This window comes from Pelophylax lessonae, assembly GCF_965119305.1.
Source record: "Pelophylax lessonae genome assembly, chromosome: 6".
Taxonomy (NCBI): Eukaryota; Metazoa; Chordata; class Amphibia; order Anura; family Ranidae; genus Pelophylax; species Pelophylax lessonae.
In genome coordinates this window covers 33,744,854-33,816,942 of record NC_138773.1, presented here as the reverse complement: position 1 = coordinate 33,816,942, position 72,089 = coordinate 33,744,854, and the positions used below count along the sequence as shown (strand labels likewise).

The 72,089-nt window shown below is 45.9% G+C and overlaps 1 protein-coding gene across 1 annotated transcript; it reads right to left on the bottom strand.

Moving 5' to 3' along the window:
- Positions 1 to 14,540: 14,540 nt before the first annotated feature.
- Positions 14,541 to 61,401, bottom strand: MVP (major vault protein). Its single transcript, XM_082261139.1, has 16 exons — positions 61,262 to 61,401; positions 57,976 to 58,171; positions 57,346 to 57,466; positions 56,117 to 56,248; positions 55,802 to 55,896; positions 41,671 to 41,907; positions 40,357 to 40,482; positions 40,122 to 40,280; positions 32,208 to 32,446; positions 31,344 to 31,541; positions 31,102 to 31,246; positions 30,121 to 30,332; positions 26,169 to 26,285; positions 17,852 to 17,978; positions 17,574 to 17,762; positions 14,541 to 15,068 (listed from the first exon to the last, which is right to left on the bottom strand). Exons 1-16 carry the CDS (start codon positions 61,381 to 61,383, stop codon positions 14,931 to 14,933), a joined length of 2,553 nt encoding a protein of 850 aa, XP_082117265.1. The 5' UTR covers positions 61,384 to 61,401; the 3' UTR covers positions 14,541 to 14,930.
- Positions 61,402 to 72,089: the final 10,688 nt, after the last annotated feature.

Genomic DNA, 72,089 nt, shown 5'->3' with positions numbered 1-72,089 from the left:
GAGTTAACCGGTAGGAATGTTAAGTATTCATGCGCCATTGTCTACGCATAGTGGAAGGAGCCAAATTGGTCAAAACGGCAGCCGATCAATCCCCCTTGAAACTGGTGACGTCATCGGGACAGCTATTTCGAGAGGTGGTGATCAAAAACTTGGTGACACCATCGGTTTCCTGTGAAGTGTACTGATCAGTTTAAAAAGATTCTCCTGGAAAGTGTTAGACTTGCAGAAGGGTGCCATTTACAGCCTTCAGGTAATATCCATTGGAGGGGCGAGGGCTGTGTGAGATCCAAAGCCTTCTCACTAATCCAAAGTCCTGAGGCCTCATAACCCTCAGCTACCCTGGAAATAATGAGCAGAGGGCTTTGTAAAGTCCAAAGTCTTATCTGGAATCCACTGTGCTTATACAGACTGGAAATAAGGAGGTCACTAGCAAAGATGGCTGTTCAATGTCATGAGCACCTATAGCATATCAACTAACAAGACAAACTGATTTCAGATAAGGGCTGAGGTACTTCATAGTCCTCAGCTGCCCTGGGCGTTAATGAGCTGAGGGCTTTATTAAGGCCAAAGCCATATTTGGAATCCACTGTACTTAAGATAGCCATAGATAGATTGACATTCAGCCAGTTCAGCAGGGATATTAAGGGAGGTGCTATGATTGAGTTGAGGGCTTTGTAAAGTCCAAAGCCTGATCTGTAATCAACTGTTCGGAGACAGACTGGAAATTAAGGGAGTCACTAGCAAAGATGGCTGTTCAATGTCATGAGCATTCTACAGAGATAGATTGACATTCAGCCAGTTCAGCAGGGATATTAAGGGAGGTGCTATGATTGAGCTGAGGGCTTTGTTAAGTCCAAAGCCTTATCTGGAATCCACTGTTCTGAGACAGACTGGAAATTAAGGGAGTCACTAGCAAAGATGGCTGTTCAATGTCATGAGCATTCTACAGCATCTCAACTAACAAGACAAGCTGATTTCAGATAAGGGCTGAGGTCCTTTATAGCCCTCAGCTGTCCTGGAAGTTAATGAGCTGAGGGCTTTATTAAGGCCAAAGCCATATTTGGAATCCACTGTACTTAAGATAGCCATAGATAGATTGACATTCAGCCAGTTCAGCAGGGATATTAAGGGAGGTGCTATGATTGAGTTGAGGGCTTTGTAAAGTCCAAAGCCTGATCTGTAATCAACTGTTCGGAGACAGACTGGAAATTAAGGGAGTCACTAGCAAAGATGGCTGTTCAATGTCATGAGCATTCTACAGAGATAGATTGACATTCAGCCAGTTCAGCAGGGATATTAAGGGAGGTGCTATGATTGAGCTGAGGGCTTTGTTAAGTCCAAAGCCTTATCTGGAATCCACTGTTCTGAGACAGACTGGAAATTAAGGGAGTCACTAGCAAAGATGGCTGTTCAATGTCATGAGCATTCTACAGCATCTCAACTAACAAGACAAGCTGATTTCAGATAAGGGCTGAGGTCCTTTATAGCCCTCAGCTGTCCTGGAAGTTAATGAGCTGAGGGCTTTATAAAGGCCAAAGCCTTATTTGGAATCCTCTGTACTTAAGCTAGCCATAAATAGATTGACATTCAGCTGGGATATTAAGGGAGGTGCTAGCAAGGATTTCTATTTAGTTTCACGAGTGTCTACAGAATCCTAAGACCATCTGATTTCAGAGAGGGCTGAGGTCCCTCATAACCCTTAGCTATACTGGAAATGATTGAGCCCGAGGGCTTTGTAAAGTCCAAAGCCTTATCTGGAATCCACTGTGTTGAGACAGACTGGGGATTAAGGGAGGCGCTGGCAAGAATGTCTGTTTCACGAGTCTCTACAGCATCCCAACTAATAAGGCCATCTGATTTAAGTTAAGGGCTGAGGTCCCTCATAACCCTCAGCTTTTCTGTAAGTTAATGAGCTGAGGGCTTTGTAAAGTCCAAAGCCTTATCTGGAATCCACTGTTCTGAGACAGACTGGAAATTAAGGGAGTCACTAGAAAAGATGGCTGTTCAATGTCATGAGCATTCTACAGCATCTCAACTAACAAGACAAGCTGATTTCAGATAAGGGCTGAGGTCCTTTATAGCCCTCAGATGTCCTGGAATTTAATGAGCTGAGGGCTTTATAAAGTCCAAAGCCTTATCTGGAATCCACTGTTCTGAGACAGACTGGAAATTAAGGGAGTCACTAGAAAAGATGGCTGTTCAATGTCATGAGTGTCTACAGTATCTCAACTAAAGAGACAAACTGATTTAAGATCAGGGTTGAGGTCCCCCATTACCCTTAGCTGTTCTGGAAGTTAATGAGCTGAGGGCTTTGTAAAGTTCAAAGCCTTATCTGAAATCCACGGTAATGAGAAAGACAGAGGGTTAAAGGAAGCACTAGCAAAGATAGCTGTTCAGTGTCATAGGTGTGTAAAGAAACAACTAATAAGACCATCTAATTTTAGTTAAGGGCTAAGGTCCCTCATAACCCTCAGCTATCCAGGAACTTAATGAGCCAAGGGCTTTATCAGGATAAGAACCGGTCACACATCACTGGAGTTCCAAATGCCTTTATTAGGATACCCAAGGTGGCAAAACCAAACACCAGGCAGTCCAGGTAGACGCGGTTCACACAAGACAACTGTGCTTGATCATTAATGATAAAGCATAGTTGCACTGTGTGAAACGCATCTACCTGGACTGGTTGGTGTTTTGTTGTGCCACCTTGGGTATCCTAATAAAGGCATTTGGGACTCCAGTAATGTGCAGCCATTTCTTCTTATCCTGATATTGCTTACGGAAACGAGCCGGGGCCGGCACTCATGTGGAGGTTCCATCAGACTCATTCATCTCACCTAGAGCAGCAGACCTCTCTTACCTTTAGCCAAGGGCTTTGTAAAGTCCAAAGCCTTATCTGGAATCCACTGTACTTAAGCTAGCCATAGATGGATTGACATTCAGCCAGTTAAATAGGGGATTAAGGGAGGAGCTAGCAAGGATGTCTATTTAGTTTCATGAGTGTCTACAGCATCCTAACCAACAAGACCCAATCCAAAGTTCTGAGAGCTCATAACCCTCAGCAATCCTGAATAATGAGCAGAGGGCTTTGTAAAGTCAAAAGCCTTATCTGGAATCCACTGTGCTGAGACAGACTAGAAATAAGGGAGTCACTAGCAAAGACGGCTGTTCAATGTCATGAGCATATACAGCATCTCAACTAACAAGACAAACTGATTTCAGGTAAGTGCTGAGGTCCCTCATAGCCCTCAGCTGTCCCTGAAGGTTAATGAGGGCTTTGTTGCCTTCAAAGCCTCATCTGGAAGCAAATGTGCTGAGACAGATTGGGAATTAAGAGAGTCACAAGAAAGGATGTCTTTTTGGTTTTTGAGCGTCAACAGCAACTTAACTAAAAAAGATCATCTGATTCCCGATAAGGGCTGAGGCCTCACAGCGCCCTGGTCTTTCCTGGAAGTTAATGAGCTAAGGACTGTGACTCAAAAATATCTTCCATACACAGTGCTGTATTTTGGCCTAGGCCAACAAGGCCCAGGCCTAGGGCGGCACTTTGTAGGGGGGCAGCAAAGAAACTGCCCCCCCCCCATCCACCTGAGTCTCTATTGGCCACTGGTTGCTAGAGCCACCTCTCTCATTCCCCCCTCTCTCTCAACCCCCTCTCTCTCACTCTCATCCCCCCTCTCTCTCTCTCTCTCACCCCTCTTCTTTCTCACCCCTCTTCTCTCTCTCTCACCCCTCTCTCTCTCTCATCCCCCTCTCTCTCTCACCCCTCTTCTCTCTGTCTCACCCCTCTCTCTCTCTCTCTCTCATCCCCCTTTCTTGCTCTCTCACCCCCCTCTCTCTCAACCCCCCCTCACCCACCCCCTCTCTCTCTCCCTCACCCACCCCCTCTCTCGTGAGATCTCAGGGGTTCATGCTGGGACTTGTAGTCCTTCAATTTTGGAGGGAGCCACATCCATTAAAAAAGAAGGAGTGGGGCAAAGCTACATAGGTGGGGGGGGGGGGGCGCCCAATTTTAGTCTTGCCTAGGGCAGCACAAAACCAAAATACACCACTGTCCATACATATGCAGACAGCTGGCATTGCTCTTCTGTGCCAGGAGCACGCTCAATTGCGCTCCCCCACCACTGTCACCGCGCTTTTCCCAACAGCTTTTGGTCACTGTTGAGGCTCAGCAGCCGGTAGGACGAGCTCCCGATCACCTTACCACTGTAACAGCCAATCATCGGATCACGATAGGCAAGTCGGTGTTAAAAACCATTTAAAGGGCCAGATGGAAAGTTCAGCCACAGGTGATGTAGTCAGTGCAAAGCTCATCAACCAGTACAGAAAACCAGCTAGATGTCTGTTTCCCTCGGTGATAGCTCACCTGTCTAGCACAGGCAGGGGGAGGGGAAAGTGCTATTTGGACTCTGGGGAGTCAAATCCCAGTGCACATTTCTTTAACACTTTTACTCAAACGGAAGGAAATATAACCAATAGCTAAAAAAAAAATAAGATGGCTATATTGGGTTGTCCAATCGTACGCCAATTGCCATCTCAAGTATGCTGTTTTTTTTTACCAAAAAGGCAAAGTTATACATTTTACGTGAAACGAACCTTGCAAGAAGCCAGCCTCCTGTGTTAGAAGCCACCGCTGCAAGCTGCCCTTTTGTTATTTCTGGGGCTGCCTGCCAGTTTTGATCTCTGCACCAGATTTAGAAGTTCGAGAACGGCAGCTTCCATCTGCGGCATCTCACCGCCATGAGCCTGGCTGGCCTCAAAAAAATGGCTGCCTCAGGACCCACCAGTTCCTAGACGATTGATAGGCTGCCTGTAAGCCCCACCCACCTGTCAAAGACTAAAGCGCCAGGGGCGGGGTTTGAGGCGAGTTGTATCCGGGTAAAATTAGTCATTGATACAATATCTTATTATCATTATTTTTCTGCATACGTTTGCTGCTAAGATCCCAGACATTGTGACCGGTTCTGATAATTCAACCTATATAGGCTCCTACTATAACCTATCCCTTCAATTTCCCCACCACCCTCTCTACAAACCCCGCCCCCCACCCAATTCCTAGCCACTCCCATCTTATTTATTTTTAATTTATTTATTTATTTCATTTTTTTTTTTTTTTTTTAAACTGAATGTAAATATGTTTCAGCAGAGCAAAATGTTAGTAATGTACTGCAATTTATAATACTTGTAAAGAAGTATTAAAAAAAGAAAAATGAAAAAAAAAAGATTAAATGCAATCCAAAGAGTATCTGTGGAATGATGTCTATTGGCCGCCGTGAGCATATGCGCAGCTTGAAATTGGTATAAAAAAAAAAAAAAAAAGTATGGAGGTGTGGATCTATGAGCAAACCACAGACTGACCTTCTAGTGCCTTACATCCAATTTCTTATAATGGGCCTAGCATCGGTTTCATGGTAAATGCAACATGCTGAGTAATGTATCCACGTCACACCTTCTAGGTGTTTATTACTGATCACAGTACTCCCCCTGACAATGCTTCCATCTGCTTTGCATCTTTTCTTGGTTGTATTAACAAATCTCAGACACAGATCAGCCCCTGACTGTAGCCTCTCACCCATGGGCGTCCGCAAGGTGGGGCAAGTGCCCCCCCCTGGAAATTTCCTGGCTTGCTCTAAAAGGGGAATCTATGGGGGACCCTGGCCTGCTCTAAAGGATGGGGACCCTGCTCTAAAGGGAATCTATGGCGTATGGGGACCCTGCTCCAAAGGGGATCTATGGCGTATGGGGATCCTGCTCTAAAGGGGATCTATGGCGTATGGGGACCCTGGTCTGCTCTAAAGGGGATCTATGGCATATGGGGACCCTGCTCTAAAGAGGATCTATGGCATATGAGGACCCTGCTCTAAAGAGGATCTATGGTGACCCTGGTCTGCTCTAAAGGAGATCTATGGCGTATGGGGATCCTGCTCTAAAGGGGATCTATGGCGTATGGGGACCCTGCTCTAAAGGCGATCTATGGCATATGGGGACCCTGCTCTAAAGGGGATCTATGGCGACCCTGGTCTGCTCTAAAGGAGATCTATGGCGTATGGGGATCCTGCTCTAAAGGGGATCTATGGCGTATGGGGACCCTGCTCTAAAGGCGATCTATGGCATATGGGGACCCTGCTCTAAAGGGGATCTATGGCAACCCTGGTCTGCTCTAAAGGGGATCTATGGGGATCCTGGTCTGCTATAAAGGGGGTCATATTTGCTATATATATATATATATATATATATATATATACATATATATATATACAGGGCTTTTTTTCTCAGAGAATAGGTACAGGTACTCCCCTCTTCAGAGTCCCCCCTTGTCTCCACCCCCTACCCACCTCCGAGCGCTGTCCTTTGGTTCCACCCTCTACCCACCTCCCAATAACCCCCCACCCTGTCAGAGAATACAGAACCAAGTATCGTGTTCTGGTTCTAGGCAATTTGTATAGAATTTGTTAATAACTAGAAAATCAGTAAAAAAAAGATCCCCTGGAATCAGCAACAATAGACCCCCCGACAATAGATCCCCCCAGCAACAATAAATCATCTCCTGCAACTATAGAAAAAAAACAGTCAAATAGATCCCCTGCAATCAGCAACAATAGACCCCCAACAACAATAGCCCCCCAGCAACACTAAATCCTCCCCTGCAACAATTGCCCCCCCTCCAATAATTTCCCCCCCCTGCAACAATTCCCCCCCCCCCCCCAATAAATCCTCCCCTGCAACAAAAGACCCCCCCCAACAACAATAGCCCACAGCAACAATAGTTCCCCCAAGCAACAATAAATCCTCCACTGTAACAATAGACCCCCCCCCACAACAAAATGCCCTCCAGCAACAATAGATTCACCCCAGCAACAATAGATCCCCCAGCAGCCAGCATCCATAGGCCATTCAGCTCACCCCACTGACCCCAGCACCCCCTTTGCCATTGCATACATTCAGACTGGAGGTGCCGGAACTGCGTTCCCCCACGTTCCCGCTGAAAAAAAGCCCTGTATATATATATATATATATATATATATATATATATATATATATATATTCTTTGCAGGGAGAGCCTGGAGTAACTGGGGATGCAGGAAAACCTGGTAGCACGGGGAATACAGGTGAAAAGGTAAGACTAAAGAGGGATCTATGGGGACTATGGCCTGCTCTAAAGGGGGATCTATGGGGAAGCCTGGCCTGACCTGCTCTAAAGGGGGATCCTTGGGGTCCCTGCTCTAAAGGGAATCTATGGGGGGCCCTGACTTGGCCTGCTCTAAAGGGGGATCTATGGGGGAGAAAAGGGACAGAGCATGGGTGACCTTAACATTATGCCCCCCTGAAAAAAGTTCTGCGGATGCCCATGCTCTCACCTAGTGACTTGCTACAAATGTGCAGTCTGAGTGATCACTGGAGGAAGAGGAGACTGAGGAAATGCTTCCTGCAGCAGACTGATGAAGTCACATCACCTCATCCTAGGCCAGGGGCGTCAAACTCAATTTAATGGCAGGCCGCATCAGCATTATGGTCGCCCTCACAGGACCGATGCTATCTGTAGCCCACCACTATCAGAAGTCAAGAGCCCCCACCCTTCCGTACATCACAGTGCATCCCCTTTACCAGAAGCTGGAGGCAGAGCTGGGAAGCAGCAACTGCGAGGTCTGGAGGAGTGCTGCAGCTGCACAGAGAGGTGCAGGATAACTGCTGAGTTGGGGTGGGGGTCCTCTCTGCAGCTGCAGGGGGAAGCACATTATCTGGCAGAGAGGAGTTCTGTCTGTCTGCTGAGACAAGGTGGGGGCAGAGATGAGGGAGATGCAGCCGCTGCAGGAGAGGTGCAAGGGCCACATGAAATGGCCTGGAGGGCCGGATTTGGCCCGCGGGCCTAGTGTTTTTTTACCTGTGGCCTAGGCAAAGTCACCAGAGCTCAAGGACGGGATTTTAATGATATAAAGTGGAGATTTTCTTAACAAGGATATGGTGACGTGTCAGGAATTTATCCATGCAGACTTGTAAAGTTACTGAGCTTATAAAGTCATACCTGTCCCTATACAAGGATTTACATGTTCATATTTACTGTTAGATATCCAGTGACTTGGAAAGTGGAGAAGCTAGCCAGGACAGCCAGGAAACTAACATTTTCTTAAAGTGGTTGTAAACCCTTCCATATACCCAATGAAAGGACACATAGATGAAACAAATCCTCCTACCTAAGTTGTACCTGTTTATCTGCAGTCCTCTCTTCTCTACATCTGTTCAAAGTCCAGGATTTATAATGCTTGTCTGAGCTGTCAGAAAACAGGGCAGAGAGCTGAAGTTACAGACTGCAGAGCTCAGTGGGGAGAGCTCTGAGAGCTGATTGGAGGGAAGAGACACACCTCCCTTCACACAGGAACAGAGCTGAGCCTGTCAATCATCAGGCTGTGTGCTGGAGCTCCCTCCCTATTTATCTTGGTGTCAGGAAAACTTGTCCACCCATTTTATATACACTGAACAAAATTATAAATGCATCACTTTTGTTTTTGTCTCCATTTTTCATGAGCTGAACTCAAAGATCTAAGACCTTTTTATGTACACAAAAGGCCGATTTCTCTCAAATATTATTCACAAATCTGTCTAAAGCTGGCCATACATGTTCAATTTTCTTGTAGAATTTTCTGTTAGATTTACCAAAAACCATATAATATGAGGTCAAAGCTAAACAACACATTCACTTGTATCCAAATAAGCAGGCCTCTGTACTAAATAGTTGAAGGTAAATCTAACTAAAATTATATAATGTATGGCCAGCCTGAATCTGTGTTAGGCCCCTTTCACACGGCTCCGTCCAGTCGACGGAGCCGTTCTGCTCAGCAGGGTATCAATCTGCCAATCCCCTGCTGAGCAGATGGATGACCGCTCCGTCTCTGCTCTATGTGCGGAGACGGAGCTGTCAGATCCCCGCTCTTCTCTATAAGGGAATCGGATGAGAACGGACCGCCTGTCCTTTCTCATCCGATCGACGAATGGAAAATAGGGTTTCCATCCGTCCAGATTTGACGGACCGGATTGGATGGGATGTCATGCCCCATAGAGATGCATGGGGCATCCGTTCAGATCCGCCTGAAAAACGGACAGGCGGATCTGAACGGTCTCCAAGTGTGAAAGAGGACTTAGGCTGGCCATACACTATACAATTTTCTTATTCAATTTCCTTTAGATTTACCTTAAACTATGTAGTGCAAGGGCCTGCCTGACTGCATACAAATTAAAAGTGTTTAGGTTTGACCCTATATTACATGGTTTTGGTAAATCTAAAGGAAAGTTGAACAAGAAAATTGTATAGTGTATGGCCAGCCTTAGTGAGCACTTCTACTTTACCGATATAATCCATCCACCTCACAGGAGTGGCATATCAAGATGCTGATTAGACAGCATGATTATTGCACAGGTGTGCCTAACGCTGGCCACAATAAGAGGCCACTTTAACCACTTAAGCCCCGGAAGATTTTACCCCCTTCCTGACCAGGGGGTATTTTGTGATTCGGCACTGCGTGACTTTAACGGACAATTGCGCGGTCGTGCAACGCTGTACCTAAACTAATTTGACGTCCTTTTTTTCCCACAAACAGAGCTTTCTTTTGGTGGTATTTGATTGCCTGTGCGATTTTTTGATCATGCGCTATTAACAAAAAAAAGAGCAACAATTTTGCAAAAATAACAATATTTTTCACATTTTTTTATAAGAAATTCCCCCCCAAAAAAATGTAAAAATCAAAATTTTTTTACATTTTTGGCCAATTTGTTTTCTGCTACCTTGGTTTGGTAAAAAAAAAAAATCACAATAAGCGTATTTTGATTGGTTTGCGCAAAAGTTATTGCGTTTATTAACTAAGGGAAAGATTTTTGTCATTTTTGTTGTTTTTTTTTTTTAACGTGTAATGGCGGCGATCTGCGATTTTTTTTGCGGGACTGCGACATTGCGGCGGACAGATCGGACCCTTGACTGACATTTTTGACACTTTTGGGGGTACCAGTGACATTACTACAGTAATCATTGCTATACATATGCACTGTTACTGTAAAAATGACACTGGGAGGGAAGGGGTTAACTTTATTGGAGAGGGAGGGGTTAAGTGTGTCCCTAGGGGCGTGTTTCTAACTGTCATTGGATGTGGCTTGTGATGTAAAAGCACAGATCAACGGTCCTACATAGCAGGACCGAGTGATCTGTGCTGTTACACAGGGAAGAATGACAGGCAGCTTTGTTTACATTAGCCGCCTGCCTTTCTCCCTCTCTACCCGACGATCGCGAGTGACCGTCGGGTACAAGCGGGGGTGGGAGCGCGCCCCCTATTCGCTCCCAGGCTAGTGACGTTCCGGTAGTCGGGCGGCGGTTGGCAAGTGGCTAAAATGTGCAGTTTTATCACACAGCACAATGCCACAGAGGTCGCAAGTTTTGAGGGAGCGTGCAATTGGCATGCTGACTGCAGGAATTTCCACCAGAGCTGTTGCCCGTGAATTGAATGTTCATTTCTCTACCATAAGCCGTCTCCAAAGGCGTTTCAGAGAATTTGGCAGTACATCCAACCGGCCTCACAACCGCAGACCACGTGTGACCACACCAGCCCAGGACCTTTACATCCAGCATCTTCATCTCCAAGATGGTCTGAGACCAGCCACCCGGACAGCTGCTGCAACAATCGGTTTACATAACCAAAGAATTTCTGCACAAACTGTCAGAAACCGTCTCAGGGAAGCTCATCTGCATGCTCATCGGGTTCTCAACCTGACTGCAGTTCATCGTCGTAACCGACATGAGTGGGCAAATGCTCACATTCAATGGCGTCTGGCCTTTTGGAGAGGTGTTCTCTTCACAGATGAATCCCGGTTTTCTTAGATCTTTGAGTTTAGCTCATGAAAAATGGGGGCAAAAACAAGTGTTGCATTTATAATTTTGCTCAGTATATATTTCTATGTACAGGGCTGTCTTTATTATTGATTGGACCTTTGTTAAACATTTTCTTGGGCCCTCCCGAATCCACCTATCAACTATGTGCAAGAGGCAGCTGCTTTGGGCCCCACAACAATGACTGGGCCCGGGGCAGCTTCCCCTTTTGCCCTGCTTTAAAGATGGCCCTGGCTATGTATGGTATCCCCTTTAAAAATGCTTTTACCAATGTAAATTTAGTTTTTGTAAGGAAATACCTTTTTTTTTTCCTCATTTCAGCCGCACTTCCCACTGCAGCCACCTAGACAAGGGGTCTTCAAACTATGGCCTTCCAGTCGTTCAGGACCTACAATTCCCATCATGCCTAGTCATGTCTGTAAATGTCACAGTTTTTAACAATGCCTCATGGGATGTGTAGTCTTGCAACAGCAGAGGGCCGTAGTTTGAGGATCCCTGATCCTAGAGGATTACGTCGCAAGGGCTCCTGGGATAGCGGCGTCATGTATCCCAGCAGTTCTTGCAAATCGCCTAGTGACGAAATCTTGCGTTATTTCCAGACTGGAAATGACGCGAACAGGAGGAGCAGAATGTCCTGGTTGACAGGTTGCTATAGCAATGGGGCGGGAACCTCCGCTGATGCCGCCATAGCTATGGCAACCTGTCAGGAAGAAGAAGGAGAGCTGCACAGTGGCATTACTGCACAGGCACATGATCGGGAGGTGCATGCGGGGTAGCCAGCTGCACCTTATCCCGGAAACATACATGAGCGGGTGCAGATGCCACATCCTCGATGGGACCTGCCTGCTTCCAAGATCATGTAAGTTATCCCAGATTTAATAACAAGCATGAAGGCAGTTAGTATTAATACATTAATATTTGGATACTGTCCTAACAATCATGGGGGACCTTTAAAAAAAAAAAAAAAAATTGATTATGGGGACTGGAGCTCTGCTTTAAGTCTTTATGGACCTTGCTTTGTGCACTGGTGTGCAGTCATGTTGGAACAGGAAGGGGCCATCCCCAAACTTTTCCCACAAAGCTGGGAGTGTGAAATTGTCCAAAATGTCTTGGTATGCTGACGCCTTAAGAGTTCCCTTCACTGGAACTAAGGGGCCAAACCCAACCCCTGAAAAACAACCCCACACCATAATCCCCCCTCCGCCAAATGATTTGGACCAGTGCACAAAGCAAGGTCCATAAAGACATGGATGAGCGAGTTTGGGGTGGAGGAACTTGACTGGCCTGCACAGAGTCCTGACCTGTGAACACCATAGAACACCTTTGGAATGAATTAAGAGTTTGCTTGGAGCTGGGTTCACACATGTACGGTGCAAATTTAAGTTCGGTATCCACAGCTAATTGGCAAAGTAGTTGTTCAGCATTTCAGGTTAGTTTTTGATCAGGTCAGAGTTTTAACCTGTTCACACTGAAGCGTTCCCCTAGAAGTCAATGGGTCTTAGGCTGGGTTCACACTGGTGCGAAGCGGGAAACCCTGCGAATCCTGTGCAGGTTCTTGCATATAAAATTAAAAAAATCTGCACTTGCCGACCATATGCCGCTGGACTTTCGGTGGTTATACTAAGCATCACTCCGGTACTGGCCAGAGGTCGGCTCTCCTGTAAAAGAAATCCTAGCGGCTGTTTTTACAAGCAGCGGGAGGGGACACTATCCCTCCCCCCCATGTGACAGACGTGAAAGGGTCTGGAGAAGCAGTGGAGAACATTATGCTGCCTGTAACATAGTTCAGAATGACTGGTTTGGTGGTGGGTCAGGGATGGTCTGGGAGGCGTATCCATGGAGGAACGCACAGACCTCTACAGGCTAGACAATGGCACCCTGACTGCTATTGGGTATCGGGATGAAATCCTTTGACCCATTGTCAAACCCTATGCTGGTGCAGCGAATCCTGGGTTCCTCCTGGTGCACCACAATGTCCAGCCTCATGGGGTGACAGTATACAGCCAGTACCTGGAGGATGAAGGGAATTGATACCATTGAATGGCCCCCACGCTCGCCTGACCTAAATCCAATAGAACACCTCTGGGACATTATGTTTCAGTCCATCTGACGCCACCAGGTTGCACCTCAGTCTGTTCAGGAGCTCAGTGATGCCCTGGTCCAGATCTGGGAGGAAATACCCCAGGACACCATCTGTCATCTCATTAGGAGCATGCCCCGACATTGTCAGGCATGCATACAAGCACGTGGGGGCCATACAAACTACTGAGGACCATTCTGAGTTGCTGCAATAAAATTTCAGCAAAATGGACTAGCCTGCTGCATCGTTTTTTCACTTTGATTTTTGGGGGTGTCCCTGAATTCAGCCCTCTGTAGGGTGATCATTTTCATTTCCATGAAACAATGTGGCTTCCTTTCCTTCCTAACACATTACCCAGTCCATACCAGTATAGATCCTAACACATTATCCAGTCCATACCAGTATAGATCCTAACACATCACCCAGTCCATACCAGTATAGATCCTAACACATCACCCAGTCCATACCAGTATAGATCCTAACACATTACACAGTCCATACCAGTATAGATCCTAACACATAACCCAGTCCATACCAGTATAGATCCTAACACATTACCCAGTCCATACCAGTATAGATCCTAACACATTACCCAGTCCATACCAGTATAGATCCTAACACATTACCCAGTCCATACCAGTATAGATCCTAACACATTACCCAGTCCATACCAGTATAGATCCTAACACATTACCCAGTCCATACCAGTATAGATCCTAACACATTACCCAGTCCATACCAGTATAGATCCTAACACATTACCCAGTCCATACCAGTATATATCCTAACACATTACCCAGTCCATATCACTATAGATATCCAGCATGAGATTTTACCCTATTGAGATCTGATGTGTTTTCAAAGTGTTCCATTAATTTTGTTGAGCATTGTGTATATATTCCCTCACACTCCTATATTGAATCTACATACAGACAAATAATATACAATGATATGAAATTTCCATCATCCCCTACACACCAGTTGTTATTTCAAACAAAGCCGATTGTAGGAATGTTTTACTGGTGTCAATGGAGAGAAGACCGAGCAAGAGTGAGGGACCTCTAGATCCATCCACACCTGCCAAGATTAACTAAGCCTCAACGTTCTAACAGTTTCATGTTACAAGCACCTGGGAAGGGTGAGGAAGATATTGAGATTGCATACAGAGTTCAGACAGAGGTCAGGGATCTGAGACTTGATCACAGCAGCAGATATTATTTTGTACACACAGCACACAAGACATGGGAATTGAAAACGGTTTATTGAACCCATATTGTCCCAGACAGGGCTTTGATTGGGACTGGGACAGTGAGACACAGCCCTCGCTACAAGTGAAAAGGCACGTTGTATAAATATCACAGTAAAGACACTGCGTTAGGCACTGTACACCATTTCTTTGGCTCCCCTAGAGGCAGATCAGTCAAGGGCATCAAACACAGAATGAACGAACAGCATGTAGACTGCGAATAGGGAATTCCCCTTATGACATCTAAATGGCTGGCCTCCTAACCTGTTCTCTACATAGACCACACTGAGAATATGCATCCCCTACCTGTGAATTTGTTACATCAGGCCGGTGGTTAACAGCAATCTGAAGATAGAACTATCTGCTCCCTTCTAGCAAACGGTTTCCCCCTTTGAAGTCGCTAGTGCAGTGTGGGAGAATGTGGTCACAAGAGGTAACAAATTAGTTGCTCTGGGCTAAAAGCCAATTACGAGGGTCATAGTAGCCTTGAAGAGCTAAATTATTTTATAGACCCTACTGAATAAAACATAGCAGTCTATGGAGCAGGTGTTCATTGTTTGCCTATACGGACCCTTTAATTACAGGTGGGTCGCTCCTGGAGAGTAGCTCAGGGGTGGGGGAGGAGTCACAGCCTTAAAAGCCATTATGAGGCTACAGCAGTCGGGACCACCGGACAGTAGGGGACAGAAAGGAACAAAAAGGTGGCTGGATACAGAAAAGGGGAAGAGCCATTAGGTTCATGCATCTTCATCTTTCTCTGGAAGTGCCTTAGCGGTAAGACCAAGCAGGCCTGTCGCTGTGCCAAAGAGGTTGAGGGGAGTGGAGCCATCTGTGATGAGGGTGGACTGGATCCCCAGACCCTTCAGAAGCTTAACCTGAGGAGAGAAAGGGTGAGATGATAAATTAACACAAAGAAAATTGGGGGGGGGGGTTTGCGGTAGGCAGGAGAAAGAATGGAAGGTGATGGAAGCCACAAACAAAGATGTGGAGACAGAAAGAAAGATGAAAGGAGTTGGAGGCCGAAAATAAGAATGGAGGGCAGGAGAAAAAAATGGAAGGCAATGGAGGCCAGAAACAAGGATGGGTGGCAGGAGGAAAGAGACAAGGTCATAATCAAGGGGGGGGGGCAGGAGGAAACAGAGGCCAGGAACCATGATGTAGGGCAAAAAGTAAAGATCTGGGGGTGGGTGGAAGGAAATGGAGGTCAGAAACCAAGGTAGAGGGCAAGAGGAATGATGGCGGCCAAAAACCAAGATGGAGGGCAGAAGAAAAGATGGAAGGCAGAAGGAAAGATGTGGGGTCAAGAGGAAAGAAAGAAAAGGAGATAGGAGGTGAGAAACCAAGATGGATGGCAGGGAGAAAGATGAAAGGACGACAGAAACTAAGATGGGTGGCAGGAGGAAAGATAGAAAGAGGCAAGGTCATATTCAAGACCGGGGCATTTGGAGGGATAGGAGGAGACAGAGGCCAGAAACCATGATGGAGGGCAAATAGTAAAGATGGGGGGGGGGGGGGGGTTTGGAAGGAAATGGAGGTCAGAAACCAAGGTGGAGGGCAAGGGGAATGATGGAGGTCAAAAACCAAGATGGAGGGCAGGGGAAAAGATGGGAGGAGATGGAGGGCAGAAGGAAAGATGTGGGGATGGAGGTCAGAAAGACAGTAGATAGGAGGTCAGAAACCAAGATGGATGGCAGGGAGAAAGATGAAAGAAGGAGGACAGAAACTAAGATGGGTGGCAGGAGGAAAGATAGAAAGAGGCAACGGCATAATCAAGATTGGGGCATTTGGAGGGATAGGAGGAGACAGAGGCCAGAAACCATGATGGAGGACAAAAGCAAAGATTTGGGGGGGGGGGGGGGTTGTGGACAGAGATGGAGGTCAAAAACCAAGGTGGGAGAGCAAGAGGAGCGATCGAGGTCAGAAAATTGAAATTTGAAAGGAGGACGGAAACCAAGATTGGGTGGCAGGAGGAAAGATGGAAGGAGACAGAGGCCAAAAACCATGATGGAGGGCAGAAGAAAAGACGGGGAGATAGAGGTAAAAAACCAAGATGGAGGGCAGGAGGAAAGATGTAGGGATGGAAGGAGATGGAGGTCAGAATCCAAAGTGATAGGCAGGAGGAAAGATGTAGATGTCAGAAATCAAGATGGAAGACAGGGGGAAAGACAGAAAGTGAAATAGGCCAAAAACCAAGATGGAGGCAGGAAAAAGATGTAAGGAGAAACCTGGATGGATGGCAAGAGGAAAGATGGAAGGAGATGGACGTCAGAAATCAAGATTGGGTCAGGAGAAAAGAAAAATAGGAGGAGACAGAGGCCAGAAACCAAGATGGAGAGCAGAAAGAAAGATGTAGGCATGCAAGGAGATGGAGGTCAGAAACCAAGATGGAGGGCAGAAGAAAAAAGACGGGGAGATAGAGATCAAAAACCAAGATGGAGGGCAGGAGGAAAGATGTAGGGATGGAAGGAGATGGAGGTCAGAATCCAAAGTGATAGGCAGGAGGAAATATGTAGATGTCAGAAATCAAGATGGAAGACAGGAGGAAATACAGAAAGTGAAATAGGCCGAAAACCAAGATGGAGGCAGGAAAAAGATGTAAGGAGAAACCTGGATGGATAGCAAGAGGAAAGATGGAAGGAGATGGACGTCGGAAATCAAGATTGGGTCAGGAGGAAAGAAAAATAGAAGGAGACAGAGGCCAGAAACCAAGATGGAGAGCAGAAAGAAAGATGTAGGCATGCAAGGAGATGGAGGTCAGAAACCAAGGTGAAGGGAAGGAGAAAGGATGGAAGGAGATGGATGTAAAAAACCAAGAAGGGAGGCAGAACAGATCGAAGGAGATGGGAAGGCAGAAACCAAGATAGATTGGCTGATGGAAAAATAAAACAAAGAAGGCAAAACGATGGGGAACAACAAAGACAGAGAACTGACACGTAGACAGAGGGCTAAAAAGGGGGACCTAGGACAGAAATGGACCACAAATACAAGGATGCAGATCACAGCGGATGACAACAGAACAAAACAACGATGCCTGACAGAGGCAGAGGTTAAGAGAACCAGTTGTAGTCGGCCTTGTGCAGGCTTGTCATGGAAAGGTCTACATAAAGAGAACAAGTATGGGGTTCTGTTATTTCATTAGTTATGTAAACTCAGAGGCCAGGAGACAGTGGGGCAAAATACATGTTTTCATGTCAGCCTGCACAGTTACAAAGATTTAAGGTAAAATATTCTTTCAAAAAGCCTGGACGTGACTGGTTCTCTTTTCTGATGAACACAGAGATGGAGAAATAAGACAAAACTCAGAAGGAGGGAAAAAAAAAAGGAGGGAGTCCAAAAAATTGACAGAGGATTGCAATAAAATATGGCTGCCGTTCATTCACCTGTAGCTCCGGTCCAGCCAGCGCGATGTCCCTGATTGTATCTGCTCCAATGGCTTCCATCATTCCCTTGAATTTCTTCACAGATATTTCGGCAACCTCCATCTCCTTCTGAATCTCCAGCTTATTCTTCTCCTGCAGGTATTTCAGCTCCTCCGCGCGGGCCTGGCGCAAACGCTGAAGCTCCGCCTCCTGTATGCCGCACACATCGGAGACAAAAGCCAAGCTTCAGTTATGTTAAAAACTTTTAGCCTCGTGTCCCAAGAGGGCACTCCACTTACCGTTTCGATGGCCAGAGCCTCGGCCCGCAGTTTGGCTTGCAGCACAGCTCCTTCGCCTTCAATCTTCGCTGCTTCTGCCTTGGACTGGGCTTCAGCCTTGGCTGCTCCTGTGCTCTCCACCCCCGTGCTAGTAACAGAGGACAAAAACATCACCTCAATTTCACATCCATGCCCAAGAAAGCTAAACCCAACCCGGTCTGTAAAAACCATAGGATTTATAGTATGCTTATAACTGCTAGGTTCATGTGTACAAAAATAAATGTTTCCTCCTTTGGTCAGCCATTCCTCCTATCCAGCCAAAAAAGGGCCAAAGCCATAAATAAGGCCATAAATAAGGGTCTTTGACACAAAGTTGGGTGTGTAGGCAGGTGCAGTTAGCTTGTCTGCCACTAGATGGCTCTGTATATTGTATGGTAAAAGGGGAAAGCTGTAATTGGATGTTCGCTCCCTTTTAGAAATCCCTCCTCTACTGCAGTAATGGGTGGGTTGAGGGCCCACATAAATTTTTCACTCTTTGTTATATTGCAGCCATTTGCTAAAATCATTTAGGTTCATTCTTCTTCCTCATGAATGTACACATAGCACCCCATACTGACAGAAAAACACAGAATTGTTGACATTGTTGCAGATTTATTAAAAAAGAAAAACTGAAATATCACATGGTCCTAAGTATTCAGACCCTTTGCTCAGTTGGGGATCCTCTGCCATTCCTCCTTGCAGATCCTCTCCAGTTCTGTCAGGTTGGATGGTAAACGTTGGTGGACAGCCATTTTTAGGTCTCTCCAGAGATGCTCAATTGGGTTTAAGTCAGGGCTCTGGCTGGGCCATTCAAGAACAGTCACGGAGTTGTTGTGAAGCCACTCCATTATTTTAGCTGTGTGCTTAGGGTCATTGTCTTGTTGGAAGGTAAACCTTCGGCCCAGTCTGAGGTCCAGAGCACTCTGGAGAAGGTTTTTGTCCAGGATATCCCTGTACTTGGCTGCATTCATCTTTCCCTCGATTGCAACCAGTCGTCCTGTCCCTGCAGCTGAAAAACACCCCCACAGCATGATGCTGCCACCACCATGCTTCACTGTTGGGACTGTATTGGACAGGTGATGAGCAGTGCCTGGTTTTCTCCACACATACCGCTTAGAATTAAGGCCAAAAAGTTCTATTTTGGTCTCATCAGACCAGAGAATCTTATTTCTCACCATCTTGGAGTCCTTCAGGTGTTTTTTAGCAAACTCCATGCGGGCTTTCATGTGTCTTACACTGAGGAGAGGCTTCCGTCGGGCCACTCTGCCATAAAGCCCCGACTGGTGGAGGGCTGCAGTGATGGTTGACTTTCTACAACTTTCTCCCATCTCCTGACTGCATCTCTGGAGCTCAGCCACAGTGATCTTTGGGTTCTTCTTTACCTCTCTCACCAAGGCTCTTCTCCCCCGATAGCTCAGTTTGGCCGGACGGCCAGCTCTAGGAAGGGTTCTGGTCGTCCCAAACGTCTTCCATTTGAGGATTATGGAGACCACTGTGCTCTTAGGAACCTTAAGTGCAGCAGAAATCTTTTTGTAACCTTGGCCAGATCTGTGCCTTGCCACAATTCTGTCTCTGAGCTCTTCATGCAGTTCCTTTGACCTCATGATTCTCATTTGCTCTGACATGCATTGTGATCTGGAAGGTCTTATATAGACATGTGTGTGGCTTTCCTAATCAAGTCCAATCAGTATAATCAAACACAGCTGGACTCAAATGAAGGCGTAGAACCATCTCAAGGATGATCAGAAGAAATGGAAAGCACCTGAGTTAAATATATGAGTGTCACAGCAAAGGGTCTGAATACTTAGGACCATGTGATATTTCAGTTTTTCTTTTTTAATAAATCTGCAACAATGTCAACAATTCTGTGTTTTTCTGTCAGTATGGGGTGCTATGTGTACATTCATGAGGAAGAAGAATGAACCTAAATGATTTTAGCAAATGGCTGCAATATAACAAAGAGTGAAAAATTTAAGGGGGTCTGAATACTTTCCGTACCCACTGTATATGATCCTTAGCTAGATCCTTAGTTAGAGGAGGTATGGAAACCCCAAAGCTGCTAACATGTAGTCTTACACAGAGCTGATCCAAAAAGGGCACTTTGCAGGGCTGAAGTCCCAGGTGAGGTGGAACAGAGCACAGAAGGAAGGCCGTAGTTACCCTGACTGTTTATGCTCTGCTGTGGGCCATGAATGGGGTGCAAAAGGCCTTTTAGGCCAGGCCAGAGTCCTCTTATGTAAGTAGTGGTAAAGCCTGCAAATAATTGTGTCCCCAACTGGGCAGCACTATGGAAGGGACATTGTGAGCAAATGGTATACTAATGAGGACACCTTGAATACTCAGTGAAGGAAGCTGAATTCTGACTTGGCATACAGGGGAAGGTTGTCCCATCTCTGTGGTGCTCCCAAGGATAGGATGTATAGGAGTAAGATGGCTTACAGATTATGTGCTGGCATTCTGCACCTAAATGGCAGCTATAGAAGCTTCTCCTATGTGTGGTATTCCTCGCCAAACAGTTCTTTCAGAATGTGAAATGTGAAATCAGATGTTCAAGGCCATCTTTGAGAAGTTATAGTAAAGTGCGGAAAATGCTTTAAGTGTGGACATTACTTTCTTACTTCTTGCAAGTGGCCTATAGCCAGAGATTTTGTAAGCCAGCCTACAGCCAGGAGTCTGACGCAATATGGGGGAGGAAACCAACAACAGGTGGATTGTTGTCCTATTGGACAAGAAGTGGGACAGGGACTTGCATAGTTTAGCACCAACATCAAACCAATCACGAGCCCCCTTACAGATGCAAACACCCCAAATCTCTTGTTCCAGACTCGGGTGCATATTTACACACTGCTCTACAGAAGACCTAAAGTGATTGTAAAAGGAAGAATTATTTTTTTTAATATAACAAGCATCTCTATACTTACCTGCTCCGTGCAAAGAAATTGCACAGAGTGGCCCTAAAACAACTCTTCGCAGGTCCCCAGCTGGCGCTCCTGGCCCCTCCTCCCTGTCCAGTGCCCCCATGGGAAGCGGCTTTGAGTTCCCGAGTCCCGATGCTGCTTCCATTGACACAGACAGCAGGACTCTGCTCTGCCCCCCGAGTCACGGGCTTTGATTGACAGCACTGGGAGCCAATGGCTCCGGTGCCCCAGCAAAGCTAGTGAGACCTGGAAGTGATGGGAGAGAAGAGCTGCAGACGCGCACAGCACTGGATCAAATTAGGGCTGGGGGGGGGGGGGGGTGAGAGGCCAAATTTGATGCCTAAACATTTTTTACCTTAATGCAAAGAATGTATTAAGATTAAAAAAAATAAATAAAAATGTTTCGGCTTTAGAATTACTTCACCAATGACTCCCGGTGCCCCAGCAAAGCTAGTGAGGGCCGGAAGTGAGGGGAGAGAAGAGCTGCAGACGTGCACAGCACTGGATCAAATTAGGGCTCGGGGGAGGGGGGGGTGAGAGGCCAAATTCGATGCCTAAACCTTGTTTACCTTAATGTAAATAATGTATTAAAGGAAAAAAAAAAATGTTTCGGCTTTAGAACTACTTCAACAATGACTCCCGGTGCCCCAGCAAAGCGAGTGAGACCCGGAAGTGAGGGCTTGGGGCTCAAGGGGGGGGGGGGGGGGGGGGTGTTAGGCAAAATGCGATTCCTAAAACATATTTTACCTTAATGCAAAGAATGTATTAAGATAACAACAAAGGTTTAGGCTTTAGAACTATTTGGAAAAAGAAAAAAAAAAAAGAAAAGAGAAAGTATTTTACACCCTTATCCTTAGATGGCAGTAGAACATCTAAAAAATACTGTGGAAGGGTTTTGCTCTTTTGTTCTATAAAATGCCCACAAGGTGGCACTGTGGCCCTGTTTTGCTTTCCTCGTGCTGTACAGCAGCCACTAGGTGTCATTGGGCTGAAATTTTGCTAATTGTGCTCTTCTTTTGTTCTTTACACCAACCACTAGGTTGCGCTGTGATTGGGTTTTTCTCTCTGTCATTTCATGCAGCACCCACTAGGTGGCAGTGTGCGTGTTTTTTTTTTTTTTCTTTGTTGTTCTGTGCAGTGTTTTGCGGTTGTGCTTCGCTCTATTGGGTTCTAATGCAGCCCTTGTACATCCCTCCTACCCAGCACACCATAGTTGAGGTAGGAATTATAAGCCATAATATAAAAAAGTCTTTAACACACAAAAGTTGGGTGGGAACAGGTGTGCAGGAGCAGAGCGCGGAAATCTCACTGTTGGAGCATCCAGGACATATAAGAAGTTACAGGCCGGGCTCACCAGGCTCCACCGATGACTAAAATATATTTGGAATGACTGACTCTTTTAGACGATTCATGTTTATATATCATGATACTTATAAAGGACGATCGTTCCCCTTAAAGGAGCAATGTAAAGGTTTATCGGATGTATTGGCAGTCACTGGAATCACTTCCCTGCGATAAAACGTACAATCCGGGATTTACACAACGCTTGCCTAACCATCGATCGGTTATCGAGGTCCAATAACCTCCCCGCCATCAACAACCTCCCCGCCATCAACAACCTGCCCGCCACCAATAACCTCCCCGCCATCAATAACCTCCCCGCCATCAATAACCCCCCCCGCCATCAATAACCCCCCCCGCCATCAATAACCCCCCCCGCCATCAATAACCTCCCACCATACGCTCCTTCCTCAGATGGATTACCATGCAGTGCTATTTGCTCATGCCTTGCCCCTATCATTCCTTAAAGTTACTTTTTTATTTATGAATAATTTATTTTATTTTTTTTTTAATTAATCGTGTTCTGCCTTTTATTTAAACATTTTAATCACTTAAGGACCGGAAGGTTTAACCCCCCTTAATGACCAGGCCATTTCTTGCGATTCGGCATTGCGTTACTTTAAACTGACAATTGCACGGTCATGCGATGCTGTACCCAAATAAATTTGACGTCCTTTTTCCCCACAAATAGAGCTTTCTTTTGGTGCTATTTGATCACCTGTGCGATTTTTATTTTTTGCGCTATAAAAAAAAAAAAAAAAAAGGAGCAACAATTCTGAAAAAAAAAAAAAAAAAAAAAAAAAAAAAAAAAAAATAAATAAATATATATATATATATATATATATATATATATATATATATATTTCACATTCTGCTATATAACATTCCCAATAAAAAATAAAAAAAAATAAAAATGTAATTTTTTCATAATTTTAGGCCAATTTGTATTCTGTTACATATTTTTGGTAAAAAAAAAAAATCCCAATAGGCGTATTTTGATTGGTTTGCGCAAAGGTTATCGCATCTACAAACTACGGGAAAGATTTATGTCATTTTTATTTATTTAAATTTTTTTACTAGTAATGGCGGCGATCTGCGATTTTTAGCGAGATTGCGGTGGACAGATCGGACCCCTGACTGACTTTATTGACACTTTTGGGGGTACCAGTGACATTACTACAGCACGAAACATGTAGAGAACGCCATCGCGACCATATGAACCCACCATTGGAATAGATCTCTTTATGGAGTTCTACCACATAAGCGCTTATTGAGAAATATACGGTCCTGTATTTGGGTTGCGTTTTATACTTTGAACTGTGTGGTAGGGTGGGATTCACTGGTAATGGTTGTCAGACCATTTATTTTTTTTAATAATGTTTTGTATATTTTTGCAATTTAATTTTAAATGTTTTCAAATAAAAGTATAGAACTTTTATGACATGGTGTCCTGTTGTCGTGCCAACAAAGTCCAGCTTGAAATGCTCTTCCCAGTTCCTTCGACATTACTACAGTAATCAGTGCTAAAAGTATGCACTGTTACTGTAATGACACTGGCAGGAAAGGGGTTGACCCAGGGGCGATCAAAGGGTTAAATTTGAGCCTAGGGGGTGTTTTCTACTGTTGGGGGGGGGGCTTATTGGATCAACACAGAGACCCGTGTTCCTAAATGGGAGGATCACAGGAGCCATGTGTTCATTGCTGACAGAATAGCGGTTTACAACAGCAGACCGCCGTTCTGTCTTCCCTGGTAGCGATCGCGGGTGCCCAAGCAGCAATCGCGGCCGCCGGCCCCGCAGATCAGCTTCCCCTCTCGCATATCGGCACGCGCCCCTCCATGTTCGCTCCCGAGGAGCGACGTATGGGTACGGCGATTTGCTCAGCCGAGCCAGCCTGCCGCAGTATATGTGCGGTGGGCGGTCGGCAAGTGGTTAATGATACCGGACGTCCTCCAGGCAGGCAAAGAGGCGGAGCTCTATCAGACTTGCTGCAGCTTCTAATGAACATTGTGAGAAGCTCACAGTGTGCAGTGAAATCAGAGTAAGCCACTTCAGTCCAGGAGAGGAGGCAGTGTTCTGTTGAATAGTGCTGATCATCTGATAATGCCTCCGATGATCTGTGCATGTGCAGTACGCAGGGTGGATTTCATTCAAATCAAGTCGATTTAAATCATGATTTAACCACTTAAGCACCTCCCTACCCAGATATACTGCAGCAGGGCGGCCCTCCTGTGTGAACCCGTACATCGGCTTGTGCGCTGGGTCTGGGGCGCACGCACCGCCGGCGACCTGCTTCCGCTCTGATTGGACACAGCGGGAGCCAATCAGCGGGTCCAGCGGACGCACTGTCCACCGGGACCCGCCGATCGTTCAGTGAAGAAGCAGAAAACAAGGCAGACCGCCGTTCTGTCAGATAGGAAGATGGAGATCTTGAATTTCTGCTAAGCAGGAACACAGATCTGTCTCCCTCCAGTTAAGCAATCCCCCACACAGCTAGTAAGCACTCCCTAGGAGCACACTTAACCCTTTGATCTCCCCTGATGTTAACCCCTTCCCTGCCCTCGATGTTAACCCCCCTTCCCGGCCAGTGTCATTAGTACAGTGACCGTGCATTTGTTTTTAGCACTGGTCACTGTATTGGTGTCACTGGTCCCAAAAAGTGTCACCTAGTGTCAGATTTGATGCAATGTCGCAGTCCCGTTAAAATTCCCTGATCGCCATTACTAGTAAAAAAAAAAAATATATAAAACTAAAAAATTCCATAAATCTTTCCCCTAGGTCGTAGACGCGATAACTTTTGCGCAAATCAATCAATAAACGCTTATTGGGATTTTGTTTACCAAAAATATGTAGCAGAATACAAATTGGCCTAAAAGGATGAAAAAAATGATTTTTAATTTTTTTTTATTGGGAATGTTATATAGCAGAATGTGAAAAATATTGTTTTTTTTTTTTTTTTTCAGAATGGTCGCTCCTATTTTTTGTTTATAGCGCAAAATAAAATAAAAATTGCATAAGTGATCAAATACCGCTAAAAGAAAGCTCTATTTATGGGGAAAAAAAAAAGGACATCAATTTTATTTGGGTACAGCGTCGCACGACCGGGCAATTGTCCGTTTAAAGTAACGCAGTGCGGAATCGCAAGAAATGGCCTGGTCGTTAAGGAGGTGAAACCTTCCGCGGCCCTTAAGTGGTTAAAATGTTTTAATGCGCATACCAATCAATATACAATAATATAATAATTATAATAATATAATAATAATATACACTTATTGGGATTTTGTTTACCAAAAATATGTAGCAGAATACACATTGGCCTAAACTGATGAAGAAATCAGATTTTTTACATTTTTATTGGGAAAATATATTATTATTTTTTTTTTTTTTATAGCGCAAACATTTTACATTTTTTATTGGTTATGTTTTATAGCGGAAAATATTTTTTTTTCCCCAAAATTGTCGGCAATTTTTTTGTTTATAGCGCAAAAAATAAAAAAACCGCAGAGGTGATCAAATACCACCAAAAAAAAAAAAAATCTCTATTTGTGGTGAAAAATTACAAATTTCATTTGTGTACTGCGTTGCATGACCGCACAATTGTCAGTTAAAGCAACGCAGTGCCGTTTTGCAAAAAATTGCCTGGACAGGAAGGAGGGGGGGGGGTGAATCTTCTGGAGGTGAAGTGGTTATAGGCCGCCCACCTGCTTTCCAATAGGGCATCATTATTCACCACTGGGGCATTCCCTTCAGACAGGGGCATAGCAGGTGGGTATAGCTTAACCTCTAACTCAGGGAAGTTAGGCCCCTGGTATCAAAGTGAATCCTTTTCCAGAGGGGCACAAAGAGAAGGATCAAAGATTTAATAGCAATTAGCCATCAAAATGGCCAACAGATTGTCCTAAGCGTCTTGGTGCAAAGAATTTCAGTTATACTAAACACTCATTCCCTCGCCCCAAAAAAACAGATAGCAGATCAGCATAGAACCAATGAGGCTACATCAGTTCACCCGTCAATACATCAGGTCCTCCTACGTCCACCTACCTGAGGGCTTCCAGCTCTAGAAGCTCCTTACGGGCCTTCTCTGCCTCAGCTTGATCTGTGATACGCTGGCGCTCCAGGCGACCTTTTGCCTCTTGTTCCAAACGTTCTGCTTCATGTCTGCACAGAGATATATACAGCTTACTATGCATACCTACACACACACTGCTCTACAGAAGTCTTGGATTAAAAATATATATTGTACTGTGCAATCCATTCTTCTACCATTATATGGCAAAAGCACATCTAACAGGCACCGTGGGAGTATTTTCCTCTTTTTTTAAATCTACAAAATGCCCACATGGTGGCACTGTGGACCTATTTTGCTTTCTTAGTGTCACAAGGCCACACTGAGGATACATTTTTGCTAATTGTGCACTTCATTGTTCTAGATTAGTGGTCTCCAAACTGTGGCCCGGGGCCTTTGCTTGTATTTATTCGGCCCTTTGGACACTTGTCCTCCCTCTGATACAAACAATGGGGCATCATTTCTGCGACTGACATCTGCAAAAGGGGCCCAATGTCTCCTATTGACACCAACAATGGGGCACTATTCCTCCCCCCTATTACCAAAGATGCATTGTTTACTCCCACTGACACCAGGAAAATGTTTTAATCCAAATGGCCACAGTCCAGCACACCTAAAGTCTGAATGACAGTAACCCGGCCCATTGTTAGGAGACCCCTGTTCTAGATAATAGCCACAAGGTGGCACTGTGGTTGGGGTTTCTCTTTTGGTGCTTTTCCACTGCATGGCTCGCTTTTGTGCTTTTCCACTGCATGGTACGGTGTAGGAACGGTTCGGTACGGTACGGTGGCGCTTTACCACTGCATGGAACCGAACGGTACGGCTCGCTTAAACAGTACCACCTCCGTTGTGGTTCCAAGAGGGGCGTATCGGTACCATATCCCACAATATGCATATCCCCCCTTTGCATGCAGCCTTGACTGTTTGTCACTACTAGCCACTGATTGGTCAGAGAATCGTTGTTATCCCACCCACTTACTTTAGTACTTTAGTGGAAAAGCAAACCGTACCAAACTGTTCCAACACCATACCATGCAGCGGAAAACCAAACCGGGCCAAGCAGGGCCAAGTGGAGCCGAGCCGGTACTTGCAGTGGAAAAGTGCAATTTGTTGTTCTATGCAGCATCCACTAGGTAGCACTGCTTTTGTTTTTTTTTTCTCTGTTGTTCTATGCAGTGCCCACTAGGTGGCCTCATGGTTGTGCATTGTTCTGCTTTGTTCTAATGCAGTCCTTGCAAATTCAATTTCCTGTATCTATTTTGGTTCAGGGTCATTCGAGGCATGTTTTCCGCATACACAGAAGGTTTAATGTGCCAAGTTAGTAATCTGTTTTGAGTTACACATAAGACAAGCTTTCTGGCAGCTGTGGGACTATAAGTCCCAGCATGGCCATAGATCAATGGAACGTTGTTGTGCATTGGTAGATCATAAATCTGCTTTTTTAAATTATATCAGATGTATGCACAGAGTTGAACATCAATTTTTTTCCCTAATTATTTTTTAGGTTACATTTCATACAAAAATATTTTGTTCTATTTAAATAGTTAGTGAGGTTGAAAAAAAAACATCAGTCCATCCAGTTCAACCTATGATGTGTTGTGTGTGTTTGCTGTTAACCATACATTGTATACCCCTGAATGTTGTACATTGTATACCCCTGTATTTTGTGGTCTTTAAGGTGCCCATCTAATAGTTTAAACTATCAATGCTCCCTGCTGATACCACTGTTTGTGGAAGAGAGTTCCACATCCTTACTGCTCTGACAGTAAAGAACCTTTTACGCAGTTTAGGGTTAAACCGCTTCTCTTCTCATTTTAGTAAATGCCCGTGTGTCTTTTTAAATTCCCTCCCACTGAGAAGTTTGTTCCTTATGCTAGGGTCGCCAGTACAGTATTTGTACATTGATATCATATCCCCCCTCAATCGTCTTTTCTCCAGAGAGAATAAGTTCAGTGCTTGTAGTCTTTCCTCATAGCCGATGTCCTCCATTCCCCTAATTATTTTTGTTGCCCTTCTCTGGACTTTCTCCAGTTCCAGCACATCCTTCCTGAGGACCGGTGCCCAGAACTGGACAGCATACTCCAGATGTGGCCAGACCAGAGTCTTGTAGAGTGGGAGAATAATCTCTTTATTTCTGGAGTGAATCCCCTTTTTTATACATCCCAGTATTCTGTTGGCTTTGCTTGCAGCGGCTTGGCATTGCATGCCACTGCTGAGCTTGTCGTCTACTAGGACCCCCATGTCCTTTTCCATCTTGGATTCCCCCCCTAGCGAGTAATTTACGTTCGTACTTCTGGCACCCAAGTGCATTACTTTACATTTTTCAACATTAAATCTCATCTGCCATGTAGTTGCCCACCCCGTTATTTTCTTCAGGTCCGCTTGTAAGGCTTCCAGGTCCTGCATAGAAGATATTGGCATGCTTAGTTTAGCATCGTCCGCAAATACGGAGATTGTGCTGGATATCCCCTCCTCTAGATCATTTATGAATAAATTAAACAGGATTGGTCCCAGGACAGAACCCTGGGGGACCCCACTTTCCACACCCGCCCAATCCGAGTACTCCCCATTAATCATCACCCTCTGGACTCTCCCCTGGAGCCAGTTCTCTATCCAGGTACTCACCTTATGGTCCATACCTACCTTCCTTAGTTTGTACAGTAAGCGTTTGTGGGGAACTTTATCAAATGCCTTTGCGAAGTCCAGATACACCACATCCACAGGCTTTCCTTTATCTAGGTGGCAGCTCACTTCATCATAGAAGGTTAGTAGATTGGATTGGCAAGAACGATTTTTCATGAATCCATGCTGATTACTACTAATAATACAGTTTTCATCACTAAAATCTTGTATAAAGTCCCTTATCCCATCCAATAGCTTGCAGACTACTGATGTTAGGCTAACCAGCCTGTAGTTCCAGGGATAGGTCTCGGCCCTTTTTTAACTATTGGTACCACGTTGGCTTTTCTCCAATCAGCTGGTACCATTCCCGTCAGTAGATTGTCCATAAAAATTAGGAACAATGGTCTGGCTATCACCTGACTGAGTTCCTTAAGGACCCTCGGGTGTAAGCCATCTGGTCCTGGTGACTTATTTATGCTACATTTTTCGAGTTTAGTTATGAGTCTGTCTGTTAACCATGAGGGTGCTTCCTGTGACGTGTTATTAACTTCAACATTACACTCTGGGTTACTGTATCCCCCCCCAATTATTTTGTGAAGACTGAGGAGAAGAATAATCAGTCACGCAACAATACTCAGTAGTACTCAGTTGCTCACACCACCCCCTCCTCAGCCAGCGTCCCCACTACACACAGTCAGTCGGTCTTTTCTATATACGTCTCTCTGCTTCTGCTCAGCCGCCCCTGAAAACTGACACTTGTCAGCAGCTTCTTTTGGTCAGCCTGCTACCCACTGCTCCCGCCTCTTCCCTGTCACACTCCCCCTCCAGTCAGTAGTTTTCACCTACCACCTTTCCTGTCAACAGACACCTGTTACCTCCCGTTCCCGCTGTCACTCCCGTTCTGCCCCCTCGGTGGTCTGCGCCTGCCGCCGCACTCCGTCTCCGGGTCACCCGCCACCGTTCTTGGTCCCCCGGGTCACCCACGGTCTCAGTGGGGGGTCTCAGTGAGGGTCTCTTTTGCAGCTCCCAACAAACTCCACACCACACCACGCTGTCTCAGCACTTCCTGCTTTGCAGAAAACCTAACAGCACCACCTGCTGGATGTATGCAGTGTGCAACAGTACACAGGTACTCAACAATACTCCGGTACTTTGGATTAGGTGGAAATAGGTGGCAACCTCTGTCAGGTTTTGCTGCTGTCGGAGTCCCCATTTCGGAGATTTCCCCTCACTTCCTTTCCTGATGACAAAAGTCATCTTGGCTCTCTTGGTGTTGTGGAACTACATGTCCCAGTGTGCTCTCACCTGGCCGTTGCCTCTTGGGAGTTGGTGGTGATCTCTATAGCCAGCTGGACGCTCTTCTGCAGTGCGTCTCGGGTGCGCTGGTCTACTGGCTCCACTGACTGAATGTCCACGCTGGTGATGACCAGATTGTTCTGTGGGAATTTGAAGGAGCTTCGGATCTTCACTGAATCATCAAATCCAAACACAGCTGAGCAGATGATCCTGTTGGAGTTCTGTGTGAGAGAGTTATATAAATAAGCCACTAGATGGTGCTAGGGATTGGGGGACACATGGCAACTGGGGCTCCCAAACCGACATTCAGGGGTCAAAGGACAATGACTTGCAGACACCCAGGGTCACAAAATAATGACGTAATGCTGGGGTCCCAGGACAATGGCACCCTAACTTTCAGATTACCAGAAAATTTGCACTCGGGGTCCCAGTATAAACACACCCCAACTCTTGGGGCTCCCAGAACAATGGCGCCACGACTCTTGGGGCTCCCAGAACAATGGCGCCATGACTCTTGGGGCTCCCAGAACAAAGGCGCCATGACTCTTGGGGCTCCCAGAACAATGACACATTGAAACTCAGTGTCTAGGAATTATGACACAGACATCTAGGGTCCCAAATATTGACACACTGACCCCTGCGGTTTCAGAAAAATGCCACCTTGACACTCAAGGTATAAGTACAAGAACATCCTGACATCTGGGGACTCAGAACAATGACACCTTGACCCTTGGGGCTCGTAGAACAATGAGATCCTGACATCTGGGGTCCCAAAACTATGAACCTAACCCTTGGGTTCTCAGAACAATTACACTCTAACCCTGGTTCTCCCAGAACAATGACTCACAAATATTCCAGGTCTCAGGATAAAATGACACCCCGACTTGTGGGGATCCCAAAACAAAACAATTGCATATTGACTAACCCCAGGCCAGGCAGCTGACACATACACCATGTGAATAACCCCAAGCCAGGCAGCCATTCACTTACCTTGTGGAAGTCATCGAACTGCACAGAGGCCACGGCTCCTCTGATACGGGAGGCGATGGCTTTGCATGCGTCACCCACAAAATCGGGTACACTGAAAATCTTAGAAGCCTCAGCAGGATCCAACTTGTCTTTTATTTCAAAATGCCTGTATGATGGGAAATGTATTCAGAGAACCGCCAATTAGAACATGGTAACATTATGACATAATTGCTCCATACTTTTAGGGACAATCGGGGTCTCACCAGTTGTAGGAAAGCTGGATCTGGAGCCTGGCATGGTCGGCGGTCTCTATATTGATAAGGTCGGTGCAGAAGTCTGGTCCAAGGAGAAGGCAGATGGCCTTGATGACGTTAGAGCGTTTGGGGGTCCCTCCAGAGAGGCTGAGCACTGTGAACTGCTCATCTGGGCCGAGAATCACCAACTCTGGGCCAAACACCACCCTGGAGGAAAAGGAGAGTGCAATTAGATCAAAGCTGAGCCTTACTAATACTGTTTTTTTCAGATAAGGGTTGATGATGATATCAGGAAAATTCATATTGCAGGGACCTTAGCAGTCAGATAACCCTGTTGGGTATTTCTGGCACTTCCTCGCCTTCCTTAGTGTTCATTGCCATGTAAAACACAAGTACATCTATTGGTGAGAGTGTAAGACTTTTTAAGTGGCAGTTGTGGGAGACCTTTTAAGTGGCAGTTGTAAGTCAACAAAGCTGGAAAGTCAGGTAGAGATAATTTGTATTTTATTCATAAAAACAGGTAGATTATGCCAATAACCTGACATACTGGAACACCAACATTCTGCAGTCCAGGGGCTCCTATCCCCGCCCACCAATCTCTTCAATCTAAATATGCTTACTCCCGATGCATCAAAATATTCTCTCACTGGCTTTGCCCCCCACTATGGTCCACTTGAGGCATTACACATGTAGAGATGTAGAGCTCAGGGAGGCAGAGTTCAAGCATTTAACATCTAAAATGATTGGCAAGAGGCTGCATTCCTGTCTAGAGGCCTTATGAAAGTCCTGCTTAGCCAGGCAATAAGTTATTTAAAGGATTAGCCCATCTGAAACCAATATTTTAATAGGAGTAACCCTTGTACACTAGCTTACCTGGCTTTTTTCTCACGGTAGTCGTAGACTTGCACAGCAGCGTTGTGTGGTACGCGGTAGGTGACGGCCCTTGTTTTGTCACGTGGCTCGGTCTCCTGGGTTTGCCGCCCTCTTTCAGACCGGTCAGCCACTGGGTCCTTGCCAGAGGCCAGCAGAGCCTCCACATTGGCAGGCAGCTCCTTCTCCCACAGCTCCTCGTCTTGGGTCAGCATATATGTGTGCCCTACCACGGCACGGACCTGGAAGGCAGATTTATATTACTGAATGTGAAACCATGGGGATGGACTAGATTACAAATTCTGCGAAGTTCCAAAAAGTCATGACTAGGATTGTCCTCTCCACTCAAGGTGCCAGGAGGGTGAACACTAACCCCCTGGCGATGGGTTAGACTAGTTCACAGGTGTTATTTCAGGTATATCTTGATTCGCACAGAATCGCATGACAATAGAAATTGTTTTCAATGCTGTCCGTTCACCTCAACGTGACTTAGCAGGAAGGGATTTCGGAAAAGGTTGATGTACTACTGTAGTGTGATGCCAGCATGATTTCGGCCCCATAGAATATGCAAACCACATCCAAGTAGCACTACATAAATATCACTGAAAGTCAGATAGAAACAGCGTGAACCGAGCCTTACCCCTATACTGGTGAAGGACGCCCAGACCATGAAAGTCTGGATCTGACAGACGGATGGAGGCGACACTGACAATCGTTAATCCCATACAATTTTTTTTTTTTAGCCCTCATTCACACTGAGGATGGGTTTGAAATCGTGCGAGTTCAGCTGAACTTGCACAATTTCATAACCCCATTTCAGTCCGACTTCGGGGGGCGATTTGAAAAACATATGTGTGGGTTCATGCACTGATGTCTGTTGAAATCGCCCCCGAAGTAGCCAAAAGTAGTGCAGAAACTACTTTTGGGAATCGGTGTGGTGCCACAAAGTCTGCGTCACACGGATTCAGACAGTGCAGTTTCCGGCAATAGGCTCTGATTTGGCATGCGACTTGACATGTCAAACCGCATGTCAAATCGGCCAGATGTGAACGGGGACTTCGTTTTAGATATAGTCAAGTTAAAATTTCCATTTTCATAGATTCACACTGTTGTGTTGGATTACCACAAGTCTAAAAAGGCACCCCGACACACCTTGGCAGAAAAAGTGCAGGTTTCTGAGACATTTAATTGCATTGCCAGCCCATTTTCTTGAATGATTAGACAAATGCAAAGCATGTTAATGTGTGGAAAATATTCACTTTAGTGCACGTGGAACAACAATGCAGCACAGCAGAGAAGTGTGAACCTAGAATTCTGGAATACCATCTTTGCTTGATGAGTTTGGATGTGCATTATGATACTCAGACATACATTGCAGTGCTTGCGTATAAGGGCTGACAACGTATGCTAACACATGTTGGCACATTGACATGATTTTTAATGTGCTTCAATTAATTTTAAAGGAAAAACACATCAGGTGAAAAAATAATATTTTTCCTACAGCTTACCTGTAAAATCCTTTTCTTGGAGTACATCAAGGGACACAGAACCCTAAATCATAACATATAGCCACCTTCAGATGAAGGATACTGGTAACCAATCAGAAAGGATGTCCCCCTATATAACCCCTACCACACAGGAAGTGCCTCAATTTTGTAGCAAGCAATAAAGTCCCCACAGAAGAGGGGAGGGACCTCTGTGTCCCACGATATACTCCAAGAAAAGGATTTTACAGGTAAGCTGTAGGGAAAATCCCATTTTCTTTATCGTACGTACATCACGGGACACAGAGCCCTAAAATCATAACATATGGGATGTCCTAAAGCAATGCATCTGAGGGGAGGGGAACACCAAAAAAGACCGCCATCTGATCACCAAAAGGATCACACGGCTGCCTGCAGAACACTAACAATGTGGCTAAATGCAGATTCCTCCTGGGACCTAACATCCACTCGATAGAAACGAGTGAACGTATGCACCAACGACCAGGTCGAGGTCTTGCAAATCTGAGCCATAGAGGCTTGATGGCAATGTACCCAAGAGGCACCTACTCCTCTGGTAGAATGTGCCTTTACAGGAAAAGGTGTAACCTTTCCTACTAACTCATACGCCTGGGTAATAACCTGGTGAATCCAATGAGAAATCGCAGACTTAGATGCTGCCAACCCTTTCTTGGGCCCTTCTGGCAGCACAAACAAGCTCTCGATCTTACGAATCCGAGCCGATTTCTCTAATTAAAAAACTTAAGTGCACACATTAAATCAAGAGAATGCAAAAAAAAAAAAAATAAACTTTCCTCCTCTGAGCGAGGATCTGGAAAAAAGGAAGGTAGTATAATGTCCTGATTCAAATAAAAGGCAGACACCACCTTGGGCAAAAAATATGGGTGTGGACGTAAAATCACCCTATCTTGACGAAAAATCAAGAATGGCTCTTTACAAAAAAGAGCTGCTAGTCCCGATACCCTTCTAGCTGAAGTTATCGCAATCAAAACGACAAATTTTCTGGTCCAACGAACCAGGGGAGTCTGCCCCAGAGGTTCAAAAGGCTGTTTTTGTAAAACTGCCAGCACCAAATTTAAGTCCAAGGACACAATGGTGGCTTCACAGGTGGAAGCAAACATAACATTCCCTGGACGAAGGTCTGAACCAACGAATGGGAAACTATTGGTTCTTGGAAGAAAACCGATAAGGCTGAAATTTGCCCTTTAATAGTGCTCAAGGCTAATTTCATATCTATCCCTGCTTTGAGGAAGCTAAACTGTACAGCAGGGTGGAATATTGGACATTGAGAGAGCAGGTCCGGATCAGTGTTGCCAACCCCCCGGAGTGAAATTTACTGGCAGAAAGCCAAATTTTTACGGACGGCACCATTTTCAGTGCTAAACCGTGCAAATATGAATAATTAAACTATAAACATGTAGATAGTGCTATTAGCAATGTGTTTAAGTTAAGTTGATTTAAGGGGGTCTCTGATGTAAGCGGGTGCACCATTTAGGAGATATTTACAGTGCAAACTGCCGATGACATCATCAGCGCAGGCGCTCTGAAGGAACGGCCACCCATGCCGTTCCTTCAGAGCTCAGTGCCGTGAATGGCGGCTCCCGCGCGCAGGCGCGGGAGTGATGTAATCGCGCCTCCGGCCAATCAGATGGCCGGAGGATGCTAACCCGGAAGCAGGACGGCCGGACATGTCGCCGTCCTGTCGCTGAGGTGGCGGCACGGCGGGGGCTTTGTTTTAAGGTAAGTACTTCATGAGCTAGTAAGCGCATTATGCCTTTCTCTTTAAAGGGCTTTTTTTTTCCTCGTTTTTTTGGGGGACTTTACTTCCTCTTTTAGCTACAATGTAAAACAATTTTTCAGCAAGCATTAGGCTTTTAAATTAAAGTTATTCTCTGGGCATTGTTAAACCACTTTCCCAATTTAAAAGCCTAATGATTGCTTGAAAATGGTTTTACATTGTAGCTTAAAAGCTCCTTTCTAATACAATACATTGTCTTCAGCTCTGACATTGCCAGAGGCAGAGCAAACATTCTTTTTAGTAAAATAAATGACTGAAATATACATTAACCCAGGTCCATCCCATCTACACAAACTAAATCTATCTGCTGCATTATGTGTTAACACAGGCAGTTGAAGTTCAGCTGCCTGTGTTAACACATAATGCGACCTGTGCCTGCCTGAGCTGGTGTCCATGATGACTCCCTCTGTGACTGTGGATGGATGCGATGATGTCCGTCGACTCCGTCCTGCAGCACAGTCAACACTCCGGCACCACGACACAAGGCTCCATATTCTGCTTTCCGCCTGCTCAACTGCAGCTTGGGGCTCCTGCTTTTTTAAATTCTGGCGCCTGGCGGTGGTGTGGCGGCCGGGAAATGCGCCATGACATCATCCGCACTCAACTCGAGCCATGGCGGCGGCGCACCTTATAACAAGTAGGCGTGCCGCAGAGCTTCTGACAGCAGCCAGACCCACCCCCCTGGCCAGGGTACCGCCCGCCCACCCGCCCGCTCGCTCGCTCGCTCCGCTGAATCCAGATTCCAGGAAATGACAGATCGGATCATCTCAGGCATTTCCGGAACTGCGCATGTGCAGTTCCGAACCCAGCCAATCGCAGCCATTTGTCACGGGCACTTTTCTCCTGCTACGGGCATTTACGGGCAGGAGAAAAGTGCCCTGATTTTACGGGCTGTCCGTAAATATACGGACGGTTGGCAACACTGGTCCGGATGCAGTGGAAGAACCCAAGGCCTCGTCACTGCCAACCTTTAGATTTGTGCATAACAAACCCTCCTCGGCCATGCAGGAGCTACCAGAATTACTGGTTGCCAACAGATCTACGTCTGGGACCCCCCCAGCGTAGGCAGATTGATTAAAAAATCTTGGGATGTAAGGACCATTCCCCTGGAAACATCTGTTGATGGCTCCAAGAAATCTGCTTGCCAGTTCTCTATTCTTGGAATAAACACTGCTGTCAGGCATGGCACAAACTCCTCTGCCCGGGACAGGATGATATCCACCTCTTTCTGGGCTGTCTAAATCCTTGTGTCTCCTTGATGGTTGACATAAGCCATGCCTTGGCATTGTCGGATTGCACCCCGCAGTGACCCCGAAGTTTGGACGTCCAGGACGTCCAGTATTTCAAAGCCTGACTGCTCGGATTTCCTGAATGTTGATGGGGAGACGTCTGTCTACCCAAGACCATTTTCCCTTGACAGTGGCTTCCTCCAGAACCGCTGCTCCCCAGCCGGAGAGACTGGCCTCTGTAGTCACCACTTTCCAGGTCACTAGAAGAAAGGATTTCCCTTTCTCCAGATACCTGGTCAACAACCACCAATTCAGACTCTGATGTACTCTTGGTACCAGAGACACAGACCAGTCCGTGTAGACAGAATGTTGTTCTGTAAGGGTCTGGCATGGAATTGAGCATAGCCTCTCAGGAGGCTAGGGGGCTATCGCGTGTCGTCGGCGGCGCACTCCCGCCCCCGTTCGTCAGCAGAAAAGCTGATGCGTATGTCAGGTAACGCAGATTGCCGCCTGACACCCGCGATCGTTCCCCGCTGACAGAGGACGGTCAGCTGTTGTAAACACAGCCGACCGCCCTTCTCCCTGAAATTATCACAGAGCGCCTGTGATCCTTCTATATAGGATCACATATCTCTATGGTCATTTCAGAAACAACGCCCCCCACAGTTAAAATCACTGCCCTAGGCTCACATTTAACCCCTTGATCGCCCATAGTGTTAACTTCCCTGCCAGTGTCATTATTACAGTAACAGTGAATATTTTTAGCACTGATTACTATAGTAATGTCACTGGTCCCCCCAAAAGTGTCAAAAATGGCAGTCAGGGGTCCAATCTGTCTGGCGCAATGTCACAGTCCTGCAAAAAATAGCAGATCGCCGCCATTACTAGTAAAAAAAGAAAAGACAAATCTTTCCAGTAATTAGTAGACGCGATAACTTTTGCGCAAACCAATCAAAATACGCTTATTGCGATTTTTTTTACCAAAAATATGTAGCAGAAAACAAATTGGCCTAAAATGTTACAAAAAATTAGATTTTTACATTTTTTTGAGAAGGTCATATAGCATCATGTGAAAAATATTGTTTTATTCAAAATGGTCGCTCTTTTTTTGTTTATAGCGCAAAAAATAAAACAAACAATCGCACAGGTGATCAAATACCAGCAAAAGAAAGCTCTCTTTGGGGGAAAAAAAGGACGTAAATTTTGTTTGGGTACAGCATCGCACGACCGCGCAATTGTCCGTTAAAGTAACGCAGTGCCGAATCACAAAATAGGGCCTGGTCCTTAAGGGGGCAAATCCTCCCGGTCTTAAAGTGGTTAAGCAGCGCACCATAACACACAGTAGTGTGGTAGTATGCATTGTGGTGCGCCATAGCATGTGCATTGGCAAAGTGCGTATGGTGCCATTAGGAATTCATTTCATTGCAGCAACCCAATGCGCAACATGTGCATTTTCCCTTTTTGTTTCCTCACTGCACAAGTGCCAACCTAGCCTTAGAGTTCTGTATAACTGCCATTTGTTTTTTGTGGTTTAATATTTTTTCCTCACTGTAGCTGCAGCTGTTACTACTGTGAATGACCAGGATTAACTGGCGATTACTGGGATTCCACACAGTCAGTCAATTACAATAAAGCATCAGCTGTGAAGAGGATTTTGTGTCTTTTTATAAAGTAGCAAACTGTGGCCCATAAATTTAATCATGCAAAAAAAAAAAAAAAAAATAGTAATAATATTATATTGTATAAAAAATCTGTTTGAGTGATCAGTTACACCGGTAACTCCAGAGGACTCAGCAGTGGCGGGATTTATCTTGTGGTCTACTTTGAGCTATTCCTGTCCGCTGGAGTGGAGTGACAACAGCTGAACCTCTTATGTGTAGGAGGTAGTCAGTGATCATATGGAGTCATACTGCACGTGTTGAGGGGTAAAAGTGGACCTGAGCAAGATGGGAACATCAACCAAAGCTAGCTAGAAATAGTCATCACATTCATCTGGACTTGTTCTGTAACTTCTTCAAGCCTCTTCGAGTGTCTGGAAGATACCCCAACATTTATTAACACACAGGTAGCACAGACACCTTCATCTAATCATCATAGAATGTGTCAAGGCAGATACTGATTGCCCAAGAACTAAATGGAAGGTGTAAAAAGTTGTGAACCCCCCATTCTAGTTACATCATCCCATCCTTGGGGTGAAGAAGTCTGCATACATGACTAGAAGGATTGACACATGCTCAGACTTCCAGCCACCATGGATTATGCAACTCAACAGGGCAGGTCCGCAACTTTCACACCTTCCATCCAATTCTTGGATAATCAGTATCTGCCTTGACACATTCTATGGTGATTAGATGAAGGTGTGTGTGCTACCTGTGTGGCTATGGATGCTAGGGCATCTTCTGGATACTCCGAAGTTGTTTCGATAAGCTACTAAATGAAAATGCATGACTGCACTGCTGTCATTACAATGTCCAGATGTTGTGTCGGTTACCATTCACACTAACTCCAGCTAGAACTTGCTTTTTCAGTTTGGGACACAGCGGGGAGGGTAAAGCCCCGTACACACGTACCGAATGTCGGCCGAACGATCAGCTGTCTTTTGTCCAGGGATGTCCTGTCAGTTGAAAAGTGCTAAAGACTGCACATAAATTTTGTCGGCCAACAACAGCCGACTGCAGAAGTGATGTCATGTGATGGTTAACTTTCCGTGTGTTTTTTCTTTTCTGAGCATGCCCAGTCTTGCTAATCTGCTGTTTGTCGGCCGAATTCTGTACTGACTGGCGAACAATCGGCCGTTCTGGTGACGGCCAACAAAAATTTTAAAGTCTGCACGCCAGATTCTGTTCGGCCGAAAATTTGCTGTCGGTTGTCGGAAACAACATACTAACAAGCCGACAATCAGCCGATCGTTCGGCGGCCGAATATTTACGGCCGACATTCGCTACGTGTGTACGGGCCTTAAGATTTTTCAACGTTTTTTTGTGGTCTATGGCCAAGTAGACTATCCACAGATCCCAGTATGGTGACAACTTTGTGGCTCATACAGAAAGTAAGGAGTAACATCCAATGGGAAACAGAGAATCCTTATGTAGGTTCTAGCCCTTTACAAATAAGAATTGCTGTTCTGTTCCTACAGTATTGGAGAGATTTCATCCCACTTCCTGTCCAGGTGACAGCGTTGTGAATAGGACAGGAAGAGAGGTTGAATCTCTGTAATGGAGACACATACAGCAATAAAAACTTGACAAAGCTTCATCATGCTGCCCAAAACTAGAAGACAGTTCTATACAAAGTTTAAAAAAAAAAAAAAAACACACACAAGTTTATGAATGACGAATGGGACCTGCAATTAGTGATGACAACAAAGATTGCTACCAGCTATTCTCACCTTTCCAGTCTTGATGTCTCGTACGTAGATGCCTTCATTTTCATCCAAAGGTATAGAGTCCCTCCTAATTATAACCTCCACCTCCACTGGTGGCACATACTCCACCGGGCCTCGAATCATCCAGCGGTCACCAGGCTTCCGCTCAACAACATTCCCATCCTGGCAGGAAATAATGGACAATAGTGAGGCTCTGGACATCTGAATAGAAATAAAATCTATAAAAATACTACGTTACCTCATCTTTCTCCTCCAGGACCTGCAGGGCTCTGAGCACCAATCCTTCCTCCTCGGATAGGATGTAGACATCTTGGATTCCCTCTTCTAGGCTCTCACCCGGCAGCAGGAAAAACGACTTCTCACCCTGCAAATGGAGACCTACATTAGTCTGGTGACCACATAGTTGAACTGTAAATATATGAAGACCATAAATAAGGTCCATAAAAGGTGAAGGTCTCCTACTTTTGGTTCCCTAATGTGCTCTCTGCTAAATTCTGGTTGAATATATGGCCTACAAACTGCTGGCTTACTCAGGGTTGGAGGATGGGACCTGGGACAAGACAGCAATGCAACCTGTCCTCAAGAGCCATTTGTATTGTCTGTGCTACTTCACAAGGGCCCTAGAGGAAAAGGGGAACCATTATGGTTTCCATCATAAAAGTTTCAGGATGATCAGTAGACGGGAGTAGCTTGGCGCCAAGTACCCTTCTCCATTGTTGGTTGCACAACCCATATACGTAGAGGCATTAACCTTGATTAAGTATAGCAACCACTCCACCAGGATGAGTTAAATCAGTATATTATAGTTGGCATAGACCATGACAAAAATTGTGCTAACTAATCGTCATGTTGCCCAATTCCAGGTCTCTCCAAATGACCAGTGGAAACACCGGTCAATGCGAAGTAAAGCTCTACTACTGCTGAGTTTCTATAAGGCTTTGTGCTAGTGTCTGGTGCATATGAGTTTCTGAGTTAGGGGCTTGAGGTTTCCGAACGGTTGAACCTACTGCCTTGGATAGAGCCTGCTGTTGGGACTTACATTAAGACAAGGCAGCAATGCAATCTGTCCACAAGGGCGCATCTCCGGGATGATCAGCAGATGAGGAGGTCTGGCGACAGGTACTCATCTCAATTGTTAGTTGCCCAATCACATACGTACAGCCATTAGGCTTTGATCAGTTACAGCAACTATACAATGGGTCCAATGGAATATCATAGTTAGCACTGAGGATGGCAATTTGCTAACCAATTGTTAGAAAGTGGTGGTAAAAGAGACTAAAAGGAAGCATTGGACCTAAGAAATGTGGGATGCAGGTCCAACCAGAGACTATTGAAGAAAAACTGTACTGTAGCGGAGGCCTAAAATAACTACCCAATAGTACAACTGGGCACTGCTATTGACATGTCTTTCCTTCTGCAAATTTCCATGGGAAAAATTTCCCTTTGGGCCACAGGACAATCAACTCAAATTAATCAATGCACATATAGCCAAACCCTGGCTTTACATCACAGTTTTAAAAGACAATGACAAGCCAGGTGCCATCTCTCCCACCTTTACAACCCTCTTCTGTCCAAGTTGTAGCTTGCCATCGGCTCCCACCGGATCCAGGATAACGCAGTATTGACGGCTATTCAGAGTGGTGATGTCAACCACTCCCACCACCTCCTCGTACACGTTGGGAATGTACGCTTCACTGTCGTCCATGGTCACCAGCCACTCTTCTCCTGTACGACGCAAGTTACCCTTCTCATCGCGGAACGTCTTGGTGGCGCGGATGTGGAGCGCTTTCTGCAACATGTAAAAAAATTAATTTTTAGGGAAAGCAAGACCAATCTATAGTTGTGTGCAAATCCTAAATTTTCACGTAAAAAAAAATAATAATAAAAAATAAAAGGTGTCTTTGGGATCGGTTCAATGAGCACATATACAGCGTTGAAAAGAACCGACTAAGGTAGCGAAGCATTTTAACATATGTCATGGTGGAGACAAGTTGGCCATGCAGGTTTAGGTGATTGGCAAGCATCACCACCTCTCTTAGGGACTCTTATCCTATCAGAGAGAGGTGTTCTGGACATTCCATCTCCAGACCCGCATCCCCAGCGAGCTCAACTTTGAGTAGGATGTTAGCCACTTCTATGAATAAATTGTTGAGACACCTCCCTCCAGCATTTACTGGACGCTTAATCCATCCCTATGGGACAAACGTATCCCGTTCTGGGGGTCTACCAAGATCATACACATTGGTTTTTATTATATTGAACAAGGAAGTGACAATGATTTTCATGTCATTGTTCTTTATAGGGCTACACATTTATATTATTGTTGTGTTCATTTCCTTATTTATTCTCTTCGTTATTTTTATTTAATACAGTATAGAAATGTTTCCCCTTTTTTTATTTTTCTGGATTATTTCCAATTTTATCCTTCTCGCTTTCTTTATTGCCCCTCACTTTGTCTAAATGAATCAAATTTTCCTCAGCATATTTGTTCTTCTATATAAATTTTTATTTATATATATATATATATATATATATATATATATAAAAATTTATATAGAAGAACAAATATGCTGAGGAAAATTTGATCCATTGTGTGCGTATGTATATATATATATATATATATATATATATATATATATATATATATATATATATATATATATATATATATACACACACACACACACACACACACATATATATATATATACATATACACACACACACACACACACACACACACACACACACTAATATCTATCGATATATTTTTTTTTTTGTCAAGGCATCCAGGAGATACCACTGATATCACCCCCCGACACCTGTGACAGGTGTGGGTGGGACTAGTTATGTAGGGTCAGTGGGGCATCTCTTGGTTATGATTAAGCACAGCATTTGTGTGAAACGCGTCAACCATTAGCAGCCTGTCAGTGTCACGTTTGGAGATATTCAATAAAAGGACCCAGGACCAGCCGTGGTGTGCAGCCATTTTTTCTTGTATTACACACTACATAACCAAGACATCTAAACCACAGCCAAGCATGCCGGGTTACGCTGCCATCATTCTGTCGGATCCTCATCAAAAAATGGTCTATGCAAATCACAGAATGACTGTACACTCTATTTGGATTAACAATGATGTAGCCTGAAGAGCTACCCAAACAATGCATTAAATTTATATTCAGTCATGCAGATCCCAACCAGCTTTCCAACCAGAGTTCCCATGGAACCCTTGGGTTCCTCCAGAGGTTACTAGGGGTTCCTTGAGCAATGAGTAATTTCTGCCTTGCAGATATGTTCCCACTGACACCATTGATCCATTTAGTTATCTATGAGGGGGTTCGGTTCTTACCAATGACCACAAGTGTAAGGAGCATTCTTCCCACTGACCATCACAGTAATGTATCATGAGTTGTAGATATAGTCATTTTTAGTAGGGGTTCCCCCGAGACTGGAAAGTTATTTCAAGGGTTCCTCTGTGTTGAAAAGGTTGAGAAAGGCTGACGCAGACCCTCGCACTATGGAGGTGTTGGTTAATCCGAAGGAGATTGTACGGGTAGATTGTCATGTGTGGCCATGTGTGTTATGTCTATGGATAATTGAATGGGGACACCGTAAGGTGAAGAACCATTAACAGAAGTTGTTCAATGTTCTAAATAACTGATGGTTTAATGATTTCCAGACAAGGAAAACCACTTTTGACCTTCACTGGCAATTCTTGGCTATAACTGATGCCAATTCCAAATTCCTACAGATATCTGCTGTACTATATACCATTTAATGCAGTCATGTATTCATTAAAAAAAAAATCTGTATATATATCCAAGTACCTAAACCTGCCGTCCTATCAGCCTCCTGTAATCCATGGCACAGACTGGGGAAGGTGGGGCTGGCAAAAAAAGAGCCAATTAGAGTTGCTGCATGCGCAAGCACAGACAGCCAAATGCAGGGATTCCCAAATTTTCTAAACAAAGGGCCAGCTTACGGTCCATCAGACACTAGCAGGAATGGACTGTGCCCAGTGGGAGAGAAACAATGCCCTTTGGTATTGGGGGAGGGAAATAGTTGGTGTCAGTGGCAGGAATTGTGCCCCACTGTTGGCGACAGTGGCAGGAATTGTGCCCCACTGTTGGCGACAGTGGCAGGAATTGTGCCCCACTGTTGGCGACAGTGGCAGGAATTGTGCCCCATTGTTGGGTGTCAGGATTTGTGCCCCATTGTTGGGTGTCAGTGGCAGGATTTGTGCCCCATTGTTGGTGTCAGTGGCAGGATTTGTGCCCCATTGTTGGTGTCAGTGGCAGGAATTGTGCCCCACTTTTGGTGACAGTGGCAGGAATTGTGCCCCATGGGCAAATGCAAGCAGAGGGTCACATCAAGCCCCAGAGCCGCAGTTTGGAGACCACTGGACCAAGGCTTGGTTCATATTACTGCGTGTGCAGATGCATGCATGCGCTTCAATGGGCTGCCCTACAAGAAACATAGAAAAAAAAAGTCCAGGACTTTTCCAAAAACAAGCGTCTGTTTGCAGATGCGTGGAAGTACTAATAGATAATGGCCCTTTTGCGCATTTGCACCGTGTTTCCTTGCATGTCAGGAAAGGGCCTGGTTTTGCATTACCATGCACAGATGGTAACCTGGGCTAAAGGCTCCCTTGTATTGCTTTCTTAAAGGCATTTTGCGGTGGATCCCTTTTAAAAAAGGCAGTTGAATGGCAATGTGCCAGCTACTCACTGCCTGTATTAACCCTGTAAAGCCCGCACTACCACGCCGCAGGCTTGTGTATTGCATATGGTTGCAGGGCAGATGCCGCACAGCCCCATTCTTTTGGATTTGGAGGCAGTACTGCCTGAGGAACATGACAGGGGGAATAATTTCCTTTGCTTCAGTGTGTGTACAACCCCCTCTAAAACGAAGTTAGAGTAAGCTTGGTGGTTTTGGGGATATGCGGCTGCCTATATTTTACTGCCCCCCTCAAACTGCACATGTAAACTAGGCCTAACCCCAAGAGCTCGCGGGACAGGGGGAGACATCAGAGTGACTTAATTATCCAATCAGCAGGCTGGGGGTGTATCCATGACCTCCATCGCAGTTGAGCTGTACGGCTCGGTCGAGGACCTGGCTGGGCTGTCTCACTGGAGTGCCTGGAGCACAAGACTGACCGCACAGAATTAGATACATCTTGGCAGAAAAGACAGGTAATGTGTGAATTTAAACAGTTTTTTCCCCCCACTAAGAGATCAATTTTACCAGTAAAATATTTAATCCATACATGGATAATGTAACCAGTGCTGGGACAAGGTCACCTAGAGCCCAGGGTGAAAATGCCCAACTGTGCCCCTCCCTCCAAGATGTATGAGCAACGTTACAAATCAGCCCCCCTCCTGAAATCCTCCCTTCAGCTCAAATGTCCCCCCAAAAAAAAGTCACCCCTCCTAATCCTCCCCCTTCAAATCAAACATATCCTCAGAATGTATGAGCTTTAAGCGTAAGCAAAAATTGAGCATTAATCTGCATGATTACCCCTCTAAGCATAAATTCCCCCTCCTCCCAGTACAAATCCGCCCCCCTGCTGAAATCTCCCCTCCCAGCACAAATCTCTGCCCCCTCCATTCCCCCAGCACAAATGCCCCCCCCCCCTTCTAGTACAAATCCTCCACCTTCAATCAGTCCTACTAGCAAACCCCCCTTCAAAAGAAATTAAATAAAAAATACATTCTTTCTCAGCACAAATGCCCCCCCCCCCCCTCAAAAAAATAAATATCACCCCTCCTAGTACAAATCCTCCACCCCTCAATCATTCCTACTAGCCTAAATCCCCCCCCCCCCCCTCAAAAAAAAAAAAAATTCTTCCTGGCACCAATTCCTTTTCCCTCCATTCCCCAAATCCCCCCCCCCTCAAAAAAAAAAAAAAAATTATATTATATATATATATATATACACACACACACACACACACACACACACACACACATTATAATATATATATATATACACACACAACACACACACATATACATACATACATACATACATACATACATACCCTCCTAATACAAATCCCCCACCCCTCAATCATTTGTACTAGCAGAAATCCCCCCCCCCCCCCAAAAAAAATTAAACAAATTTCTTCCTAGCACAAATTCGTTGCCCCTCTTCTAGCACAAGCCCCCAAATTGACCCTCCTAGCACAAAACCCTCTTCTCCCCTTCCCCTCCCAACACAAATCCCCCTGAATCACCACTCCTAGCACACACCTCCAAAATTTCCCCTCCTAGAACAATTCTTACGCTCAGCTGCCCCCCAAATTCCTCAACACAAATTCCCTCCCAGCTCAGTCTCCTAGTGGCGCCCCCTTCCCCAGGTCACATTATACTACAGTGCCCAGGGCAGCTGCCCCCTCCTGCCCACCCCTTGTCCTGGCCCTGAATGCAACTTAGCTGCCATCTGTACAATCAGTCTATATTTACAGCCGGGTGTGTTATGGCGAGGGGGGGGGGGGGGCGGATGGACTTAGGACGGGCGGGGTTATCACCAGTTAAAATTGGTCCTGTAACAACCAGATCTTCGGATTGCATTTTATCCTGGTGAGGTCAGGCAATAAAATGCGCTCTTCCTGTACAAAGATCAATGATCAGACAGTTGCTAGGGAGACACACCTGGATTGCAGCACGTGATCTCATTCCAACAACTGTCCCTGCAGTTCCGATTCCCAATATCTGATTTTCATCACATTTAGGCTAAAGCAAGCGCCCGATTATCACGTCTGCAGCCACATGCAATTATTACACTTTCTGTATGCAGAGCTTTCTGGCATCGGGCAACCTCTACATATAAGGACAATGTCCTCTGCTCCTCGCTGTAACTGCCGAGAGTAATGCAGATTTCACTCCCGTCACTCAGCAGCAGCCAGAGATTGGAGCCTGAAAGCCGGAGTTCATGGAGCCATCCTGATCAGCCGGCAACTCCTTCCAAAAGCTGGCAAGTTCTCACTTGTGCAGGCACTGAGCGACTATCTGCCAACGTCATTTAATTGACAAAATCCCAGAGATGACAGTACTTTCTGGACTGGGATGCCAGCTCAGAGATGACAAAATTATTTACGTCCAGGTGCCTGTACAGATCAGCCCCTGGCTGAAGCTTGCCACCTTGTGACTTGCTACAAGGTGTGACGTTCAGAGGGTATTCACTACTGTGATAGTGCTCCCGGATCACAGGCAAAGCCGTATTTCATAAAAACAGAAAGTCTTTATTTTTCAAAGGCAATCAAAAACAATGCTTTTGGCAGCAAATTAAAATAGCTTAAAGCTAGGTAAACACGTAATGAAATTTGTCCAGTCCAGCAGGAATCGGCCAAATTTCGATCCCCGTGTACCCCTCTCTGTTCAACAGAAGCAAATTTAACTGCCGCTTCTGTTCTGCTGGAAAACCTGTATTCGATCGGTGCATGCAGCCAATGGCTGCAGTGCAGATCAGTGTATTCTGATGGTGGGGGGGGGGGGGGGGATAGACAAAGGGGAGCTCACTGGCTGAACAAAAAAAACTCAAAGAATATAACCAGCCTAAAATATACCCAAAGGAAAAACTTTCATTTTAGCTTTCGATAAAGTGTAGAGGGATTAGAACACGTCAGGTTTTATTGCTGTGTGACCCTGTTAAGGTGGATTCCCCCTCTCCATTTCTCCTGTTTACAAAGCTGGGACAAGGTAATCCAGCGCCCATGGCAAAGATCCCAAACTGCGCCGCCACCCCCTTTTTCCTTAGGGTTAGGGTCAGGGTGCCCCCATCCCAGCAATAAACCATTGCGCCCAGGGCAGTCATCCCTCCTGCTCACCCCTTGTCACGGTCCTGCCTGTTTACCATTATCATTGAAAGTGCAAGTAAAAGAAAATCCCAAATTTTGGGTTATACCCAGAAAAGTAATAGAGGGGAATCTTCCAATGGGAACACCTGTCAGTTCTGGTGACCTAGGGGTCCCAAAGAGATTCCCTTAATATGCAAGGGTTATAGCCCTTCCCTTAGTCTATCCAAAATGAAGAAAAAAAGTTTTGCCTATGTCTGAATGCAGCCTCCAGAACGCTCCTACATTACCTGCATCTATCCCTGAAGAGGTGCCTCCTACTGCCCTCCGTATGCCTCTGTGTCCCCCAATGCCCCCTGTGTTTCCACTGTGCCCCATAACTCCAAGTGCGCCCAGTGTTTTAGGTATTCCCTGTGACTCCAAATGCCCCCATGTCTCCAGTGCCCACCTGTACGCAATATATGTGCTTTCTAGTGTGCCCTATGCCCCTAAATGCCCCCTGTGTCTCAAGTGTGCAACATGTATTCTACTATGCCTGAATGCCTCCAAGTGCACCTCTGTGCCTCCAGTGTGCCCCTGTGCACCTCTGACACCTGTGTCCACAGCCTCCAGAACGCTCCTGCATCACCTGGATTGTCCTTCGCTCTCCATGGATACGCACCATCATCCGGACACTTACATTCCAGAGTTGTCCGCTACGCTCCCACCTTCTGCTGCTTCTCTAACCTCATATACGCTCCTGAAATCCCTTAGACTGACCTCTTTTCAGCGAAAATCAACCACTATCCCTGACACTGGGGGAAGGGGAGACTGAGGAAATGCCTTTTCCTGACTGCAGCAGACTGACAACCCAAACTTAGGATAGACAAAAGGATAGACAAAGTCACTGACTGACGCTGAGGAGCAGCTTTTTAATAAGGAGGTGGAGCTTTTAAAAAAAATAAATAGATTGATTAATACAGATTACCTGTAAAATCCATTCCATTGGAGTACATCATGGGACACAGAGCCATATTCATTACCATAAGGGTTATACGCCACCTTCAGGTGAATGGACACTGACAACTAGACAGGAAGTCCCCCTATATAACCCCTCCTACACAGGAAGTACCTCAGTTTTTTTTTGTCAGTGTCTAAAAGGTGATGGTCACAGTGGAGAGACTCTCCACGCTTTTTTTTATGTTTTCTCAAAAAGAAAAAAGATTCATTATCATATGGGACGTCCCTTAGCAATGCATCTGAGGGGAGGGGGGGACACCATAAATACCGCCATCAGACCACAAAAGATCTACACAACTGATCTATCCAAGACCACTTCCCTTGGACAGTGGCTTCCTCCAGAACCGCTCCCCAACCGGAGAGACTGGCATCTGTAGTCACTACAGGAAGAAAATATTTTCCTTTTTCCAAATTTCTGGTTAACAACCACCAACTTAGACTCGGAGGTACTCTTGGTAACAGACATGCACCAGTCGAGGAACTTGACCTTTCTGGTCCATGCCGACAGAATATTTTTCTGTAAGGGCCTGGCATGGAATTGAGCAATGGCAAATTGCTCTGAATGTGGACTCTTTCCTAATAGCTTCACGTAAAGACGTACAGAAGAATACCTTTGCCTGTATTGTGTCCACAAGGAAACCCAAATATTGCAGACGCTGGACCGGCTGTAATGCTGACTTTGCAAAGTTCAGAATCCAACCCAGACGTTCTAAGAGCTGTTCTATTTGTAGAACACTTAGGCTCAGAGCCAAAGCAACTATTAGTAATAGATTGTCTAGTGTAATGTTCTGGTACCTCTGGTACCCTTATTTCCACATTTCTCTCTTAATATTGCGTCCCATCTTGCTATCCAAATGGGACGCATACACCTTTAAGGGCAATGACATCATCGCCGAGCGCCGCTATGAGCGGCTATTTCAATCGCCGGCTTTCTCTCACTCATTGCTCCTTCAAACCGCATGTTCACCGCACCTTCTCTTGTGAAGCTGGAGCTGCTGGCTATTCCCTTTGCCTGAACTGAACCGGAACCTCGCTGCCGATCCGTATCTCGCTACTGGATCACCTCTCACTACTGAACTTTGTTACTACTACCTATCTAGTGATAAGTACCCCACAGGGGATTCCTTACTAACCTGCACTTCTACTGTCATCTACTGCATATACCAGGACTATCTCTATCTAAGCTATTTCCTATCATCTGCATAGACTGTTAGCTCTTGGGACTACCATCAACTATCCTTGCACTAGGTTACTCTGTCTTGTATACTCCATCTGCTGTCCCCTACCATCTGCACTATACTTGACATTAGAACCTATCTGCTTACTACCATCACCTAAACACTCTCCTAATACTACTCCTAGGTGCTCACCATACTATAGCCTGTCTCTCACCTATATACTCTCACATATTCTATCCCTCCATTAACATCAGATTGAGTGTATGTATATTGCATAAACAGGCTGTGCACAGTGATGAAGTCCTGAGAGTTGGATAGGTTTGTTCAACAGAATCTCTACACGACTACTGAGTGACAATTCTTCAGCTGCAAATCCATCCACTAACAAAAACGCATGAGCGTTACATCTAGATATCCTATCACTGATATCCCTTGAGACCTTAGAGCAGCCAATACTGGACCTAGGATCTTTGTGAACACTCTTGGAGCTGTGGCCAACCCGAAGGGCAGGGCCACAAACTGAAAATGACGGTTTTCTACTGCAAAGCATAAAAACCTATGATGGGCCTAAATATAGGCACGTGAAGATATGCATCCTTGAGGTCTATGGATGGATCCTATAAAAATTCTTCTCCCTGTAGGGAGGCCATGACTGAACAAATTGACTCCACACAAAGTACGAATGTTCAGACACTGGTTCCGAGCTTTGAGGTCCAGAATAGGTCTCACATCTCTGTTTGGCTTGGGGACTACGAAAAGGTTTGAGTAAAAAACATGTGAATCTTTCGTCCTCTGGAACCTCTATAATCACTAGTTGGGACCTTAAATGGTCCAGAGCCAGAAAGAGATCTTTTTAGAGGATCTGAAGGTATGTTCAACTTTACAAACCAAGGATTCGAAAAACACCCGAAATTCCAGTTTGCATCCCTGCGAGATGGTGAAAATAACCCAGTTGTCTTCGATTACATTTACCCAGACCTTTGAGAACCGTAGCAGCCTTCCCCCCACCCGATTGAGTGGGGGCGCCCCTTCACAAGTAGGCCTAGAGGCAGACTTGGTAGGTCTCTGGGCCCAGGGTTTCTTCTGCCCTTGCGGCTTGGTTCTGGATCCAGACGCCTGGGGTCGTCGCAACTGCATGGGATTAGAAACACTGGGAGTCGAGTGCTGGGAATCTAAAAGGACGTTTACTTTTCCTCTCTATAGGTAGCAACGCACTCTTTCCCCCCAAAATATTTTGGATATACAGGGGGTCGTGTCAAAGGGCCTGACCTGAGGGGGGCCATCCCGGAGTAGGATAGTCAGTGGACGGGTGTCAGTGGTCAAGAAAGGGGATACTAGGAGAGTGTCCTGACAATAACATTTCTTCATCAAGTCATCTGGAAAGAGACTTAACCCTAAATCCACCTAAGTGGCAAGGTGGATCGACAGCCTGGCTGTATCAGATAGAGGTCCTCCAAACCTTGTGCATAGTTAATCTAGATTGAAGCTCTGACGTAACACGTATAGGGGCGGAGCCTGCGTGCCTGACGCCGACGTCTCTCCTGTGTTTGATATCTGCATATCACCATACAAGCAGGCACTGCTGAGTGCCTGCAAATGTGAGTACCCTGTACGTTTCCTTAATAAAGCGATGATACTCCTAAGCAGAGAGCACTAGATCTGTTTTTTATTCACCCATGCACTATATGTCCTCTTCCGGAGTTATGAACTGAGGTCCCCTGGTCTGGTGTATTTGGATCCTAACAGCAGATACTGACCTGTTTGGGTCCTGTATTAATAAGTTGGACAGAGATCCCATGGTCCTGTGTATTCAAAGCTGATGCTGACCCGTTTGGGTCCTGCATTAAGGTGAGAGTGGCCATTCCTTCTGGTGACGGGATTTTGCACAGAGGTGTTTGTGACTATCTGTGGAATCACTGGCTTCACTTCACATTGTGGACACCGAGCACTGTTTTATTTATGGACTTTTATTGGACACTTCTTCTTTAATTATGTGCACGCACATTATGGTTTGATATCCTATATATAATTCTAACACAGTTGATCTGGCGCATCTCTTTCCCTATTTTTGATTACTTTTGATTGTGACGAGTGAACACGATACAGTGTATGCTGCCGGCTGATATAACACATTATGTTATTTTTTGCAATTGATGATTTGTTTCTAATACTGGTTTTTACACACTATAATCACAAAATTATTTTTGTTTGCGCTGATAGTTTCTGTTTCACGGATGTAAGGGAAAAGCCTGAGGACTATGAGGATGTAATAAGCCTAGAGAGACTTCAGACATCTATAAGAGAGGTAATTTGTATCCAAATCGGACCATATCAGTGAGAGACTGAATCAACAATCTCTGGGATTGCGAGGCCGAGAATGACTCCTCAGATCCTGACTCCCCAGAAGTGGAAACCTCAGCTTGACCTTATAGGGTCATTTACAGCTACTTCTTCCACATACTCTGCCCAATCCTGAACTCACTCAGGGGGTGGCTCAGGTTAGGGGAATCTATCAGGTTTTCCTCCCTCCAATGCTGCAAACATGCCAGCAATCTTACCCTCAAGGCTGGCTATTGCCAAAACGTCCTTAGTGACGTAGGTTACAACAGAAGCACTTGGGAGTAGCTACTATGCCTGACGATCGTAATGGCTCAGATTGGCGAATCGCCTCTGGATCTCCAGGGGGAGTAGACAGAGGAAGCACGGCTAGGACCTTCAAGTCCTGATGGTGGCACCACAGTTCCCCTTCCAGCTGTGCCCCCCCCCCCCATCCCATTTTCGGGTGGACATTGCTGTTAGGCAAGATAAACTTGAGTTACTAACTTTAGTGTACTCAAGGCTTCTGCCAAGCTTATAAAGCTTATCACACACAGCACTGATTATCTAAAGATACAGAACCTGTCTGTGCCTGTAAACATACACCTACAGTGACTCACGCAACCCAGCTGCTGCTGCTCTGTGTTCCCTCCGGCCTCTGATAGAGGCTTGTGCATTGAAAACACTTGTTTAAGAATCACGCCGTTTGTGGTTTCACTGTGCATGCTATGTGGCATCCATGTGCACGCCAATCGCGTCCAGACATGCCCCTTGCAAGCATACGCTTGTGTTTAAATGGCGAAGATTCGTTGCTTGACCAGAGCTTTCCAAGGAGACGGATGCGCGGGCTTTCACGCCAAGGTGAAAACTACATGCCAACATAGGGTGAGAGCAGCTTAAGCAAACAGGTGCTTTGTCATAGCGGATACCTTTCAGGTGATCAGCACAGTGTGAAAACAGTGGGTTTAAACAAACAAGGTATGCTTTACCATAGATCAAAAAAGCAAGGGGATTTCCAGTCACTACTTGGTTGGTAAGTAGTGACTGGAAATCCCCTTGCATTTTTGATCTGCATTTGCCCTTCCAGTGCTCCTTACTATCAAGACCAGTGGGGGAGGTGACCACTTTTTGTATTTTTGTATGTGCTTTGACATAGCTCATACACCTACTATTTTGCACAGGCAAAGAGAAATGTTTAAACAAGGTGTGCTTTAACACAGCTTATACACTTTCTGCTTTGCACATGGAGAGCAAAAAAATGTTTAATCACTTAGCGATCGCCCACTGCGGCAGGCAGCCGCTCCTGGGCAAAGCGACGTAGTACTACCTCGCTCATTCAGGAGACCCTAGGGGACGAGCGCGTGCCGCCGCCGGCGCGTTCTCGCCCCCGCTCATCAGCTGGGGAGCCAGTGCGTGTGACCGGCGGCTCCAATGGCCGCCGGCCACTCGCAATCTCCCGCAGCTGAGAGAGAAGGACAGACGGCTGATGTAAACACAGCCGTCTGTCATTCTCCCTTAGATTATCACAGAGGCTATGTGATCCTGCTATATAGGATCGCATGTCTCTGTGATGATCTCCTAAGCTACGCCCCTCTACAGTTAGAATCACGCCCCTAGGGTCACACTTAACCCCATGATCACCAGTAATGTTAACCCCTTCCCTGCCAGTGTCATTTTTACAGTAACAGTGCATATTTTTAGCACTGATTACTGTAGTAATGTCACTGGTACCCCCAAAAGTGTCAAAAATGTCAGTTAGGGGTCCGATCTGTCCGCCGCAATGTCGCAGTCCCGCGAAAAAAAAAAATCACAGATCGCCACCATTACTAGTAAAAAAAAAAAAAACACACACACACACACAATAAAAATTACATAAACCTTTCCCGTAGTTAGTAAACGCAATAAACTTTTGCGCAAACCAATCAAAATACGCTTATTGCGATTTTTTTCACCAAAAATATGCAGCAGAAAAAAAATTGGCCTAAAATGTTAAAAAATTGATTTTTACGTTTTTTTTTTTTTTTGAGAATTTCATATAAAAGAATGTGAAAAATATTGTTATTTTTTTCAAAATTGTCGCTCTTTGTTTATAGCGGAAAAAAATAAATAAATCGCACAGGTGATTTAAATACCACCAAAAGAAAGCTCTATTTGTGGGGAAAAAAAGGACGTCAATTTAATTTGAGTACAGCGTCACACGACCGGGCAATTGTCCATTAAAATCACACAGTGCCGAATCGCGAAATAGGGCCTGGTCATTGAGCAGCCAAATCCTCCAGGGCTAAAATGGTTAAACAAACAAGGTGTGCTTTGCCATAGCAAATACACCCATTCTCTCTTGTAGAGACCCAACATGGCACACCATATCTGTTCTCTTTAAAGGTAGCCGTGCATAAAAATATTTTTACAAATATTTTTAAAATAGACTTACCAGTCCTGTCGCAGGATTCTGTCTTGTAACAAGAATCCAATCTTCACCCATCACGGTGAGTTTTGTGACTTGCTGACCTTCAAGGACTGGGTCCCCTTGTTTTTGAGGGGCCACTGGCTTGGACCCGTAAAGCACCCTGCCAGAGCGCCTTTGGGAATGGTTTTACCAAGGGTCTGGATCTCAGGGTCCAGTAGCCTAAGAAGGACAACTTTACAGGCAAAACCTTGTATCTGCTTTCCCGAGGCTCAGGTACCATCCTTTTAGTCTTTGACGTTTTTGGATGGATCTGATTGTTAACCCCTTAGATTCAGAGATCTTTGATCAGGGTATGTACTATGTAGCATAATCTTCTTCTTCTTTGAGAAAACATAAAAAAAAAAAAATTGTGGAGAGCTTCTCCACCCTGACCATCACCTTTTAGACACTGGCGAAAAAAAAAAAAAACGGAGGTACTTCCTGTGTAGGAGGGGTTATATAGGGGGACTTCCTGTCTGATTGGTTGCCAGTGCCCATTCACCTGAAGGTGGCGTATGACCCGTATGGTACTGAAAATGGCTCTGTGTTCCGTGATGTATGAAAAATAAATTATACTGTTGCTCATTGTGATATATCAAGAGTTAATTTATGCAGACTTATAAAGTTACTGAAAGGTCCACTTTAAGAGCTTAAAGTAAACCTGTATAATAACACATAAATTACGTGTTTTTTTTTTTTAAATATCTGGTATACACCAGTACTATGAGGTGGTTCCTTTTTTTTTGGCTCATTTAAGGTTTTTAGCCCCCAAACCTTAAAAATGTTGGATGTAGTTCAGTGATACAGGTACAAGGAGGTAAAAGGTGAGCAATACCCAATGTGTGTGGGTGAGGCGATACCCAATGGTGGCCTCACCCACACAATATAGTGGTCACAGACAACATACATACGGTTTCTGAGGTCTATAATGAGAGTCATTGTTTACCTTGTCGGTTAAGACGAAAGCATCCACAATATCTACGACTTCTTCATACACACCAGGAAGATAGGCGCCAACCTTCTTCACCAGCCACTCCTCCCCTGCAGAACAGAGAGGCAGCCAATCAGAGTAGAGAAACTGAGCATCATTCAAGTGAAAAAGTTCTAAAATCTCTTATTTAAAAATATTTTTGGAATGCCAAAAAAAAAAAAAAAAAAGGCTGGCACCGCCAGCTGCCCTATGGGCTGAACACATCTCATAACTTGAAGCATTGACTTGATCATATGCAATAAAATAATATAATGGTAGATGGGTACTGACCGGTGACCCGGGCATGGTCCTCCCTGTCCTGGCACTCCTTGCGAGCGCGAAGGCGGATTGCCTGGTTGTGTCGGATGACAGTCGCTTGGATGGTCTGAACCACCTCTACCTCCTTCCGGGGAATGTAGGTACCTGGCAGGGTGAGAGTTCAGAAAGGGAGATCCATCTTTAATTCTGATATTAATGAGGAATGAAAAAAAAAAAAAATGGGCGATAACTTGCTGCTTCTAGATCACCCAAGAATGAAAGCGGCAAGAGTTCCATGCAGTGGTTTCTCCATCACTTACCGTTAAGCCATAAATAACGGTCACAATGTTGAAACGTGACACCCTCACTTGCCTTTGCATTTGACACAATGGTAGAGAAATTAGAATCCCATTGGGGAGATTTAACTGTTGGGAGTGTGACACCATCACTTGCCTTTGCAATAACCAACATGGCTAAGAAGTGGGAATCCCATTAGGGAGATCTCACTGTTGGGGCATGACACCATCATTTGCCTTTGCAATGGCTACCACGGCTAAGAAGTGTGAATCCCATTGGGGAGATCTCATTGTTGGGGCATGACCCCATCATTTGCCATTGCAATGGCTACCATGGCTAAGAAGTGAGAATCCCATTAGGGAGATCTCACTGTTGGGGCATGACACCATCATTTGCCTTTGCAATGGCTACCATGGCTAAGAAGTGTGAATCCCATTGGGGAGATCTCAATGTTAGGGCATGACACCATCGTTTGCCTTTGCAATGGCTACCATGGCTAAGAAGTGTGAATCCCATTGGGGAGATCTCACTGTTTAGGCATGACACCATCGTTTGCCTTTGCAATGGCTACCATGGTTAAGAAGTGGGAATCCCATTAGGGAGATCTCACTGTTGGGGCATGACACCATCATTTGCCTTTGCAATGGCTACCATGGCTAAGAAGTGTGAATCCCATTGGGGAGATCTCACTGTTGGGGCATGACACCATCATTTGCCTTTGCAATGGCTACTATGGCTAAGAAATGTGAATCCCATTGAGGAAATCTCATTGTTGGGGCACGACACCATCATTTGCCTTTGCAATGGCTACTATGGCTAAGAAATGTGAATCCCATTGAGGAAATCTCATTGTTGGGGCACGACACCATCACTTGCCTTTGCAATGGCTACCATGACTAAGAAGTGTGAATTCCTCTGGGGAGATCTCACAGTTGGAGCCCCCGGGAGTCAGCAAAGTTCCTTACCTGGGCCTTCAAACAGCCACTCATCACCAGCCACAAACTTCTCGTTGTCATCTTCAAAGTCCAGCAGCGCTTTCAGGTGCAGCGCGGTGTTGGCGAGGACCACGGTCAGCGGTTGGACACCCTACACCAGAATGGAAAAGTATACAGAAATGATCTCCCTTGAATAATGCAAATTCTCATACATTCAAATTCTCACTACGGTCCTTTATATTTGGTTGGCTATAGGCAGGCATTGCTGCCTATGGGGATGGGGAGGGGGGGGAGGGGGGGAGGAATAGCACAGTAAATACACATTAAAAATTCATCAGTTAAAAGATTATTTTTGTCTGTTACGGACAGATGATCAGGTTCTCATGCTGATGTAGCCATGCCAAACTAGCTGTTGGTCCCATTATTTAAAGGGGAATATTCCAGCAGACTTTATATTGCTGGACCCTAATCCTGAACCTGCACAATTAGCTACAATTTTGCACATAGGATATCTTGTAGATTGTCACCATTAAATTAATCGTTTTGATTAAAGACCCATTTTAAAGAGTACAGGATGCCTCCTTCACCTATGGTAGCGATCTCCTGGTACCACGTGACATCGCCATTTTAAAGGGGGGGTCATGGAAACAGAGAGCATACCTGCTGTAACTCCTCCCCTGGGTAGAGGGGAAAAGGATCCTGGGTCAGTCGGATTTCCTGGTCTCCGTGCCGCAGTTTGGCCTGTCCAACGTCATCAAACTGCGCATTACGGGTTGCGTCCCTTAGCACCGGGTTCTGAATCACGCAGTAGTGGCGGGGTGGCACCATCACCATACGGACCGGATGGAACAGCACCCTGCGTAACACAAATGCAATTTATGACCAAGCAACAACGCTATATCAATATCAGCAATACAAAAGGATATTCACACTGCTACAATAGTAAAGGGGGCCGCCACCATCAGATAAAGAATGAATCTATTGGCTTGTGTTGGCCTCTTAGGGGTCCATTTATAAAAAAAAAAAATTGCTCTGCACATTCGCATTCGCACAAATACTTCCTGCAACATTTGTAATCTGTGTAAAAGTTCTATTTCCTATGGCAGTCAGCTCCATCTAGTGGCCATAATGCGGCATTTTCTTGAAAAGGCACAATCAGAAAAATACCATATTATGGCCACAAAATAGAAGGAACGATCTTAGGAAAAATGACATTTCACACATTATAGACATTATGCAATATTTTTTAAAATGCTGAGACATTTACACAGCAATTTTTTATAAACACATCTTATGATGCTTTCTGTGCTTTACCAATACACCGGTAAACCACTGTCATTTTACAAAAAGGAGGTCACCACCTATCACAGGCTCTATAGCAGATGTGTGAATCACATGGCTATACACCTTCCCTCATAGGGGATCCTCCTACCCCAGGCCCCATAGCAGTTGTATGGGCTGCCATGGCTATACAGCCTCCCTAATTGTGCCCCCTCCACTGCAGGCCCCATTGGAGCACTGAGGGTTCTTATGGCTATACAGCCCCCATAAAATGGGCCATCTTTCTACCCCAGGCCCCATAGCAGCCATACGATCTGCAAAGCCAATATATTGGGGGGCCGATATGCACTTTCCCCGATATATCAGAAAGTCCTTGTACCGGAGTGATGCCTGCAGCTAGAGGCATCACCCCGGTACCGGCGTCCATAGCCGACGTTCGGCTGTCTTGTAATGATAAACAATGCGGCTGAGAAGCTGCTCGGCTGTCATTACAAGGATTGGGAGGGGACGCCCCCACACACATCCCCCCCCCCGCCTCCGGCTGCCTTCCGCGGCTCGCCCGGGTCTCCCCTCCGCCGAAGACCCAATCAAAGCTGCATTCGGCCCTGATTGGGTCTCCATGTAAAAACCCGGAAGTAATGTCATGACAGATTAAAAAAAAATTACAGCATTCAAAACAGTCAAACTTGCCATTTTGAATGCTTTTAGGTGCAGAGGAGGGGTTTGGGGTCTTTTAGACACCCAGATCCCTCCACAACAGTACCTCTCAAAATTATTTTTTTTTTTTAAATGTACAAAAATATCGGTTGATAACGATATTTTGGCCATTGAATATCGGTATCAGTATCGGCAACGAAAAAACGATATTGGTCGATCACTACTATAAAGCCTCCCAAATGAGACCCCCTCTCTTACCCCAGGCCCCATAGCAGTCGAGTGGGCTGTTATAGCCACACAGCCTCTATAATGATGCCCCCACCTCCCTTTTCAGGCCCCATAGCAACTGCATGGGCTCTTCTGGCTATACAGCTTCCCTAATGGGACAATACTCCTACCCCAGGCCCCATAGCAGCCACCTGGCTGCTATGGCTATTGTTACTCTACTGTCTGGGACAGCGGCTTATCTTGACAAACCTAGACCCTACAGCAAGGGTGATGTTATATACAATATACACACTCCATGAAGCGTTTCCCTATCTAAAAATCAATATAGCATCATTGATCAGCAAAATACCAGTGCAGCAGACTTCCACAGCTAATGTATATACACAAGGATCCATTCCAGATCAGCGGTCAGTACACTACTGTCCATAGGCAAAACACTGATGATCGCTATAAAATCTATAGCAGAATGATGTGAATGTACAATGTATATGTAAAGCGCTGCGTAAATTGACAGCGCTATACAAGTACCTGAAATAATAATAATACATGTAGAGTCAAACAGACAATTTGCTAAAGGTGTAGCAGCTTATTATTTGCACAGGTTATATACCCAGAGACAATGTTATTGGGTTTAGAAGGTACAATTCATACTGTTTTAGGAAGAGGATGGAGCGAGTTCTTTAGTTTTGCTATGGAGTGTACTCTGGTGATCTCACCGACCCCTCTGTAGCTTTGTCATGCTCCATGCATTGTTCTCTTTATTCCATTCCTATCTCTTCCAGGTGCTTTTCAAGCAAAGTAAACACAGAGGAAAATCTATTCAAATGCAGTTAAGGCTCTGTTTGCATATATGTGAACTGGATGCATTTTGAACCAGATTCGCATGTGACTCAAACCAGCTTTCTATGAAGCCGGTCCACATATATGCGGTACAGTGGCAGTGTGAATTCACTGCAAATTAACAAGTCCTGTGCGTTTTCTGAGCATTCGGATGTGAATTTCAGGATTAGGCCTTCCATGGGAATGCATCTAAATCGCACACCTCATACGTTTTGAACACAAATGCAATCAGAAAAAAAAAAAAAAAAAAACAGCGTGGGGGTTGCCCCCCCCCCCTCCAATTCATACCAGGGCTAGTACAGATGATTTTAAGGGGAACCCCATGCCAAAGTTAGAAAGAAATAAAAATAAATAAAAACACAGGGTTGATTACCACCCACATCCATACCAGATCAGACCCTTATACGAGCATGCAGGAAAAGGGGCAAGACGAATGAGTGTCCCCCCCCCCCCTCTGAACCAAACCAGACCACATTCCCTCAACATGGGAAGGTTGCTTAAGGACAGGGGGGCTCTGCCCCCCCAAAGCACTTTGTCTCCATGTTGATGGGGATAAGGGTCTCTTCCCCACAGCCCTGGCTAACAGAGGGCTTATCAGAATCTGGAAAACCCCTTTAACAAGGGGGTCCCCAATTCCCAGCCCCCCCATGTTTATGAGTATGGGGTACATTGTATTGTATTTCGGGGCAACCATTACATACACAGATTTTTGGTCTATATAGCAGTGCAATTGCTTGGACTCTCTCAATAAATAACTGCTGAGACAAAAATCTTCCATAATGAGTGTATTGTATTCAGTCAGACCTGACTGGTGGATTTACATAGAGAGGGGAAAATAAAAAGACAATCAACTGCCTTTATATGAATATGTTAAAACAAAATGAAAAGATTATAATGTTACTTTGATGCAGCGCTACCCAGACCACCATGGGACGCTCACCTCTCATTGTCCTGGCGGATGTAGGTCTTGGGCCCGGTCTCCACACGGGCAATGTTGGTGTTCTGGTCCAGCACATGGATGTAGTGGTACGGGGGGATACGGATGATGGATTCTTCACTCATGGTCAGGCCGGAAGGATGAAGCTGGAATGTGAACAGATGAAAGATTATCCCCATGTAATCCTGGTCCCTTTCTAGGTTTTATTTACCAGCAGCGTTTGCACATGCTGCCTGTGATCATATGCTTTGACAGACCATTCAGATGAATGGACAACCTTAAAGAGGCATAACTAGAACCTTCAGGGCCCCGGTGCAAGAAACCATGAAGGGCCCCCCGGACCCCTGGCCAGGGCCCTTCCCTTCAAGCCTGGGGCTCTTCCCACTGATCCTGGGGCCCTTTACTCTCGTTGCGGGGCCCTTTACTACGGTCCCACAGCGGAACCCTTTCACAAGTTCTGCAGTGCGCCCCCTTCCTGCCATCTTGGGGCCTCCCCATGGTGGTGGAATGCCAGGGCCCGGTCACAAGTGTGACATTTGTGATCCTGGAAGTTCACCCACTGGTGTCAGTAGTTTTTATTTTTTGGCATTTTAATTTTATTATTTTTTATCATTTTATTTTATTTTATTTTTTTACAATGTCACTGACTATGGCTCTGTCCATTCAGAAAAGGAAGGAGCTGGTAAATTTCATATTTACCGACCCCTTCCTGGGTCTCTATTGTGACACATCCCCTGCAGCAGCCGACAGGAGAGGGAAGGGAGCACAGTAGAGGGGGGCGGGAGACCAGGGGAGCACACAGGGGCCCAGAGACAGCAGAACACAAGTGAACTGGATAGAAGGAGTGGCAGGGGCAGCATACAGAGGATCCAATGTGAATGGACTCCAATCAGGGTCTGAACAGGAACCACTGACGAGATCAGGAAGAACAGTTTTGTAGCAGGTGAGTGTAAGGTGTGCAGACAGGTGAGTGTCAGGTTTGTTGCAGGTGTGCAGACAGGTGTCAGGTTTGTAGCAGGGAAGCGTCAGGTTTGTGGCAGGTGCGCAGACAGGCGTCAGGTTTGTGGCAGGTGCACAGACAGGCGTCAGGTTTGTGGCAGGTGCACAGACAGGCGTCAGGTTTGTGGCAGGTGCACAGACAGGCGTCAGGTTTGTGGCAGGTGCACAGACAGGCGTCAGGTTTGTGGCAGGTGCACAGACAGGCGTCAGGTTTGTGGCAGGTGCACAGACAGGCGTCAGGTTTGTGGCAGGTGCACAGACAGGCGTCAGGTTTGTGGCAGGGGAGTGGCAGGGGAGTGGCAGGGGAGTGCAGGTTTGTGGCAGGTGTGCAGAAAGGTATCAGGTTTGTTGCAGGGAAGTGTCAGGTTTGCAGAAAGGTGCCAGGTTTGTAGCAGGTGAGTTACAGGTGTACAGAGAGGTGGCAGGTGTGCCGACAGGCGTTTGTCAGGTTTATGGCAGGTGTACAGAGAGGTGTCAGGTTGGTGGAAGGTGAGCATCAGGTGTGTAGACAGGTGTCAGGTTTGTGGTAGGTGTCAGGTGTATAGACAGTTTTCAAGTTTGCAGCAGGTGTGAATATAGGTAAGTACCAGGTGTGCAGAGGGGTGTCAGTTTTGTGGCAGGCGAGTGTTTAGATGTACACACAGGTGAGCTTCAGGTGTGCAGACAGGTGTTAGGTTTGCAGCAGGCAGATGAGTGTCAGTTTTGCAGCAGGTGAGTGTCAGATGTGAGAACAGGCGAGTGTCAGATTTGTGACAGGCGAGTGTTTAGGTGTATATACAGGTGAGTGTCAGATGTGAAGACAGGTGTCAGGTTTGCTGCAGGTGAACATCAGGTGTACAGATAGGAGTGTCGCATACAGTAGAGCTGGGTGTGGCAGGGAGACCAACCTGGGGAAATCCTTCACCTTCAGACACAATTACCTGTTAACCCCTTACACTACCTGAGTATTGCTCTGCCCCATGTACAACCATCCACACAAAGCGGACATATCTAGAGATAACTCATCACACCACTGCAGATCTCTCTCTGAGATGTCATCATGCTGATCCAAGGGTTTCAATGCTATGCGAGTCATTAGTCCTGAATAAGTGAACTGAGAAGAGCGCCTGTCCTGCATATTCGCTTCAGGAAAGTATTGAAGCCTGGGGACAAACATGACTGCCAGGAGACTCACATTCGTAGGTCAACAATGGCAGCCAATGTATTCCTCTCACTCTTGTGGGATTAAAGGAGACCACTCATGAATGAAATATGGAGGGTGTGACTAACTGAAAATGCTGTCTGCCTGGCTCTCATGTACTAGGATGGGAGGAAAACCAATAAGCAGAGCAGCACAGCCATCAGATGGACGCTCCTTCTGAGCAACTCTAGTACCTGTCATCCTGTGTCCAGTAGATTGAGCAGCACAATCACAATGCCTCCTCCCCCCCCCCCCCCACTATCACAGCACTGACTGAAGTTGCCCTTTAAGGGTGACGCACCCGCAGCATGAGAATACTGACAGATGAACACATTAGAGGGATCCTGGGGGAGGGGAGAGCCGCCATCACTTCCCGTAAAACTCAGCTATGATGTTGTAGAGCGCACAGCTGGTGTCATATGATGGATACACCTCCACATGTCCAGATTACGGCGGGACCCATTCAAAGCCAGGAGTCTCATGCGCATCAACGTATCTACACACATTTCCCATTGTCAGTGCAATATATTGCATGCTACAAAGTTTATTCTGCTTCTATCTCCCCCCCCCCCCTTATCAACATCTTAAAATAAAAAAAACCTTTCCATTTTAATTACATAACTTATTTTAGAGCCAGTGACATCACTGGGTCCCTGTGCTTCTCCATGCAATGCAGGCATATCATGGCTGGTGGGAGGGGCTGGCAGGGTGCTGTACATCGCTTCCTGAAAACATCCCAGCACCCTGCCCCAGTACTACTCCCAGGAGCCCCTCTGTCCTAATGCAAGAAAGGCGCCGGCCCTTGGGAGGAGTTTAGCAAATATCAAAATGCCACGATGGGTGGATGTCAGTCTGGAGAAATGGACAGCTTTAGGCAGGCTGTATTTACATAGGAACCACCCACAAGAATGGAAAGTCAATGAATGAAAGGGGCGGGCCAGGGACAGTCAGGCTGGGGAGGAATGGGCTAGATATGGGTTTTTAAACGAAGGGCCAGTTTACTGTCCCTCAGACTTTAGGGGGGCCATTGGGAGTAGAAAAGCTCCCGGCATCAGTGGAAAAAAAAAAAATGCATTGAATAGTGCCCCATCATTGGTGTCAGTGGGAGGAATAGTGCCCCATCATTGGTGTCAGTGGGAGGAATAGTGCCCCATCATTGGTGTCAGTGGGAGGAATAGTGCCCCATCATTGGTGTCAGTGGGAGGAATAGTGCCCCATCATTGGTGTCAGTGGGAGGAATAGTGCCCCATCATTGGTGTCAGTGGGAGGAATAGTGCCCCATCATTGGTGTCAGTGGGAGGAATAGTGCCCCATCATTGGTGTCAGTGGGAGGAATAATGCCCCATCATTGGTGTCAGTGGGAGGAATAGTGCCCCATCATTGGTATCAGTGAGAGGAATAGTGCCCCATCATTGGTGTCAGTGGGAGGAATAGTGCCCCATCATTGGTATCAGTGAGAGGAATAGTGCCCCATCATTGGTGTCAGTGGGAGGAATAGTGCCCCATCATTGGTGTCAGTGGGAGGAATAGTGCCCCATCATTGGTGTCAGTGGGAGGAATAGTGCCCCATCATTGGTGTCAGTGGGAGGAATAGTGCCCCATCATTGGTGTCAGTGGGAGGAATAGTGCCCCATCATTGGTGTCAGTGGGAGGAATAATTCCCCATCATTGGTGTCAGTGGGAGGAACAGTGCCCCATCATTGGTATCAGTGGAAGGAATAGTGCTTCCAATGGGGGCACTTGTGCATGCTCGCACCTGAGCCCTACTGCGTCCATTGACACAGATAGCAGGGCTCGGCCCCACCCCCTCACCACTGGCTGTGATTGACAGCATTGGGAGCCAATAGCTTCCACTGCCCCAGCAAAGCCAGCGAGACACGGAAGTGAAGGGAGAGAAGAGCTGCAGACACACACAGTGCTGGATCTAATGAGGACTCAGGTAAGTATAAGGGGGGATGCTGACACAAACATTTTGTACCTTAATGCAAGGAATGATAAAACAGGTTTAGGCTTTACAACCACTTTAAAAAAGCATGAAATAATAATGCACTTCAGGTATGACCCCCACCTCAAGCAGTTTTTGTTCAACTTTGGACAGTCAGGTTTTTCCTTGTCCGGTTTTAATTGCTATCCAGGGATCTATTGGAGAGATTCACCTTCACTTCCTGTCCTGGTGACAACAGACAGGAAGTGAGGGAAAATCAGCAATAGGGATTCAGCAATAAAAACCTGACATGAGTTCCATGTGTTTCCCCTATTTTACTAAAAACTTCCATTTTTTTTTTCCTTTTTGTTTTTTAGTCTACATTGTTGGGGAGTTTCCTCACACTGGTGTAGTTGTCACTGGAACAGGAAGTGAGGGGGAATCCCAGATAGCAGTAAAAACCTAGCAGGGGGATCTAATCCTTCCCTATGTTTGTTTTCTACTCTAATAATCAGCCAGTTGTCATGTGAGCATCTGTTGGTTCTCACCGTGAGCTGTACTACTTCCTTATTATATGACTAAGACCCAACGGATTGCAAGCCCTGTGGGTGCCTACAGGGGGAGTCACATTGTGGCAAGCAATGACACAGCAAGGAGTGGAGGAAGAGAGAGGATGATCTGGAAATGATTTATACATTTCATAAGCAGCGGGGACAGGAAAAAAAAAAAAACCCAAAAAGTTAACTCTTTTAAATTCAGCAAATCTTCAACCTCATATACACATATGGTGTTCACTATGGTTCCCCATATTATCTTCCACATTATTTAGGTTCGTCCCTCACACTTTGGGTGTCACTCCTTGTTCCTTAACATCCACCTTATATGGTAACCTTTGTTTTTCTTACACCCGATTAGGGATATTGGATTATATATTTTTGATCCCCCCCTCCTACTTACCAGCATAGGCTCTTCCATTAGCCACCCCGTAGCCCTCTCATCTGGATGGATTATGGGATGTATACATACCTTTCGGTAAGATTGTTTCCCATATATACCCCCCTTTTCCTTTACCCACACTTATAATCTTCCATATACTTTGAGGATCAATATGAATATTCTATATATTCAATTTCTTCCTTATCCTACCTTGTTTTATAGTGAACAATCACGCCACCATCGTGACCCTTACTACCTAGCCTCGTTTAGGTTTGGACCGCTCCCATGTCCGCCTGGGGGGACATCTACCCTAATTGCGATCCCTGGTCTGTCCTCTAGGTTTCAGGATTGGTCTGATTGCAGGTGGGTGTTATGGCCTCATGTGAGCCTCTCCTTTTGACCCCTACATCTCAAATGAATACTCATGTACTGCATGTATTATGTTTTGTGTGATATTTTGTTCCACTCATCATGTTCTTTTTTCATTCTTGTTCTGGTAGCATCTGTGATGTCCCTCATCTGTGTATATGCCCCTGAAGAAGCGGTCACCCGCGAAACATGTTGGGCCAGTGTATGGGCATCAACGTTCATCACTACATCAAACCTATGTTACCCCTTGGGTTTCTGTGCATGCTACCTACAATATTTGCAATACAGTATCTATGTTTTTTAATACAGCAATCTCTTCTATATATGATGATGGTTTCTTCCAATAAAGATTGTTTTTTACCCCATATGTACTTTGATTATTGGTCTAATGACGGTATCCCCTTTAAAAGTCCCCCTGCCCCTCCTTGTTCCTATTTTTTAAATCTTCAACCCTAACTTCAGTCTATATTTAGATTTTTCTCATTTTGGATACAGTGAGCGGTAAAAGTAGAACTATAGGCAAAACTTTTTTCCATTTTGAATAGAGCAAGGGAGGGTTATTAAAAAAAAAAAAAAAAAAAAAAAAAAAAAGGTTTAACACCATCTGGGTCCCATTGGGGAGATTTCCCTTCACTTCCTGTCTCATAGCCAAAAAGGAAGTGAGAGGAAATCCCTGAAAATTAAAAGGTATCCCTTGCCCCCCCCCTCAATATACCCTCAATGCCGAAATCCCCGATGGACAATACCCTCCATGCCACACCCCCCGATGGTCAATACCCTCAATGCCGCAACCCCCCGATGGTCTATGCCCTCAATGCCACACCCCCCCGGATGGTCAATACCATCAATGCCGCAACCCCCCGAGGGTCAATACCCTCAATGCCACAACCCCCGATGGTCAATACCCTCAATGCCACAACCCCCGATGGTCAATACCCTCAATGCCGCAACCCCCGATGGTCAATACCCTCAATGCCGCAACCCCCAATGGTCAATACCCTCAATGCAGAAACCTCCGATGGTCAATACCCTCAATGCCACAACCTCCGATGGTCAATACCCTCAATGCCGCAACCCCCCGATGGTCTATACCCTCAATGCCACAACCTCCGATGGTCAATACCATCAATGCCGCAACCCCCCGAGGGTCAATATCCTCAATGCCGCAACCCCCGATGGTCAATACCCTCAATGCCGCAACCCCCAATGGTCAATACCCTCAATGCGGCAACCTCCAATGGTCAATACCCTCAATGCCGCAACCTCCGATGGTCAATACCCTCAATGCCGCAACCCCCCGATGGTCCATACCCTCAATGCCGCAACCCCCCGATGGTCTATACCCTCAATGCCGCAACCCCCGATGGTCTGTACCCTCAACGCCGCAACCCCCGATGGTCTATACCTTCAACGCTGCAACCCCCGATGGTCTATACCCTCAACGCTGCAACCCCCAATGGTCTATAACCTTAATGCCACAACTCCTGATGGTCTATAACCTTAATGCCGCAACCCCCCGATGGTCAATACCCTCAATGCCACAACACCCCATGGTCTATCCCCTAATCCAGAAACCCTTTAAGGTCTATACCCTTAATACCACAACCCCTGATGGCAAACCCCTGATGACCTTAATACAGCAACCTCCGATGGTCAATACCCTTAATGCCGCAACCCAGATGGTCAATACCCTCAATGCCGCAACTCCCCGATGGTCCATACCCTCAATGCCGCAACCCCCCGATGGTCCATACCCTCAATGCCGCAACCCCCCGATGGTCCATACCCCCAATTTCGCAACCCCCCGATGGTCCATACCCCCAATTTCGCAACCCCCAATGGTCTATCCCCTAATCCTGCAACCCTTGAAGGTCTATACCCTTAATACCACAACCCCTGATGGCCAATAACCTTAATACAGCAACCTCCGGTGGTCAATACCTTCAATGCCACAACCTCTGATGGTCAATACCCTCAATGCCACAACCTCCGATGGTCAATACCCTTAATACCACATCCTCCGATGGTTAATATCACCAAACTCCAATGGGCAATACCCTCAATAATGCAATCTCCTATGGTCAAGGACCCCTGATGGTCAAAACCCCCAACCTCCAATGGTCAATACCCTCAATACCACAACCTCTTATGCTTAATACCCCAAACCCTGATGGTCAATGAAAACTCAAATAAATGAAATCCAACACTATGGATCTACAAGAACCAGCTTGCCCTGTCAGCCAAGAAGCAGACCAATCACTTGCCTCTGTACATTGTGATTGCTGCTATTAAGGTCCCGGTTGCCTGGCTGTCAAGCTCTGGCTTCAGTACTTCTTAGATCAGGGGGCTTAAATGCTATGCTTCTTAAAATGCTGGTTGCCAAGCTCATCCTCTGTTTTTAGTACTAAAGGAATCATGCTGGACTTCTCACCTAGCTCTGACTTTTTAATCTGATTTGTAACTCAAAATACCAGTCACAGACAGCCAGGCATGCTGCATTTTCTAGCTTAGGGTCTTTATTGTTGCAGCCGCCATTGCCCATAGGTGAGTTAGCCATAATTTCGTCAGCACTTCTAAATCAGATCCGCAAACTTCACTGCAATACACAACCACAGAGGAGTACTCCACCTAACACTGTACTTCAGTTACAGGCAGAGGCATCTGAATAGGGGTGATGTAGCCCCATTGGAGGAGTCTCACTCATCCCGCATCATTAAATACATTGTATTAAATGGGGGGGGGGGGGGGTTAAACCTTCCAGCCTCTGAAATATCACCGATGGAGTTCCCTAAAACATAAGTGGTACAACCTGTTCTCCTCCACTACTAAAACGTCCCCGTTGGGTGGACTGGCCCTTTAAGAGGCAGCTCAGAGTCAGAAAGATACAAATGTAAAGAATTAAATAAAAGTTTCTGCTAGAAAACTACAAATGAGGATCTTCTACTTCCTCCCCACCCCCACCTTGAGGTCTACGCAGTGGGACACTCATCCAGGACCCCCACCCCTTCATCTTCCTGGAATCCCCCCACCCCCTCTGTCCTGGAATCTACATTCAGATGGGCACAGCAGAGGGGGGGGGGGGGGGAAGGAAACCCCTAAAAAGGGGAAAGGAATGGAAGAGCCCACATTACCTGTGTGTCTGCTCTGTGCTGGATCTTAGGGAGGACAGGGGTGTGAGGGGAGGAGGGGCTAAGAAGACAAAGAATACGCCCCCTGGGTGTCACTGCACCAACGTCAGCTTTTTAAAGGGCCAGTCCAACCTTCAGAGACACCTACAGTGAGATCATAAAAGAGGACCTGTCCTGTTCAGTCTATTATTAGATGTTTTTGTGGATAATAAAAGACATCCAGGTCATTGTTTGCGCTGTACGTTAAGAGTGCGTCACATGAAATAATGGGCTACAAACGTACCGAAAATTGTAATTAAACACACTATGATGCATTGCAAGGCACGCTGCCCATCAGTGGCGGCTGGTGCTCCAAATTTTTGGGGGGGGCGCAAACAGAAAAATGTAAATGGCATTGCTTTGCGGCAAAAAATTGCATGACTTTGAGGTCACAAAAGTGTGAAAGGGGCCTTCAGTAATCAAAGTATAGTGTGCCCCCATCAATGCAGAGTGACCACAGCGTGCCCCCATCAATGCAGAGTGACCACAGCGTGCCCCCTTTCAATGCAGAGTGACCACAGTGTGCCCCCATCAATATAGAGTGACCACAATGTGCCCCCATCAATATAGAGTGACCACAGCGTGCCCCCTTTCAATGCAGAGTGACCACAGCGTGCCCCCTTTCAATGCAGAGTGACCACAGCGTGCCCCCTTTCAATGCAGAGTGACCACAGTGTGCCCCCATCAATATAGAGTGACCACAGTGTGCCCCCATCAATATAGAGTGACCACAGCGTGCCCCCATCAATGCAGAGTGACCACAGCGTGCCCCCATCAATGCAGAGTGACCACAGCGTGCCCCCTTTCAATGCAGAGTGACCACAGCGTGCCCCCATCAATGCAGAGTGACCACAGCGTGCCCCCTTTCAATGCAGAGTGACCACAGCGTGCCCCCATCAATGCAGAGTGACCACAGCGTGCCCCCTTTCAATGCAGAGTGACCACAGCGTGCCCCCATCAATGCAGAGTGACCACAGCGTGCCCCCATCAATGCAGAGTGACCGCAGCGGTCAGAGTGACCAGTGCACTTACCTGATGCAGCGGCGGCTTCTCCTCAGTCCTCCGCGTCTCCAGAGTCCTCCTCTTCTTTCTTGGCCAATGGCAAAGGTTCGCCTTTCGGCCACTCAGGAAACGGGTCTCGGACCCGCTTCCTGATTGGCCAGGAGGAGGATCCGTGTGACAATAGCAAATATTCATTTCGCTACTATCACGCAATGGGTGGGCTCAGGGCGCACTGCTCTGCGCACCGGGTCCACCCTTTTCTGAAGCCAATTAGAGCCTCTGGCTCCAATCACGTGCTTCAGAAGAAAAAAATAACCCCATTGAACTCCATGCGTCCAGCGCCCCGCATGTAGATTAGGGGGCTGGACGCATGGATGGGGGGCGGCGCCCCTGTGCCCCCAATGCACTGGTCGCTACTGCTGCCCAATGCATGTGCAATGGGGTGCCATTCAGAAGGAGTAGTACAGTAAGGCATGTAATGCATAATTGGCCTTGTATACATGGGCGGCTGTTTTACCGTCCCCTCTGAAAGGGAATTGCGCTGGATTTTCAGAGGCAGGTGACTCCTCCTGGACGCCTGTTTACACCACTGAGAGCCCCCAGCAAACTCATGAATTGCATACCGGTTGCAAAACAGTCCCATGCATGTGAATAAGGCAGCGCTTTGGAATCGCAGAGATAAGAGCGATTCTGCTGCCCGCTGTTCCAGAATTGTGGAAAAACGTGCAACACGCTTGTGGTGCCATTATTTCTCAATGGCATCCCAAACGCAGCGCAATTTTGCTGCAACCAGCGCACAAATATTGCAGCACAACACACGATGCCAAACGCACCTGGCTCAGTGCAAATATTTAGTACATGAGCTTCTTTAGGGGTGTTTTTGGAACAGAGGGGGGCCCAATGGTGTCGTTGCCACTCCAAAAAAACGCACCACAAAAAAATGTGATGCAGTAAAGTCGTCCAGGTGTGAATAGGGCCAGGTCACGGCTGGCAGCTAAAAGGTGCGTGTTGTAAAATTTTCATCATGCCGAAACGCGACTGCAAAATTGTGTGCCAACATGGCCGCCAGCCCTGTGGATTTGCATTTCAGCAGTCAAGGGATGGCAAAACCACAGCTCATCCGCCTTTACCGCCCCCCTCCGCCACCCATGTAAGCTTGGCCTGAGTGCAACACACTGAGTGCTACATCAGAAGCTGCGCCTCACTGATTGATTTAAAATAAAAATGGTGTGCTCAGTGCAGTGTAGTAAAGAG

Bases quoted from the DNA above. Each gene is read 5' to 3' on its own strand.
- MVP (XM_082261139.1), bottom strand. From the start codon at position 61,383: ATGAGTGAAGAATCCATCATCCGTATCCCCCCGTACCACTACATCCAT. The intron at 56,249-57,345 runs GTAAGGAACTTT...TCACCCTGCCAG, and splicing joins GTGGCTGTTTGAAGGCCCAG to GTACCTACATTCCCCGGAAG. The intron at 26,286-30,120 runs GTGAGAGCACAC...ATCTCTGTGCAG, and splicing joins TCCCAAGAGGCAACGGCCAG to ACATGAAGCAGAACGTTTGG.